Genomic DNA, 71,248 nt, shown 5'->3' with positions numbered 1-71,248 from the left:
ATGATTAAAAATAAATAAAAATGATTGTACATCATTTTATTTAAAAAAAACGTTTTAGTTACAAGTTACATAATAATAATACAACTAAGCACTAACTAAATAAAGATTTTAGTATCAACACTTCAGATATGTTCACAGTTTGAAATTGGCTTAATTTACTGTGTAGCTGACATTATCAGCCCCCCCCCCCCCGCTGTTGCATAGACTTAGCAATGATCACCCGGGGTGAATACTCTATTTTACTCTTGGTTTAATTCATCTTCTAAAATACCAAAATATGGCTATCCTCGACGAAATCAGTTCTTAGTCGCTCAAACACTAATATTATTTTGTTGACCAATCAATCCAAGTAGTTCAAATTTTGAAATCCTGTGTTTACCAAAAATGTTTCTTGTAAAAAAAAAAAGATAATTTAGCATAAGAAAAAAAGAATAGCAAAGGAATATTAGATGACTTAGACCCAAGGGACCAATTAGTTAACTAATCCAATAAGAGGGGACCCTAACACTAAAACAATATTCAATAAGTTAGTTTTAAAGCAGAAACACAAAGATGATCCGCCTCCAGTTCCTCAAATGTGAGGATTTCTGCATTTCTCAGTCAAACATGAAGATAAAGACTGATGATTTCACAAAACAAACCTTTGAAATGCCGCCTTAGGAAATTATATGTTCTCTTTATTTGACAGGTTTTGCAGTAAAATCCTGAATTAATTGATAGTTAAAATAATCATTACAGCCCTGGAATGAAATAGACAAGGCCCAGCATTCCCATATAATAAAATGACTTCACTTCAAAACGTGGTGTTAATATGCACGATTTAGCATGCAGGGGATGTAGAGCAACACGGAGGGAATACATGTACAGATTTGTCTTCATCACTTATTTAATAATGGTTTACAAAACTCCAATAAGGATTAACTTGTTTTTTACCCCAGCACATTAAAGCTTTGACAAAGACAGTGATTTATATACATTTAAACATTAAAGGCTGTTTTAATATTTATTTTAATGGTTTAGGGATATTTTTGGTCTAGCTATTTTGTATGTTGTGCACTGCTTCACCAAGTCAGACTGGAATACCCTGAAAGGTGGATCAATAGTGAATATTTGCCAAACCAAATTAGTGATCCATCAAAACACACACCAAATAAGGACAGATCAGGACAAGACGGTCTACATGGTGCCATCACCAGAACAAACATGATTTGATTCCGAGTTGCACTGGAGTGCCAGGGTTTAGTTTGTACGACAAGTTGAGGAGTAAATGATCTCCTAGGTGGTGTGCAATTGGAGTCAAATCCTGGCCAAGTGATTGCATGCTCAGGTTTCCTGGATGGAGAATAAGAGGAAAAAGTATGCAATAGAGCAAAAATATATATTACTATACCCAAGTCATGTTGACCTTGAGCAAAGCAATCAGGCCCCCTACTCATACTACCTCAAAAAGAGAGGCAACCTCCCTGTGGGCTGTCTGCGCCTCTCACCTCATTTGGCTGCAGAAACAGTAATAGAAATGGCAGGTATATCCCCAGAACACACACACACAAGCTCCAGCTGATGGTGAGTGAAAGTGTGTGTGTCCTGTACGAAGAGATGCTCTCAGAAGCAGCGGTGGGATTCAGCAGTTTGCACAAATACAATAAAATATCACAGCTTGTGTCAAGGTTATTCACTGCAAGAGAGCAAAATTGACCACTGGCATCTTCCGAATAAGTGAGTTTCTGGGAGTGTTTATTTTAAAAATTGCACAGCTTGTTTCTGACACGTCATCATTCAATTTTGCGGGCACGTCTAAACAAGGAAAAGGAAGGACGTGGGAAAAAAGGAGTCGCAGAGGAAGAGTGACAGGAATAAAGTACCTTCCTCACAGCTGCGGAGATTCTTTTCTAGCTCCACGCCCTCCTTCTCCAACAGAGCCAAGTTTCTCTCAATATCATCCAGGTGCCTCTCAATCTGCTCCACTGGAACATGATAAGACTTCACCTGATATAAAACAAAATAACTTAAGTGTCTCAGTGAAAGTACAGATAATTTTAATTTGAAAATTTCGACTTTGGACACTTAAACGTAAAGAAGGTCATCCATTTTTTAGCTGGGAATATAATGAAAGCATATTTGTAGAGCTGTTAATTAATCTTTTAAGAGACTTAATGGAGGGAACTTACAGAGGGTGACCTCATTTCAGTCCTGGAGGCGTTGGTGGGTGACAAATACTTTCCCTTTTTAGCACCTAAGAGGTAGATAAAATAGGATTAGATGGCCCTTTCATGGCAGCTATTCAGAAAAGCATTGTCACATATGACTTCCCCTGATTTATTTTCAGGGGGAAATTACTGCTCATATGAAATCAACAAGATGGCGGTGGACTGGACATGTATGTGAAGCTTTAATGAAGGCTGGAAACCAACCTGGAGGATTACTGTGATTGGCTGGAGTCGTCGTTGGAGACCTAACAGATTCCACAGCTGACCGTCTGGGTGGGGATTTTATAGGCGAGTGAGTCCTGTTTTTGAAATCTAAATTAAAAAGAACAAGATGCTTTAAATGCTGTTTTTCTGTATTTCCCCTAAACAGAAAAAAATATCAGACTTGTTTTTTCTTTAGCACCATTATCATGACTTTAAAAAAAATGTTTGACTTTTGCTCTGGAGACTGTTGTACCGAGTCCTGATTGAAACCAAAAGTTGAAGTTGTTTTACTTACATCACATACGTAACGTGGCCCCATTATGCTTTGGGGGGTTTCCCTTTCGAGTGTTGTATAGGTTTGCATGTAAATAATAGGCAAAGGCTAAAATCCACAAGTTCCCTCTAGAGGGAGTTTCTTTCCTGCCTGAAACACCTCCATTGACATCACTATGTAATACTCCTGCTTCTATTGGCTGACACACAAACACATTGTACGTGATAGGCTAAGGGGCGGGACATCTCTAAGGGGTTGACCAATCACAACAGAGCCAGCCAGCTAACCAATCAGAGCAGACTGGACTCTGGTTTCAGACAGATGGTGAAAAGAGGTGCTGCAGCACAGGCAGTATGAGAGAAATAAAGACCTTTTTGAACATTAAAGCATGGAAACATGTCACAGTAGAGACACTAAATACATATATGAACCTGAAAACAAACATGATTGAGCCCCTTAAACTAACACTAGGTATGGAACCACTCTCATAGTGCATTTTACCGCCCCAGGAGGCAGTCGTTAGCTAAACACATAATTCAACTTCACATAATAAATATTGTATCATACCACAACCTAATTTTAATAATGGGAAATGCCTAGACAAACCAATATATACTATTGTACATCACACAATAGACCTTATTGCCGATATCAAATAGCCCAGTAGACAAAGAGTAAATTCTGAGCGCAAAACCAATACAAACAACATTTCCATTATTAACATGTACAGAAGGAACTCACCAAGGTTTCCAGAACTAAGCTGGGGTTTCTGGGGTGCGGGATCAAACAGAGGGAAGCTGACTGGAGGTAGTGCAGGTAACGGAGCAGAGGGAGGCCTTGTAGGGCTGCTGGGGACGTTAGAGCAAGTGGTGGACAAGAATCCAGGTTTATGCTCAGTAAAGCCTTCAGCTTCAGCATCTCTGTAAGCAAAGAGAAAAGGCAATTTGGATTTAAAGTGTGTTAAAAAAGGCATAATAAGCACAGCTGTTAGATTCAAGACAACTATAGGCTGGACATAAAGAATGAAAATATGGGAAAAGCCTCACCTTTCGTTTTGTTATGAGAAAAGGATGAATGGAGGAATCATCAGCAGGGTTTAGAAATGAGAGAATCTAGTGTTAAGAGTGGGGAAGGTTCAGGCCTGGCACTCCCTGGGGCTTGTTAGGAGGGGGGAGAGAGCTAGCTGCTGCAGTCTGAGCCAGTCAACATTAAGAGAGATGGAAGAAGCTCGACGATTCTGCATTCTGGAGAGTGAATAAGCTCAATGGTCAGGGATGTTTCATGACAAATCTTTCAAGCAGATTTTCTTCCACCTGTGTGACCTACCCATTTCCACTTAGTCATGAGGGAGTAATAAGATGATTGAGGACACTTACTTTGAAGCTAGCTCCATTTTCACAGGTTTGAGCCTCAATTGCCCCCAGACTGGATCTGTTTAAGGAATGAGAATAAACGCATGATAGCAAAAGAAAGCTTGTCAAAACCTCATCTGTCACATGAACACTTGTTAAAGTCATTCCTAATTTCAAAGACATTTTATTTGACATCTGCTTTAGCAATGAAGTGTGATCTCTAAGCAGTTCAAGTTCCTGTTCACAGTAAACAAAAGACTCCCTTGACTCTTCTCCATGTCACACCCACATGAACAGCTCCTAATGAGCGCAGTTACCGGTTTCATTATCTAGTCTCTCACCACAATGATCCTCACCTGCCCATCTGTATTAAAAAGACAAATAATGTTATAATCTGTGAATCAGAGAAAAGGATAATAAACTATGTTAAATCTAACAAGAGGTGTTCCTGTTTTCCAAAACAAGTTGGAATAATGTCCATGGTCCATATTAACAGGCAACATAATTAGGTTCCATGAAAGGGAGACTTCTCTAAAAGATTTGACAACTATTTATATTAAAAATCAACAGTAATTGTCTTTCTGTCTGAAAAGCTACTTCTGTCAGGATGCTGCACCCATGCATGCACATCCATCCAAAGAGAGTGACAGTTCAACTATGAAAGTTCATTAAAAGTGTGAGACAGAAATTAAAATGTCAGCACCCAGCATTGAGCCACCATCATGCTAAATTCACTGCCTGTATAAATAGGGCAAAGACGACAAAAGGGCTTTGTTTTCTATGAATGCGAGACAGACAGGGAGAATGAAGGTGGGGGTGGGGGTGAATATTGGCTGGATGTCAAATAATGGATCAGAACAAGTGAAATGAATTGAGTTGTGCTTGCCTTTGGCGGTTGTGTGTACAGTCGTTGGCCTCGTGTTGTCTTTGTTGATGGCCTTCAAACATGGCGGTTCCTTTTTGTTTGTCTGGCTGGTGGCGGGCTGTCCTGCCCGGTTTCCTGCTGGGTCTTGGCTACATTTATCTTTTCTCAAAGCGGGGCCGTCAGCCGGACTTGGCTCCTCTCCAAACCTGCAGAGAAGGGGGAAGCCCTCACTGTCATTCTTTGTAACAGAAGTTGTGAAGAAACCATACAGACAGTGGGAAAGACTAGAAAAGTCCAAATAAGGCTGTCAGGATATCAGATTTTCAGTACATAATTATTGGTGGTAAAATAAGTCATGATTCGAACTTAGGGTAAACATTTCATGTCAGTATCATTGAACTTTTTGTATTTTCTGTTGATAATATAGAGGACTAAGCTTTCATTTGTGTGTGTTTTGTCTCTTTTTTGGCAAATGAATTGAAAAATAGTGTAGGGAGACAGTTTGTAACCATACATCTACAATGTATAGTGTTCAAAGTGAACAGTTACACTAATGGGTTTTAAAAAACAACAACCAGATGAATCCACAAGGACAGGATTATTACCTTATGTGTATTGTTAACATGATATCTATATTTCTTTTTGAATATGGAGATGGGTAAGCGTCAATACCGGTACATCTCAACACAAATTATTCCAAAGGAGAATATACTCATAAAGCATATGGATTGCAATTCTCACCTTCTCGTGGCTGATCGGATGGTAAAGGGTCGTTTGTTGTTGTTGTTGCAGTTCTCCTCTGCCAACTTCTTTCCAATGTTTGTCCTGGCTGTGTTATTTTCATCATCATGTCTTCCTGAGACACTTGAAGGGTCTGTCTGCTTCTTGTTCCCTGCTGAGGCCTCTGTGAGTGGCGCTGCCGCCTGAAAGAACCTCTGCCGGGCCGTCTGCGTCCGATGGGCGGAGGCCGTCCAGGACTGGGAGGGCGGAGCCGGACTGACTACCGGCTTCAGGAGGATATTCAGTGGAGCTGACAGCACAGAAGAGGGGCGTGGTGCAGGCTGGGTCTGACTGGCACTGTTTACCCACCCTGCTGAACCACTGGGTCTGTTTTTGATCCCAAGCTCAGAGGAGGGCGGTTTGCAACTGTTCTGGTGGGCGTTGCAGATGAAAGTGTCTGGATTCTTCCCGGGTTTGTACCCTCCTGCATGAAGCACGCTCGAGCATTCACCGCATCTAATAGAAGTTTGAAATAACACAAAACATTAACACCATGAACAGCACATGACAGGAAAGCATCAATGAATACAGACTATAGTCTTACTTGAAACAGCTTCTGTGATAGAGCTTGCCATCCACAAAGTGCCTCTGAACCAGATGGACATGGCACTTGCACGCAACACATTTGCTAGTGAGAGTCCCATTTTTGTTAGCGTTCTCTGCCAGAACTGGCTTCTGTGAAAGAAGGAAACAAATTGAGGTTATGCTTTATTCCAAAAGGTATTATTACACTGACAATAAACCTCATTGTTCCTATGTATATCATCTAGGAAGTAATGGTTAAGACAACAAAGATGTCCGTCACTTCAAAATCTTTATTTGGACACTGACCTGAACAGCAGCTCTGGCCACCTTGGGGGAGGTCTGAGCCGTGGAAGGTAAACATTTCTCAGTGGCGGTTTTAGACACAAAGGTTTTGGAAACCAGTGGCAGATTCTTCTTCTCTGATGGCTCCTCCTTGGAGCCCTCTGCTGGCCTTTTTACACCTCCCACTGAGCAGAAATAAAACACCACCAGTGTCACTCATCACAATGAAGCACAGGAGAGAAACAATATACTCAAGCCTAACAAAATGTAAGAAAAGTCCTGATTTAAAGAAAATATGCATTGTCAGGACATGTAAGGCAGTTATGTCTCACTTGCAGGCCGTCCTTTGAAGTAGTTGTAGTACTGGGAGACGTAGGTGAGAATGCTCAGCCTGTCTGGGATCCTCAGAGCCACCATGTCCTCAGCATCTAACAAAGCAGGAATCCCCAACTTCTCTTCTGCAATCTGAAAAGCCTTAACAGAAAAATACAAAGTTTAACAAAGAGCCCTCAACTCCTGCCAAGATAAATGTTATGTATGATGCACTGTTTTCCATATGAAACACAATATTCACTGGGCTCAGCAATACAATTACAGCATGTGTAAAAATGTCAGACAATACAATCTACTTTAAATAGACTGGCAGTACTCAGCCCAGAGAGGTCTGCAAAGGGCTGCATAATGAATAGCGAACTTCCTGTGAGCTTGTAGGGATAAGAAAGGGGATGGAGGGAGCAGGATACCGGGCGGTGTTTGGGATCAGCCTGGACACGCTCATTACATTTAGAGCAAAGCCTGACTGAATACCAAGTCTGCTAATATAAAAGACGAGCACAAAAGATAAAGAATGTGAGGCTGCTGCTTTTCCTACAAACACACAGACGGTTCCTACACTCGTAAAATAACCACCTGTTAGAAACATGACACTATAGTCATGAAATATAGACGAGTGTGAGTAACATTCACAGTGTCCTGTTTCGGCACACCTTCAACAGCTCATAACTAAAAACCTGATCAAACACAATAACATGTTCACATCCTGTAAATGTTCTTCTTCATGGCTAACATTCAACAATAACAATGGCTTCAAGGGAAATGTCATCATATAGATCGAGTGGCAGAGGATAGGGAGCCTCATTCAAAATGAATAAACTGGAGAGCCTCTCCCCTGAGCTCAGGTTTTCTGCTGACACTGCAAGGATCATCCAAGACAACAAAGAAGTGCAAACTGTGGCACTGCAGGGCCTTGAACCCTCCAGAGGAAGCTGGTAAAATGGAAGAAGGCTGAATTATGAAGGGGTCCGTCCCAGCGGTGCTGCTCGGGTCATGTTGGGGTTAACAAAATAAATGAGGTCAAGTGGACAGAGGCAGAGTAAAGATTCAGAAAGTTGTACAGGGGTCTGAAAGTGATAGAAATGTACATTCCAACATGCAGCTTCTGCTTAAAGTGCTCTGCTGTAATGTTGAACCAGCTAAATATTTAAACGTCTGCTGCATGAATGCCAAGTGGAGAACAAACACGGTGAGTGTCTCTGCATGGGCCATGAGGGGTTAATGAAGTGGATGTGCTACATCAGATTTTGCAGCTTGAGTTTGAACTTTGTTGCACTCAATGTGACAAAGGTTTAACAACTTGACATCTTACCAGTCTGTTGTTCTCAAGCACATCCTCCTCTTTGAGTGAGTCATAGTCTCTGGAAGACAGAAATAAAATAGACAAATAAATTAGACATGCTGTTGAAAATAATCGAATTCAACTTGAAGGGTTTCAGAAAGATGTGTGGAAAAAGTACTTTAAAATGTTAAAGACATGACCGTATCTCTTCTTTTTTTAATTTTACACATGATTGGTCACTTTAGGAATAACATTGAAAACAGCAGGAGGACATAAACCAACGATAGGATGACTTAAATTATAATCACAATTTCTAAATTAAAATTCACTTTTAGGTCAGTTCCATAAAGAAATAGAAAACCCTTGTAGAAAACACTACAATAAATAAAACATTTCCCCAGGCTTCCCCAGACCCAACAAAAGTAGCCTACTCAGCCAAACCCCGGCCGAATTTCACCCACTTTTTCGAGATGAAATACTCACATCAGGTCGGGTCTGTACTTGTGTATAAGCGCGCAGAAAGCCATTCCGTTCTTGAAGGAGGTCGTCATGTTGGTGATGGCCACATCTCGGTAACCATCACACTGCAGTTTACACCACTGCTCCAGAGCCTTGATGGCAGCCATGCTCCCAGCGACACACTGCTCTCTCGGTACAAAGTGTGCAACAGGCGGAGGCTCAGTGTGGAGGAGTCGGAGGAAAGAGAGGTAAAAACAAATGTCTGTGTTCAGGCTTTGACCGTGAAGTGCGGCGCTGCAGCTGCGTCCTGTTTCCTACTACACCTAAATGACAGCCAGCGGGACGAGCTGCTCACTGTGTCGGCGCTCATTACGCTAATTGACCCCGAATGCTGATTCCACACTAACAACAGTGGAGCACAGCTCACACAGAGAGGTAAATAGCAGCACTGGTGTTCATAATTCATGCACTTTTTTGCAGGCTGTAGGCTATTGACCCTGAATTAGTCAAAATAAAACTGTTATTTTTTTTTAAAAAACACTACCCATTTTTACAGAGGACAATTAGAGGTGTTGCACATTGTTTTGCAGTGTTTTCAGTGGTCATACAAATGGATACCAAATGTGCCTATCTTGAACACATTTTTTATTATTCTGCATTTAGTTCCAGTGTACAACCTACAATTCCAGCCAAAGCTAGGGGACAAATAAAGGCTCATTCATGGATGCCACTTTAAATGTTTAGGACTAAACCCTTAAAGGTGGGGTGGTAAGTTTGAGAAACCGGCTCGAGATACACTTTTTGTTATATTCCATGGAATGCTCTTAACATCCCGATAGCAATGAATATCTTAAGTGCTTTGACAAAAAATCCATACAAAAATGTCATCTGTGGAAGCCGTAGTGCTGTAAAAAGCACGACCAATCATTTGAGCCGGCCCGGCTAAAATAACTGGATGGCCTACCTGCCTGTCAGCCTTCCATCTGTGCACAAACTTATCTCGTGCCCTCATTGGTCATGTGCGCGTTCGTGTGTGTTGGAGGAGGGGCTCTTTAAGGAAGTAGCAGATTTCTTCCGGCTGTGTATTTTCAAATTCTAGCGCACTCGAGCTGGTTTCTCCAAAATGACCTACCCCACCTTTAAATGTTGGGTTTAGTCAAACATAAAAACAGATCTAAATCGTTTATAGCTTCTGGCAGTTAACTCCTCTCAGCTAAGAAAGGCATTTGGAGTTTTATCTATTATATTTATTGATGTATTATGATTTGTAATTGATTAAATGCATAGGGAAGTATCCCCATGTTAAGAGTTTGATTGATGGGCCCACATGTATTGTCATAAGACATAGTGGTTGGACTTAGTATAAAGCTGACTAATGAGTCCCTGGGCTTTTTGAAACAGGATGTTGCTGAGTTGTTTTTATAAGGGCACTAGTGTTCTAAGGTTTATAAGGTCTTTTGGAATCTCATCTTAGTACAAGTAATATTCTTTTAATTGAATGCTTCCTAAAACTCATCATTGTCCCAGTAAAGGAGGAAAATGCTGCAGCATTTCTGAAGTAATTAAACAGCAGACTTGTTATCTCAGGCAGCATATCAGGGTCAGTGTGCGGTATGAGGACTAGGAACAGAAGCTATGACATACATTTCCCCCCCTCAGTCATCCTTGTGTGGGGCCTAATTGGGGACTAATTGAGGCCAACTATTGTCATAAAAGGACTCTGCCCTAATTAGCCCTTATTATGGTGTCCCACCATTTTTTAAGGGAAAACTTGTAACATGATTTCTCAGTAACTTCCATGAAGTATAGTTATCATGAAGAATTATCCTCTAAAGTGTTTTTACAGAATTTTGGCGGAAAGTTTTAAGTCGTTCTACCTAACCATGGTATAAAACCACTTGTATACTATCTCTAAGTGCTTTTCTGAGCCATTTTGAAAAGCAGTTACATATTCGACCCTGCTCATTAGTGAGTTGAACTTGAGTCTTTGAAATGTGAGCGACCCACACTGACCTCGTTCACTGCAACACATGAATTGTTTATTTGTTCAAAAAACTATGCAGAGTCACATACCTCTAAAAGTTTCATAAAGGTAAACACAACAAATAAGATATGCATTAGTTAGATTTTAAATAAATTGTCTCACCTCTTCTATCCTGTCTGAGGACATCTTCATGCCCATTAGGGGGCAGCATTACAGCACCGTGAGAGAACTGTCTCACAACCTGTGTTCAAATGCATTAACAATGCATGAAACACAGGAAAATACTCTGTAGGACTTTAACTAGAGCTATACCAGGAGAATTGTTTTACAATGTGTGCATTCAGTACACACAGTCAATAAATAGGACCGTTTTAACATCAATGTATTGCATCTAAAACTATTCTATTCACTTGTTGAACTTGTTAATATAAAAAACGCTATCAGAAGATCAAAGATACAAAACAGTTTGAAGGAAATTGAAACTCTTGTGTATTACAAGTTTTAAAACCATGATCATCTCATCATCATCATGTGTTATGTTCTAACTAAGTAAAGTAAGGAGCTATGAAATACTTTACCACTCCCTTTTTTATTAGTTTAATATGTTTTCACTAATCATTTCCTTTCATATCCCTCCATAAAATGTGGTCTTCAGTTTTAAGATACTTAAAAAGGTTTTTGTAATCAGAAATTAACACGTTTTAGAAGTGTAGTTTATTGCACCATAACCAGATTGAGGAAGTTGCAAAAACCGAACATTTTGTGATTTTACCATTCACAACAGCTTTGTGTAATTATGATTTCACACTGATATAGTATTTTGTGCATGTTTTGATCTGAATCTTTTTTAAAGTCTTTATGAATCTGTCACTTTCAATCTAAACAAAGCAAAAACAATATATTTTGATTTTTAAGCATAGAGTTCAACAATACAATTATTCTTCATTGGACTCACACATTATTTCATTTCTCAGTTATTTCCATTGTTTCCTTTGAGGACGTGTGGCTGCTTGCAGACATCCTGCGTGTCTGTGAAGGAAACCCGAGAGGTCAGGGATGAGAAGCTATTAGTGAAATCATTTAGAAATGATTTGACTGACTCAGATTTCAGCTGTGCCTCAACAGGCTGATGGTAAGATGGCAACATTTGTCATTTGTCACTGTAAGCTCTTCAATAATGACCTGTGTGGCATTCATTCAAAAGGTGACAACCGCAGTCACATTAATGAAATGTTAGAAAGTGCGTAGAGAAACGGCACTTGCATGTGAGAAAACATGTTCTTAAAGTAGTTATACAGAGAGTTTTTACAGTTTTACTACTTAACCTTCAGAATGAATGACTTTAAAAGTGTTACAGGAAATGTAAAAAGATGAAATAGTGCAGAAACGTACTTATAATTTGAAAGAAAATCATTAACATATAACATTTTATACTAAGGTTAATAGTTAATAGTGCTCCTCACCTAAATAGTTTACAAAGTAAGTTCCTGCGTATTAAGTGTCTATGCTGTTTTGTATCATTATGATCTGTACAAACAGGAAGAAGGAAAACTATGAATCACTGTGCATGGCATCATCTTCCTGTGTTTGGGACTGTGTGTCGCCTGCTGACATGTTTACAGAGCTGTGGATCTCGGCCTCGTGCTCTCTGGCTTTGGCCCTCAGCTTGGCGATGCTGCAGGAGCGGAGCTCGTCTGAGCTCGGCCCCTCCGGCCTCTCCCACTTCCCCGACCTCGGGGTCGCAGGCTGCAGGCGAGCGCTCAGCGCTGCACTCGCAGCTTTTGTCCATGGATAGTTCTCTCCTTCCTGTCGTCTCTCCCAGGTTTCGTCGTCACAACTCTCCGTCTGCTGCTTCAAACTCCTGCTGGCTTTCTCACACATTTCATCACTGTCTCTTTTTACAAAAGGCCCTGCGAGCTGGCCCTGGAGTTTCAGCTGCCGCCTCATCTTGGCACGGCGGTTTTGAAACCAAACCTGGAGACAAATGTAAAAATACTTAATAGAAGTAATAGGGAGATAGAAATGTAAAAACTGTTTGTGTTGCAGTGTTTAAAATCTGGACAAAAACATTTTGGATAATGTGTCAGCCTCTAAGTTCAAATTCAAGTTTGACCCTACTTCATGTTAGGATGTTATCCTAATTTTATATAAATTGATTTAAAGTGAATTGACTTTTAGTTTAGTTTGCCGTAACTATCCCTCCATCAGTAACTGCCGTGAAGACAAATCCTGTCCGATGCAATTCCAGTGTAAATTAAAAACACAAACTTTTGAAACTTGATTTGCTTACTGCTAAGCCTGAAGTTTCAGCTGCAATGTTGAATGTACAGAAAGTTTGAACCCAATATATTACAGTGTAGCTGTGTTAGGAACACATCATATGCAGCCAGTAGCTCAGGTTGTATTGAAATTACTGTTTCAATACAAATATAGGATTTTAGGAAGTAAGACTTAAAAAATGTGATTCTATCATCTAAACTACTGCTAAAACGCATTGATATTAGTAAATATTAGTTCACTAGAGAAACTTGTATTCATTCAACCTTCCTTTGGAATAGAAAATACACTGAGGTAGAGCCTTCAGTTACAATATAGGTGAGTTAAAAACAAATACATATGAAATTATTTGAATATTGTTTGTCACTACACAGAACTTGGTACTGCTGGACTGACAACATAGTCTGCAGGGCGTAAAAGATTCCTTTGCAAATATAAAGGAATAACAGTTGACTCAGTTCAGTGATCCAGTTACCTGCACTCTGGCCTCGATGAGGTCCAGTCTGAGGGCCAGGGCCTCCCTCATGAAGATGTCGGGGTAGTGGGTGGTCTCGAAGGCCTTCTCCAGCTCCTCCAGCTGCCAGCTGCTGTAGTTGGCCCGTGCACGCCGCTGCTTCACTGGCCTCTGTTCATCTGGAAAACACAGCGCGAGCACCAATTACACAATCGCCAACGGGTGACAAGGAACTAATGGCTCTAGATTGGATAATTAGCACAGCGATCATTAGGCCCGCTTTAACACTGCTTGATAATTGATTGTTAGTTACGAGCTGTTAGCCAATCTTTTGTAAACATTTACACTGCAATCAGATGGTGCTCACTGACTGTCTTAGAGACTGTAGACATGCTGTGCCAGTGTGGCTGCACGTGTCCAGCAGCATCAGCCTGCTTTATGGCCACACTTTGAACTCACCTATGCCCTCTGTCAGCGGCCCTATCCCGACCGCCTGAGTGGCCAGGAGGAAAGCTTCCTTGCATGGATCTGGCTGCAGATAATTCCTCAAGGATTCGTAGCTGATGAAGGGACCCGGGATCAGAAACTGATGTGGAGAGCCCAGCCTGGTTGGGAATGCAGGGAAGAAATGAGCTGCAGGTGAATGGAACAATGCAGGCAGGAGAGATACCAGTTGTCCTGGGCCAAACATGTCCATGATGTTAAGAGTCCAATATTAAGTCCAATGTTAAGGGACAAGTTTAATCCTACAATGGCGATGACAAGTTGCTGAAATGCATCCCAACGTCCATGAAGAAGAAGAGAAAATGATTGTCTGCTGGTTGTTAAAGCTGCAGCATGTGTCTGAGGGGCAGGTATAAGGTGTTGCCAGAAGAGTAAAGGTAACACTTGAGTAGTGGAGGTGGTCTCACCTGTGCTACTCTTCCAAAACCTCCCCCTCGCCTCTCCCAGTCACATGACCTCCAAACAGAGAGCAGGGTTTGGTCTATAGGACGAAAATCCAACCTGTGATTCAGCTCTCAGTGCATTATCAGTACTACTGCATCCGTGTTTGACGCATTAGTCATTTATTTCCCAACAATCTGTTTTCTTAAATTAACTGATAGCGCATGGTTCCCCTGAAATGGTGCCCTTTGTCTACTCTACAAGGTAAAAGTTGCAACATCAGTGGTGATGGACAGGAGCTCAGTGTGTATGGAAACTCAGCTGTGAAAACGTGTCAACACATTTTGACACGTTCGCCTTAAAGATTTGCACAACTCTTTCCTAAACGTTTTTACAGTCATCAAATATATTAAAAACAAATCCTAAAAAAGGAGACAAGTTGTTCAGACCTGTGGGATGAAATCAAGCAGGACGCAGCAGACTCTGAGCAGCTGTTTCTTGGATTAACTTGACAAAACAATCAAAGCTGAAGGCTGCATGTTTATTAAGCCCTCTTTGTACATTTTTGTTTACTCTGTTGGTAGTTATTTTATTCTTGTGTAAAGTGTAATTGTTTGTTGAGCATCTGACAGGCTGTGAAAATCACACTACCTACACTTTTATACAATATGAAATGAGGTCTTTAAAAACACCTGTAGAATAACAAACAACTGAATTGTTGTGTTTTATTTCTATGGTAATATTACATTTGCATTTAGTAGACCTTTGATCCTGATAAGACTTGCTACCATTATACATTCACATTTGACTTGATGTATGGATGCTATGGAAGTCATCAGGTACGCAATCTTCGATTAGGAAAATAATAGCAATTTGAGAAATGGGTTAAAAACTATTGTAATACTTCATCAAAACTCTCACTCAAAGACTATACTGATCATTTACAGCAGGGGTGTCCAAACTTTTTTCACCGAGGGCCACATACAGAAAAATATACGCCACTCATAAAGGTGAGGTATATCGTCTCATCAGTTAAGTTATAAGTTAGCAACATGTAGGTAAATTAGGCTCGATACATGAATATGCTTTAAGAAAAAAAACGCCTACATCACAGCTCTCTATAGGGTTTCATTTATCTTGTTGGCAACTCATCCCTTAAAAACAGAAGTCTCAGAGTGATTATAATAAGATGACATAGGGTCTATTTCAAGCTTGTTATGTAAATAAGTTATTAGGCTTTTTTGTATCAACTAAGATTTGTTAGAAAATGTTATCAACATGAATTGACTGAATTTATTTTAAAAGTGGGCTTATTAACACATGAATACTACTGTGTAATATATTTGTACATATATATTTAAGAAGTACAATATAAGAAAAGCACAATTTTCATTTTTTGGGCCATATTTCATCATACTTTTTGAATTAGCTGAGGGCCAATTCAAAATGGCCAGCGGGCCGCATTTGGCCCCCGGGCCGTAGTTTGGATACCCCTGATTTACAGTAACATACATCAAATACTGTGTTGGATTATGGGCAAACTCACGAAAAAAGGCAAAATAATTGTGAAGTATTATAATGATCCAACCAGACCATCTTATCATATCATATAAAAATCAGGTTAGACCAAAAGCAAGAAGCCTTCCTGACGGTACCCATGGGTTGTTGTCAGTAATTGAGCATGTATCAATATGGTGGAAAGGATATTTGTGAATACGTGAACAAATTGTGTGACAAAATACGGAGGTCAATTTACGGAATAAATGTAACACTGAATTAAAAATCTAAATTGTAAAAAGTGTACATTTGAGATAATGTACACTTTTTTCCTATAGCCTATTTTTTTACACGAGGAAACCATTTCACTTAGGGTAGAAATAGTCATTATGGCAATTGTAGATAATTACAAATGTGACAGTGATTTTGCTGTTGCTATCATAAAACAACATTTGTCAAGGTATTGCATGGAAGCTAGTATCGTGACAACAATAATTCTTACCATCGACAGTAGTCAAAGTGTTACCAAACATTTAAGGGATTTTTCCATCTCGGATCAAAGCAAACACATCACCACATTAATAGCGGAGATAGGAAGATTATTAACACTTCTTTTCTATGAGCAAGGCAGCTGTAGCTTAGTGTTGACGGATCTCTGATGAGACGATCGCCTGCACTGACTGTGTGAATTAAACACAGGTGTGTCAATTAATCCGACGATACATATCACCTAACAACACATCTCGCTAACTGCTCATCGTGGAGCTGTCAGTGTTGTCAGCGCTGAGCAGGCAGGCTGAGGGCTTTGATCAGGACGTATGCAGCCTGGTGAGTCAGGGGATGGTCATTCCTCTGCAACTCACCTGTGGCCCTTTCATCTGCACCTGCTCAAACACTGAATTAATGCCTTAGTGGAGCCAGTGAAGAGTGCAGGGTTTGGATTTCTGTTAAACTCATGTTGGGACGGAAATAATAGATTTAATTTAAATAAACTTCATTCACATCATGGGAATCTTCCATGTGTTATCCCAAGTGACCAACAAACGATTTTCAGCATCTCTTCATAATGGTGCCATATCTTCTCTTTATGCAAGGGGGGGGAATACCTACCTCCAAGATTTTAAAGGACAAAAAGCGTTATAAATGCGTTACAACCCGTTTACATGTTAAGGAAACAAAAGCCTTAATAGTAGGAACTTTAAGAATCCTGCACCACAGTGGATTTAAACTGTGGATTTTTTTAGCTAAATTATCTTTATATAAGGTTGCCACGTCCTGTCTACAGAAATACACTAACATATACATTACTGAAAACAGTTACAAAAGTTAAGGCGTGGCAAAAAAGCCTAAAGAAATCTTAGAATTACCCTAAAAACTGAGAAATATATATATTTTTTATTTATAAATGTGTAATATACTGTTGGCATGTAGCCTACTATAGGCTTTTAAGGAGGAGATAAAGCCTTAATAATAAGAACTGTTTCCTGCTTTTTTTCACATAAGGATGATTTGCAAACTCTCTCTAAAAAGTGTTTTAACCTAATATCGGCAGGAGGTGGTGATTATGCATTATTTTAATCTGGTCTTGTTTTGGAAAAATAGCAACTTTTTGCACTAAAACGCACCCAAAATGTTTCTTCACTACTAACTATGTAGTGTGTCTGTTCAGGATGAAGGTAGCAGACAGACAGGGATTGGAAGAAATTATTTCCTGGGTTTGCAAGTTCTGCGGGGAGAAGCAAAATAGATTTAGAGTGTCTAGTTTGAGCTGCGACTAAACAAACACTGTGTGTGGTGCGCCTGACGACTGAATAGCCATCTCCGTTTGTCCCTGGCACACAGGTAGTTACAGGGATTTATTTTCTGTCTGAAAGTAGACCCCTACTCCCTACCCCCAAAACTTCTGTGTTTGTCTGTGCCTGGGTCCTTTAATGCCCATTGATCCAGATAATCAGGGACAAGATTGTTGAAAAACCGGTGGGGGAGGTTCTGACAGTAGATGCTCAAAAGAGCTGCTTGTGGATAATTGGAGGAGGCATTAAGACAACAATAGTAATGGCTAGTGCCAGGTCTTATTGGATTCTCAGGTATCTCCAGCTCCCCGGATGACATGCAACACTGGAGATCCTCAGCTGAAATGCCAATCATTGTATCATTAGCAGACCTTCAGCTGCAGGGACATTATCTATGGGTTTAGAGAGCCACCAATGGGACGCTCTTCAGATGGCTTTAGTTTCAGATGGACCTGTTTGAGCATGCATTCCTTCATGCAGGTTTAAGGACAGGGACATCTGAAATCCTCCTCAAATATGTGTTTTGGGATCTGAGATCATTTAATGATTCTCAAATTTGGAAACACCTGAAATTCCAGGTCAGAGAAAGTCATACATTGGATATTAGAAGGCAATTGCAGATGTATCTCCTGAAGAGGCAACGTTGCTCTGTGCTAAACACGAGGATTGCGAAGTGGAAACTCAATCCTCCTCCTAAATTAGCCATACCTTTGTGGACTTTGTTGCATAAAAGGACTTTCAATGAGTTAACATTTGAATTCAATGATACCGGCTACCTTTCATTGTCAGACATGGCTGTAGTGGATTCACTTTCACTCTGCCCTCAGTGTGATGAGATACAATCCGACCTAATGGAGATTGTGAACACTGCACAGTATTATGCTTTCTCATCCACTACAAATGCACTTGAGCTCATAAAGCAAGAGTTTTTGCCAAATGTCACGCCAAGATGGATGATTATCGTTTGTCACGGGAATATATCTATCTGGTGTAATTTGCAGGCTGGAACAGCAATGAGCAAAGATAAGATCAATATTTAATGAAAGTGTAAGTGAAGCTTAAGGGTTGTCACTTATGCCTCTGCTGTTAATGACATGTCACATTATCATACTTATCAGATTGGGTCAATCTTAACTGCAATTACGGAGCCTCATTTATTTTTAATTCGTCAAATGTCGAATCATTTCAGTCGTCCACTTCTATGCAAGCACACCGAGAATTCATCTGACTGCGTGCTTATGTATTTTAGTGTCTGCACAAACTTCAAACTAAAATCTATTAATGGGAGCGTGGATGGGTATAATTCAATCAACACACCTAAAATGTGTTTGTAACTTGGAAGATAGTGTGTGTCATGGCTGAGGAAGCCCCTATGCTCGGTGCCTCACTCTCCCTGGTAATAGTATCCCACAGTGGGCATGCTGATTGTTTTAGTCCTGGATCACCGACCATGGGACAAACCTGAGAGCCCAGCCTGCTTTTCATGTCAAAACCTTCAAGGGAAAGCGGCCACAATCCAAGAGCAATCACACTTGAGACATCAAAGTACCACGGAGAAGAGAGGCGAGAGATGGTCCACATTTTTTCCACGCAAGCCAAGCGCAACTCATGCGTGGAGGAAGAGGAGATGATCTAAGGCGAGGGTGCCATTGAGAGGAAGACGGAGAGCAGACAGATGTGCAGGGGCAGGTAGCGGCACATCGGGGCCCCTCCTGCAGCTGAGAGACACCGAGAAGCCTCCGCCGGTCGCATTCCTGCTCGCTGCTCATTCACTGGCCACTTTCACACGGGCATGAGCTCTGACAACCGTGGGCCTGCACTTTGAAACAATATCTCACAATCTAACATTCTCATGGTTAGTGCTGGAAGAAGTATTCAAATCCTGTAGTCAAGTACAACGAATACAGCAAATTAAAATCAACTGAAAGTACAACGTTTTATGTAAAAATTAGGAAAATAGGTATCAATTGTTATGCCTAAAGAATTAAAAGTGTCTTATGAGGAACAATTTCACTTCCGAGAGAGATACTAATGTATAAATCTGAATTGTACTGTGTTAGTTTGTCAAGATGGAGCTAATTTGACATCATTATATACAGTTTGGTTGTTTAATACAATGGTTGCCAACCTAGGGGTCATGTTTCCTGCAAAGAATCACAAGCTAAACTTTAGGGGTCTTAAGAAGAGTTCATGGGAACGCAGAGACGAACCATAAAGTTCTGCTAAAGAAATATGTATTATTATGTTTGGCTTATGAAATATTAAATTAGGTTAAAATAGTTTTGGTTCTTGAACAATTATCTCAATACATTTCAGAGAAGAAATCCTTTTATTTGATAGAAATGTGCAGATTGTGATAGAAAACATTGGAATTACACAGGTTGTGTTTATGAGATTATAGCATTTGCCTTTATATTAATCTTTGTTTGTTAAATCTTCTAAAAAGAAACCACAGAGGTAAACATGTTTAGTGGAATAAAAATAGAAAATGTCCATCTCCAAGTGGCATAAAAAAAAAAGTAAAGTACAAATACCTCAAACTGTACTTGAGTAAATGTACTCCACTGCCCAGGGTTACATGTACTACATGTGTACTGTGAAGATATTTTATTGATTGAAGCTAAATGTTCATCATTGACAAATGAGCGGTGGCTCTTCACAGCTGCGTCTCAGGGCATCCAGCCTGGTATGATGAATAAAGGCACAGGTTGTTAACTTGTCAGTGGTCCGTCAGACTATTCAGCAACAGGCAGCTACACCGCTCTCCCCCCCCGGCTCTCTTCCTCCCACCACTTCCCCGTTAGCTGTCATTCATCTCTGTTCCGCCTCACTGCTGCCCAGCCAATAGGATGCTGGCGCCGGACCAAGAGACTGGGCTGCTAACACTTGTGTTGTAAGTTGATAGATAACCATAAACAGAGCACTCGGCTAGTTATAAGACACCATACAGGTGCAATTAACACATCACAGAGCCAGCAGAGAGATAAGCAGGCATGAGGCATGATGGTTAAGACATGATTGGGTTTACCAATGAACAAGGTAATTATGGGGTTGGATGTGTGAATGCATATTCATTAAAGGAGACTTAGAGGCATCCTGAGGGTTCAGAAGACACAGGCACATATATAATATATTTTCAATGTATTAGGTTTGAATAATATACAAGACTGTTGCAACAACTCAGCCTATATATATGTTGTTGCCCAATAGATTAAAAGAATGTGGGTTGAGTTTTGTTGTCGGCAGTTTTTGAAAAGAATGAAGAGTACTTTGACCTACATTCTCGGATACTGTGTTACATTTTAAAAGAAAAAGCTGCATTACTTTCTGCCAGCCAGCTGAATGCCTGTTATTTCTGAATGACAGTCTCCAGTGACCCACCAGTGTGGGCATGTCTCACCCCCACTGAGGATCCTTAACCATGCTGTGGATACGTCTTCATGTCCTCTATGTAACAAAACACCAGCAGCAGTCTGACCTGTGAAATGCTCGACCCACATGACGTCTTCAAAGCACACTTTGTTCTGTGTGATTGAACAATTACCGCCATGGTTAATTTGCCATCAATGGGGACGACCACTTTCCTGGTTTACCCGCATGCCTACGCGTTGTTTAGCTTATCCCTTTGACTCCATCAAGAGGTTTGCAGATGAAGTCAGTGGCACCGGGCAAAACAACTCACACTTTCATGGCAAAATGGTTTCCATCACAGCATGTGCATCACTATGTTAATTTGTCTGTTACACGCCAATGAAGAGAATGCGTACCTATAACAGCCGTTTCCAGTTTTATTAGGATCCACAAATGATTGGAAGGAAATGAGAGGCCATAAACGTTGCACCATTTATTTTGTTCCCATTTTCCGTTTAGTTTGAGGTGCTCAAATATTATTCTGAAAGGTAATAATTGGTTCTTGTGAGATTTGTGTGTCTACAACAGTGGTTCCCAAACTTTTTGTGCCCAAGGCACACCAAAGGTCAAGTAAAAATCTCAAGGCACACCTATTGTGCAAAATAGCCCTTATAACACGTGTTATCACTCATATCATGTAAAGTATCTGTAAATGTGCATAATTATTTACTAATGCCAAATAAAATGTGACAAAGACAACTATATTACTCATGAAATATTTCAGAAATTAATTTGAAACTTTATCAAATTAGGCTTCATCAAAGCAGCAACACACTCATTTAAACCAGACAGGTCACAAAATAAAAAATGAGGCAAAGGAAACTCAGCAGAAATTCAGCACAGAGAACTGTCAATGCAAGGAAGCTGCATTGTCCATGGTCCTGAACTACAAATTATAAATGTAACATTTCAGCAATCAGCATTGAAACATGTGCTATTGTAAATATTTTGCCGATTTACCAATTAGTGAGATACATGTGCCTGTCGGGGCACGTATAATTTTGTAATCCTTGGTGGCACTGAGGAGAGGGCCACTCGCAAGTCCTGTTCAACAGAGAGCCGTGACCTCCTGTTGTTCTTCATGTAAATCAGAGTAGAGAACGCCAACTCCAGAGATGGGGTCGTTACTAAAAAAATGTAATATATTACATATTACTTTAAAAAAGTAATATATTACACTACTTCGTTACTATCTACATAAAGTAACTCGTTACTTTACTCGCCGAGCACGTACATGCATGCGTGAGTGGCAATAACTTTCCTTACCAGCAGGCGGCGGTAGTGTGTATTTGTCATTCAAAACAGGCAACAACCGGAAGACAGAGAAGAAGAACAGACTACGTGATATCAACAAACAACAAATAGCTTCACCTTAGCATGTGTTCTTTGCAGGTGTTTGTTGAGGTTTGACGTGGTGTTTACAGCAGTGGATAACAGCTTCTGGCCTGGACACAGTTTGCACCTCACCGTCACATTCGTCTATTCTTCGGACGAACTCAAAATAATGGGCATACCTCCACCCCTCGAAAGTTATCGCTGACTCAACCATGTTTATGCAGCACTGCACGTGGAGATGTGGACGCACAAGTCGCGCAGGTTACGTACATATAAACCTACAAAGTACTGATATAGTACATTCAAAAGTAATTATTTGTGTGTAGTTGTATATTGCAATAATAACGTATGGTTGTCACAAAATCCCACGGCACACCCGGACTTGCCTCACGGCACACCCGGACTTGCCTCACGGCACACCAGTGTGCCGCGGCACACCAGTGTGCCGCGGCACACCAGTGTGCCGCGGCACACCAGTGTGCCGCGGCACACCAGTGTGCCGCGGCACACCAGTGTGCCGCGGCACACCAGTGTGCCGCGGCACACCAGTGTGCCGCGGCACACCAGTGTGCCGCGGCACACCGTTTGGGAACCACTGGTCTACAATTTCAAAATGAAACTTCTTTCCAACTAAATAGTGCTAAAATGTCTTAATTGAAACACTGAACTTGAACAATTTTTATAGCTGAACTATGTAACACTATTCACTTTCTACTGGGTAAAGGGGAATAACAAAAAGAAAGAAACGGGCTTACTCAGAAAGGTATTTTTATTTCAGTTGAAATCATGGTGGCTCACAGATGATGTTCAGGTAACAGAAATAATGAACATGGACATTGTATTCAGGCATTGGCATTTTGGCTGCGTATTCTTAATAGTAAGAAAAGTTACATGAAAAAAACGCGTTCAGTTATGCAAAGTTGCTACTGTAACGCTACAACACTGGATGGGGGACCATGAAATATTGAAATATGTATTGTTAATGAAAAAGAACGACATATGAAGCATGTAGTTATTTGATCATACAACAATGTTGACATTTCATATTCAAACTATTACAAATATCAAGCCGAATATAGTGTGCCATTTTCCAAATAAACATCAAGCTCTGCATCTGGTAATCATTTATGGCTGTTATGTATTAACTGCAACGACTCCCACAGAATGTATGAAAATGCAATAAAAAGTGATGTTTTTAAAATAATATGTATTATTTTACTGCAAGATTAATTTAATTATTTAGGAGATACTATGTTTTCTTTAACTGATTGTAGAATAAGATCACCTTGTAATATTCCAATCCTAGTTATCTTTTATATTAATTGGTAAATATATCATTAGTTAAAAATAAGTTGCATTTTACAAGATGTTTGAATTATTACATTTTCAGCTTTAGAGGGAGTTTTAATGCATTCTTTGAAGTCACTACATTCAAGTCATGAAATGAATTACTTCTAATTTAGATTATTAGAAGTTATTATGATAACTGTTAGCTACCAGATCACTGATTGGTCCTTGAATCTGTACCAATGAAGAGCCACAGACTTTATACATCTGCCATGACCTAATTTGACCAATGTTTGAACTAAAGACATTCAAATAAATCCAGCTCTGGAATGTAGAAATTTGAACATGGTGTGTTGTAGTTGTGTGCTTTTGGTTGTTAGGTTGTTGATTCCATGTGAAGGACCTTCATTGACTCTGCGATCATGGAACTGGTGTCGATCTGCCCGTAGATCCCCACTAAAAATGCCTTGTGGAGCAAAATGTCTGCGTGTTCTGTGAAGAAAGAAAAACATGTGCAGGCGTGACTGACAGCGACTTTGGGTGCATGCTGTGTGTAAACACTTTGTTCTACTAAGAACTATGTGGTCATGTGACCATATTTTATTTATAGTATGCTCTTACCCTGACAGAGGAGGACATATTCTGGAAGATTCCTGAGGGCCGTCTGCACCACGTCGAATTTACCGCTGCCCATACAGTACATGAAGGTTGGCAGGAAGTCTGTTGCCAGGCTGCAGCAGAGAAACATGCATTATTACAGAGTGAAAAGTAAATAGTAACAGACAAAAGTATGGTGACAGATGGAATAAAGATCGAGTGATTGTCAAACAGCTCGCCATGCACCATGATTTTAACATTTCCCTACATTCCCTCGTTGAAACATTTTTTATTGGTGCATCGGGCAATGCAACAAAGTGAAGTAGAGGCGATACAATATCACATTAATAGATGGAATATAGACAAAATGAGACAACCCGAAACAAAAGATAAAGACAGAAAAAGACTGTTCTACACGTTCCCTCTTGGAAGCATGTTCTCTGTATACATTGTCCTGAAGTGCTGCAAACCTACCAGGGATTGTTCTGGATGCAGCGCAGGGCCAGACTGAAGGCCAGGTTCCGACACAAATCCTCCGAGGACGTCATGAGCCTCTGCAGATCGTTCTGCAAACACAAGGTGGGGAAGGATGAGTTACAAACTGACAGGTTTACCCCTTGACCTTTTTTTGTGTTCATGTTGTTCATGACTCACGATGAAGTACTGGATGATCTCTGGGCTCCTCCTCGACTTCTCATCCACCTCTGTCAACACTTCCAGCACATCTATAGCAGTGGCGTAAAGAGATTGTGTATTACTCATTATGATACAGGATTTATACATGGTGAATTGCTGCAGCAGTATGTTTGTTACCCTCCACTGCCCCTCCTCTCGACATCTTCTTCAAGTACATCGTCATGTCAGCCGCACTCAGAGACACAGAGGCAGAGATGTTGACCAGGGGCAGGGAACCAGTGGACACGTCGTCTGGTGGAGAGCAAAAGCAATTATTGAACAGAATTGAAGTTTACAAGAAAAGGCAAAGCGGCGGATCTTAAGACTTCATTTGTGCACGCAATGCATGAATATGGGCTTCCAGGATCCTCAAAGCTGAAGACATTTTCTAATTGTTCGAACAGATTGGCCGTAAAGTACGTTTTCTTTGGCATATGGATCTACTATTTTGGTATATAGCAGTCCCATGTGCCTTAAACATAGTATTGCAAAGAAAATGACTGTTTCTCAGAAACTACAAGGAGCATAATCAAGTATTCTGTTTTATGAAATCATAACAAGTTGAATAAGGAAAATGTAAAACGTTTTTTTAATATAATATACATTAAATCATTTATTTAATGATTTTAGTTTAATATTTAATGTATAGTTTATATATTGTGTTATTTTTGATGTGATCTAAAAATCTCAAAGTTCGACTGTTAGACACTAGCTCATAGTACGCCGTACCAGATTTCAAGGCCTTCGACATCAGAACAAATATGGCTTTTTTGCCTTATCATAACACATATGGTCTTTGGGCACAAAAGGCTGAATACATCAAATGTCACCATGTACCGAGACGGACAAAATGGTGATATCTTTTAACTGCTGCTTTAGATATATGTGGCCACTGTAACAACTCTTTGCTCACCCTCTCCCTCCTCTGGGTCGACCTCTGATGAAGACCTCCTCACCGGCAGAGTGAGTCCAGCCAGCAGAGACTTCAGCTGAACCAGGTCTGGGTTTTCTGCACACAGAACCCTGGCAGGAGAAACAGCAAAACAGACTTTCAACCAAGCAGTTTCTGCTGTAAGTACAGTCAACTTATTACAGTCAGAATATCATAATTTAAAGATATAGTAGCCCGGATATACTTACTGCAAGATGTCAGAGTGCTTCTGTAAGTAGGGAATGGCGGATGATGCATCGCGGGTGATGTATTTCTGTGTGAACTGCAAGAACTTGGTGATGAAGACAAACGGGGAACGAGTCCTCTGGAAGTTCTACAGGAGCAAACATGGATATAATGATTTGTAGCTTATTAAAATAGGTGATTAGGTCCGATCTGAGTCTTTATCCTATGGTGAAGATGTGACAGTGTGTGAGCCTCCTACCCGAAGAACCTTCATGAAGGACAGAAGGCAGTCCTGAAGCGCCCTCTGGTGCTCGCTGTGGAACACAAGCGGCTGCAGCAGCTCCAGGATGGCCAGCACATTGCTAAAGAACGTCATGTGGTTTTGCTGCCTAAACTCTTGGAAGTTCAGGTGAATACGACCGTGTAAGAGGCTTGCAATCATAGGCAGGTGCCTGGGGAAAACATTTAAGAAGAACAGTGTTACAGTCGGTGAATTTGTGGACTAAATACAGAACAGAGGACCACTGAGTTTTTGTTCACCTGAGCAGAAGGACGGGGTGAGACACAGCCAGCTTCCTGCAGGCGAGGTTGGCGTCTGACACGCGGCCCTCAACAGACTTTGAGTCTCCGATATCAGCCAGCAGTATCACCAGGCGGTGCACCAGGACATCAAGCTGGGGAAAGCACATACAATAAGAACATATCACACTGTGATGAAGATACAATGACTAGTTTGTATTGGTGATGGCAATGACAGTGATTTTTATGAATTCAAAAAGATTGTCATTTCTTAAGATCAGCATTATCAATGCTTTCTATGGAGAACAGTGGAGAGTGCAGCCAATGGAGCATGGTGAAGGCTGGAGGTCATGACCTGTGACCTTTTTGGTGATGAGGTATGGGATATTTCAGTTTATTTTCTGCTTGCCCGCTTTCATTTCCAAATATATTAAGGAAAGTCATATCAATCTAACCAAGGGCAGTTTTCATAAAGCTTCTTAAAGCAACATTCTAAGAAAGATCTTTAAAAACTATTATTTTCTAAGAATTTCACCTTCCTTTTAAAGTACTATTGCTAGTTTTTAAATCATTACATGGTTTAGGACCAAAGTATATTGTTGAACTCCTACATAATTACGAGCCATCAAGGTGCCTCAGGTCTTCTGGGACGGGTCTGCTATCGGCTCCGAGAGTAACAACAAAACATGGAGAGGCAGCATTTAGCTGTTACGCCCCGACAAGCTGGAACAAACTACCCAAAGCATGCACGTCCACAGAAACGCTTACTATTTTTAAATCGAGACTAAAAACATGTCTCTTTGCCGCTGCTTTTAATTGAGCTGCTCATATTCTCACTACAGTATGCCGTTTAAACATGTATTGTATACCTGTGGTGTTTATTTTTATTATTTTATTATCTTTGCTTTGTAATGCCTGTTGTAAAATGCCATTATATAATGTGTTTTTTACTGTATGTATTCCTAAAAAGTATTTTAATTTGTTTTGTAAAGCACTTTGAATTGTCGCGTACAGAAAAGTGCTATATAAATAAACTTGCCTTGCCTTGCCTTACCTACCAGATTCTGGTAGATACATTTACAATCAATCTTTGCCCTTAAGAGAGCTCCTAAGGGGAACAACTGCTAGAAGTCTCAGTCTAGGACTAATAGAGTATTCTCTAAATGTTTGTGAATATGACCCAAGATATTTACTCCACATGAAGTGCATCTGGTCCATGTACAGTATGACATCTCTTATATTCACAAGAAGAATGACCGAACGTATCCATATGCCAGGGAAGTAGGGCAACACATTTAACAACGAAACCACCTCCAATTAGATGGTAAATGTTTATGACCGAACAGGTAAGACATGTTTACTTTGCAGCTGCTGCCGTCCGCAGCCCCCCCACTGCTGAAGGTGCCTTCTGGCAGAGTGACGTGCTGGATGACCTCGGGGAAGTGCAGATAAATCTGCAGCAGCAAGTTCTGACACCGCTTATTCATCGCACTGAAAGAGAAAATAAACAAAAAGGTAAACGTTGAAACCAACAGCAGGAATGTGTCGTTCACACGAGGGGAAACACATTTGATTATTGGCTCTGTGGTAAAGCTAGAAGCGTAGTTACACAGACATCTAAACTGTAATCTCTAATCATATTCACTTGACATATGAGTTGTGCGGCTTGAAGCTATTTCTTTTTTTCTTACATTGGCTGGTTGACCAATTTTGTGCAGAAATACAAAGTTTGTCACAGCATTCAAACGTGGGACTAACATTATAAAGCAAACTGTGTTCCTGGTATCACTGAAAACTTCCTTTCCTTTGAGTTGGATTCACTTTCTTCATCTCTTTTATTGGATTATGAGCAGAGCTGATATGAGATCGCAGATAAGAGCACGATAAAGCATTTTTCTATTACTTATGTCTACAAGCGAGAATAATTCATGTACACTAGCACAAACTAGGCACATGAATAGCGTAATGTAATTCTGGGGCATTTGCCTTGAAGTCTCTGTGGTTTTATAAAATCCTTTAAGGCTCTTGTCGGGCTCAGATGATGTACTCTATACTAAATGAAGTGTGTAATACACGCTATGAATTAAGCAAATCAGGACGACCTTGACCAAGAGTAAAGAGTCCGCCTGTTGTTCAATAGTTGGTGTGTAATTGGAATAAACAGCAGCTTATCTGACAGCGAGGTTTCCCAAGAAGAATGCTCAACATAGACTCAAGTGTGTATTCCACACAAGGCCAAAACCCTTACTTTCAACATGTTTTTATCCTGCTATGTTTCTGCAAGCAACCATTTTTAACAGACAGCTTAGCTGTACTTAAAATACTGTAATTCGGAAGCTCATTTTGCTTGACCTTGGCCAAAGTTTCCTCATTAAAGTGGTTTAATAACCACAGACATATTCATGAAAGGAGGGTTTGCCTCCACAAAGAGTTGCACCCTGATCTCTGACAGCTAAGGCAGAGCAGGAATTCACAACACAGGCAAGTTTAGAGCTTCAGCCTTAATCCTCTTGGCTTCATTATAATACACTGAGCTTTTAAAGAGATCACAGTACAGACGACTTCTGCTGGTTTTAATTTCACACCAATAGACCTAATTATTGAGTTTCCCCTGCTCCGCAGCATTGTGGCTGACAGAGGATGTCTGAAAAGTTCATCTGCAGCGGGAAGGAACATCTAGTGTGATTTACCCCAAGTTTATCAGCTGACTTTCTGTGTTTGGGTTAATTAGAAAGAACAAAACAATGTGTCCAAATGTATGAGCCAAGTACTTTGGTGAAGGTGACACAATGTGATGAGCATGTGTCTTTAAATATAGTTACAAATGTAAGACTAGAAGATCAGCATTGAAACAATAAACACACTAAATGACAGGTGATATACTCCTTACCTGTCCTCATATTTCTTGGTGCAGTTAATGAGGTACTCTGAGACCTTCTTGATGTTTTCTAGCTCTCCGCTGCAGTAGGAGTGTAGGAGGGGCAGCCTGGATTGGATGAGGGAGCAGGAGGCTTGGTTCAAGCTGCTTTTGTCATCTTGAGGTGAGTCGCGAGTGTTCAGCTCCGACTCGGCCAGGATCAGGTCCACCAGGCTGATGAGCTCCTCAGAACTGAGGCGCAGCACAAACTTCTCTGTTTTCTTCTGCAGAGATACAAAGAACAATACGTCTGTGATCTGCTGCAGCAGAGTCAACTCTCTCTGACTTTGGTCTCCTTAGAAATGCAGGGGAAAGCAAGTGTAAAATAACTTTTCGTGAGGAATTTGGATCTTACTTGAGGGATCTTCTGGTCACGTCCTTGCCAGATACGCGGGATGTGGCTGCATGCCCACAGGAAATCCAGGGCGGATGATGGGTCAAGCCTAACAACGTTACACAGAAAGACACTAAGGATAAGCTCTCACTGAAACAAACAACACATTACAAATACATCAGTTTAAACAAAGCTATGGCAGATAGAGGGCCCAATTATGCTCAATGTCAGGTTTCATAATTGTATTTTGTGCGTACATGTCTCCGTGCTTTAATGTTGAAAAAGGTCATTCTTTTTCTCATACTGCCTGTGCTGCAGCACCTCTTTTCACCCTCTGTCTGAAACCAGAGCCCAGTCTGCTCTGATTGGTTAGCTGGCCGGCTCTGTTGTGATTGGTCTACCACTTAGAGATCCCTCCCCTTAGCCTATTATGTACAATGTTTTGTAGTGCAAGCCAATAGAAGAGCAAGTGTAATGTAGAAATCTTCTTCTGGCGTGAATTTGGGATTTTAGCCTTTGCAGACCATTTACATGCACCAAAACCTTTATAACACATTACGGTAAAGGGAAAAGCCTGAAAAGCATAATAGGGCCCCTTTAAAGAAATGTCTGTACTTGTAGTCCCTGCGTTTGCTGAGAAGAGCGCCGATACACTGAAGGAGGGTGGACCAGTTTGACTGATGTGTAAGCAAAGCCAGGAGATAAGGTCTGTAGGCAGGGGTTCCTCTTGCCTGGAATAGAGAACAAGTGAGAAAGCATGAATCAGGAACGCCAAGCAGACACTCAGTCCAGTGTGATAAGGCAGGGGAAGTACATTATCTGCAGGCGAGGCTTATCTTACCCTGTTGAGGGCAAACAGCAGCTTCTGTTGAAGGTCCGGGCACACGGAGGTGACCTCAGGGTCGAGATGCTCCAGCCAATCAACCAACAGCCCAGAGCTCAGTCCAGACTTTGTCACTTCGGAGCTGCTGGCAAAAGTGAAACTCAAAGGTTACCTCTATGGAGTCAGATGTGATTGAATACATATTTTATTTCTTAATAAAACCCTCAATAAGATAATGTGCAATACATCCAGAATGAGGCATTGGACTGGCCACAATAATAGTGTTTCCCAATCATCAAAATATGCTTAAAACTTGCTTTTAAACTGGAATTCCTTTCCCAAACATTTTGTTGAAAAACATATCTTCGTATCGCTTCACACAGGAAACACTTTTTTTAAATCCTTTTTTGTAAACAATTTTAATCTAATAGACCTAAATAAGCTTATCACAATTAATAAGGTCCCTTGTATACATTACAAAAATAGAACAATTGCGCAAGTCTGTTTTTTCTATTTTTTAATGCATAGCGGCCACTTGAACATCTTTTCTAAGTCGCAATACAAGGATTTTCACAAATATCCTGATAATAGAAATGAACCGCAATCAACTTATTGTGAATGTTTTTTTATCCCGACCTGCAATTAAATCTTGTATCCTCTTATATCCAGAATAAAGCCGAGCTAAAGATCTAATGCATGATGTCCCAACTTTTGGTTCAACAAACAAATTTTACATTTTGTCATTACATTTGTCATATGAAATCTGTCTTGGCAATACCAAATGCTATACACGGTAGTAAACTGACACAAGCAAGACAGTCTTTTCTAGCAATACAAATAAGATCTCTATCTCCCTCTACTTTAACTGCTTGGAAGAGACCTTGGAGTCTTGGAGTCTGAGCGTCTGAGCAAACTCTGAGTATGTACCTGCCTCAGAGGCAGTGATTCTGTAACGTGTTCTTTGATTTTCACAGCTCCTGAATCTGTAAAGCTGCAAAACCAATTAAACCTTTCCGAACCAAATCAAATAGCATTTTTTCCCGAAGTACACAGCCACAGACAGCGAGCGCCTGCTTTGCTATTTCTTCTGTCACAGGCGTTGGTCATTTAGTCCTGTCACATATGAATGTTGCTTGCATGACTTGAAAGGGAAATAGAATATGCCGTGCTCACTTGTTAGAATCCACTTCCATTTTCACTGCTTGCTCCTCACTCTCCTGAAGCAGCAAGGAGATCACCATGGCAACAGGGCCGGCCGTCCCGTTCTGTGTACCAACAGTCATCAACAGAGACAGCAGCTCCTCCAAAAACGGCGACCTCACCTCCATCAGACCTTGTAACACTGGAAAATATATATATACTTTTTTTTAGAACATTCTAAGTTTGGACAGCCCATTATCCATCGTTATGTAACTAAACCCAAACGTTCGTTTTTGATTACATTCACCTGGGCTATCAAATATTAAAATGTGAACAATTATTAGCTACTGCTTTTTTTTATTTTTTTTATTCTGCTTGTTTTCTTTCTTTTTTTTGTTATAGTAAAAGCACTTTTCGTTTGTCAAAGTTGAATTTGTGTTGTCAAAATACTTTATAAATATATATATAAAAAAAGGGGAATTTTAGAACTTTTCCTGTATTAAAAAAAACAATAATGGATATATTCTATTTAAGAGGTCAGTGAAAAATAAACAATTATACAAAACTGTTGACATCTTTACTAAAAATAAAATACTTTTCACTTCATTAATCAACACTGTAATAAATTAACACTTGTTAAAGCCACTCATTATTTCACAAATGTTTGAAACACTTAATATGATGATAAGTGAAAACACATGAATACCTTTCCCAATGAGCTCAGCTTCTGCATTACATCGGTCTCCAGCTTTCAGCATTGCAATGACGGCTCTCAGTGGCCCTTCAATGTCTCTGCGATATGCCAAAGCCTCAGATAGTTGGAGGAAACCTGTACGCACTGCAGGGCACAGACACTTGTCACTCTCTGATTATATACATTTATTTTTTCAACATTTTTGAAAGATGAAGCGTTGAGGGGCTCACCATCATTGTGCCTCTGTTTGCTTGAGTTCTGACCAGCGAAGGATTTGAGCAGAGTCTTCAGCGGCCCCGCCTCCACAGTTGGGTTGTCCAACCAGATCAACATCTCTAGAATGACCTTGAGGAATAATGAGGAGAAAGCCACGTCCTGGGACACGAGTCGCTGGAAGAAACAAGAAAATAAATGTTATATTCCAACCTTTTATTACTGAAAATGGAATGATATGCTGATTGTAAGCAAGCCTTACCTGGTAGAGGTGCAGTTGGCGCATGAGAGGGCAGGAGAGGGCATGGCTGTGGTGCATTGACAGGACAATGGGCCCTGCATGAGCAGAGGTGAGCAGGGCTGCAATGGCTTGTAGGAGCCGGAAAGCCAGCCCTCCCTGCTGGATCTGGCCCTGCTTGGCCCGCATCAGCTCTTTAGCAAGGGCCTGCTGCAAGGCCAGGGAGAGCTGGCTGGGAGGGGGGCCGTGCCAGCGAGGGTCCACTTTCATAGGGAATATCTTTAAGAGCGAGGGAAACAGAAACAGGTCAGTTTGACAAAAAAGAGACTCAACAGCTTGGAAGAAATCATGAGGATACACTATTGCTATAGTGTGTTTGTTTTTTTAACAACAATAACATCTGAGATTTAGCCACAAAATTGTCTTTCATGCACATGTTATCCAAAAATGATAAATAATATCATATTGCAGAGACATTTAATAAAACAGCTTGTACATCCCACCTGAAGCATCATGCCAGTGAGATCGTCATCAGGCCCGACTGCAGGAAGCTGACTGGCTGCTCTCATCTTCACAGAGCTGTGCGGCGTTTCCACGGTAACTTTGGCCTTACTTGTTTCGGCAGCATCTATCAGGACAGACATAGTCAGGACATGGAGTCATACAATTATTTTTTAACATTTCCTGGTCAGACACTTGGCATTTAAAGCCCTATCAAATCAAATAATTTGTTCAAGTATAAACATTTTTTATATTGTTAAACATATTTAGATTATTGTACGTAAAACTACCTTCACTACGAGCGACAGTAAAATATGTAAAACTTCTGTCGATGTCATAAAATAAAACGAGCTCATACACAATCATTGGGAGTTCACCAACCTCTGTCTGGTGGAAGAGAGGAGCTCAGTAAGGAATGGAACGTGTGCCCCCCAGTGGCCCCTCGCTCATGCTGCACTTCAACCAGGTGGGCCATGTAGTCTATTGGAGGTTAAATACAAGATGATATAAGTATAAGTAAATAAGTCTTAATATCTACAAAATCTTTAACAATTTTAAACGTGAGGTATCTGCAGCACTCTTACGCTTGTCCATGATGTTCTCCTCCAGCGTGGGAGTGTCATGAGAGACAGCCTGATCCAAGTACTGCAGCAGTTTGCTCATGCTGGACACAGGGATGCCAAAGGACTGAACAAACAGCAGCAGCTGCTGAGGCTCCAGGTCATGTAGAGCTGAGGGAGACACATGTATGCTTTTGTGAGGAAGTACTCATTTATTTACATGGTGAACAACACCTTTTCTTGTCCACTATGGCAAGTTGTACCTGCATCGACCAATCGAGAGACTTCTGATCGGATCATCCTCAGTTTTAACCAATCAGGCAGCAGAAGGGCTTCCTCTGAGGTATCAACCAGGAAGGCAGTGGGAAGGGGTTTCTTGTCGGGAAACCAAATGTCCAAAAGAGCGTAGAAATCACTCTCTCCTGTAAAATGCACAATGGTAAACACATTAGCAAAGCCCATTTAACATTGCAAACGATTAACGGGAAAGTGAACATGACTACCTTTAGGGGGCCCCAGAGTCAGCAGGATGACCATGGCATGGACTACAAGTATGTGCATGGTAGCGGTCTCTCCTGTAGTCCAACGCAGAAACACCTGGTCCTGAGACTCTGACTGAAGAAAGAACATTTGTCAAGCACATTTTGTCACCCCATAGTGCCTAGTAGAGAGACGCAACTATTTTTATATATAAATAATCTTTAACCCTCTATGGCATGACTTTTTATTTTGGGAGGAAAAAAATGTTTCACCATGTGTTTTAGGAGCTTAGGGGTCCCTGATATTATATCAATTATAAAATGTGACCCCCCCACACCCCTCAACCAGGGGTTGGTTTGTTGCCTCAGGGCAACAATGTGCTACGAGGGTATCGAAACACCAAGGATTTCTACCATTCAGAAGAAATAGAAAAAACAACTCTATGAATTCAAAAGGTTTTCTGTGTGTGTGTGTGTGTGTGTGTGTGTGTGTGTGTGTGTGTGTGTGTATGTGTGTGTGTGTGTGTGTGTGTGTGTGTGTGTGTGTGTGTGTGCATGTGGGTGTGTGTGTCTGTGTGTATGTATTTGTGTATGTGTGTGTATGTATTTGTGGCTGTGAAAAAAAGTGGTTTGTTGCCTGAGGGCATGCCATAGAGCAGGGATGGGCAACTTTGATGGTGGTGGGGGCCACATAACTGATGTACTGGCCACCAGGGGGCCGCAGATTCACTTGGAACACACACACACACACAAATTCCATGTGTTGTATGTAATTATTAACAAATATACTAAGTCTGACATCTTCATTGACATTTTACAATCAAAGGGAACACCCTCTAATAAGCTCACTAAACAAATATCAGTTCACAGAAATGTTATTTCATTTTTACAAGTGGCATGTTTGTATTGAACAGGTTATTTAACAGTGGAATAAAACTATTTTAAACTATTGGAAAGCACGGAAAATGTGTGTGTATTGAGATAAACCATTAAGATGACATAAACATGAAGTCATGAACACTAACCCAGACATTAGTTGTCTAACTTGAACACTTGCAGCCAGTCTCTGCATTCCCCTTATTCCACAATAAGGGGAATGTCAACACAGACACCTGTCAACCCGCACTCTGCTGTTCCTCAGCGCCCCCCCCCCCCTCCCTCCCGCTGAAATTATGAATGAAAAGCGTATAGTAATCAGATAACACGGCAGGGTCCGTGACAGTGTGTTTTCATCTGATTTCAAATAAACAAAGTCTTGGTTTTTAGAATATTAAACTTGTTTCGCCAAATTCAGATGATAAATACAACTTTTTAGATTGTAACGGCATAATTACAAGAGGCAACTTAACATCACAGCAGGCATAACAACAGCCGGTGTTTCTTGGGAGTGTTTCCTCGGGAAACAAACACAATACACACAAACGCATCACAGATTATTTCGCGGTATTTGAAATCATGTACGCAGCTCGCGACGTAACTAGGAGTCTAGTGGACGGTATCAGTACTACAAGTAAAACAATAAAAAAAGAAAATATATATATATTTTAAATTAATTAAATTGTTTATTAATTCATCTGAGGGCCGCAATAAGAGGAGGTGGGGGCCGCCATTTGCCCATCCCTGCCATAGAGGGTTAAGGTAAATTTTTGTGCAGAAATGTTACAATATGCTGATTACAGCCTGTCAAAGAGCCTTTTCCCTTCTTATTAAAGTGGGTTTTGGACTGACAAAACAATAATCTAGAATATTCTGCATTTTAATCGATAACTAGGATACATTCTTGCACTCATTGTCAAGATGAATAAATAATCACAGAGAAATGTGGGTCACTAGGCTCAATTAGTAACTAAACTCTTGCTAAGGCTCACCCAGCTGTAGAGATCCTCGCCCTCTTTGGTCTTCCTCATCCTCCTGATGTATGTGGAGAAGATGGTGAGGAAGGCACTGAGCACAGCATTAGACTCAGGTCTGCAGGAATGCTTGGAGAACAGGCTGTTCATGATGGTGGAACGCTCCACGATAAGCCGGGCGACGTCCTGTAGAGAGTGATAGAGGAACAGATGATTCATGTCAGTACTGCTCCATTAAAGAAAAAACACATAGAAGGGACCGTTTGAGTGTATGAGGTAATAGTGTATGATCTAACTCACTTTGGCATTTTGAATTCACCAAAGTCACACTATAAACACAGACAAATCTAATAAGGCAGATGCAGACCAGGGGCCTCATTTATAAAGGGATATACGCTCAAAAGATGGCGTACGCCAGTTTCTACGCAATGTTTGCGATTTATAAAATACTAACTGCGACACCATTGGCAGAAGGAAGAATGGAGAGAAATATGTGGAAATAATACCATAAATAAAATGTTACCTCTCATTTATCATATATGAAGAATTCATTTTCAAACATTGATTAAAGCCAATCTTAAAATGATTAAACAAACGCCTGTTTGCGACTCCTCAGTGCACACAAAAACATAACTTGGAGAAATAAATAAATACGGATATGTTATTGAAAACCACCTCGAATATGTTGTGTTAATGTTATGAAATGTTTTCTCATAAATGATGCGGTAAGCAGGAGGACAGAATTACTTTAAACTGACGCCGTGTTGCATTTCTATAGGTTGTTGATACGAGCATGGTTTTATATACTATCATGTTTAATCGTGTTTTATGCCGTATGCCAAGACTTGATAAGTCGCTCGTAAAACACAGGAGGTATGGAAACTAAGAACACCATATGTGGTAAATTTTACAGCTAATATAACACAACACATTAGTTGTATTTCCTTTAACTGGTGGATATAGGGACGACAGCTGGAACACAAACCACCAAATACAAAAACATAATTCAGATCCAGTCGTCATGACTCCACACCGGGGGGATTCCCCGTTCACTTCTTACAGTCTCTCATCAAGGGGGGTCTCCTGTCCCCGGTACAAACACACTGCCTGAGGAAGGCTATGTGTATTGTTTTTGTCATTAACCTTTTTCGGGCCATTTATTTATTTATTTTGGTGACGATCCGACCTCCATGCTGCTACTCTGGTTCAAACTGCATCCACCAAACAATATGATTTATCTCCACCTCCCCAAAATAACCAAAATCTGACACGGTGTGAGATGTATTTTTTAGCTGTTCTGTCGTCATTTCCTGCGATCTTCTTCATAAAGTCAGTCAGAATGAATGAATGAATGGGCGTTTCTTTGACTATTTATAGGCAAATATGGGCGTTACGTGAAGCCCGCAAAAGCTGCACCGCATTTCGAGTCGATTGTGATTTATAAAGGGAAACCGGCGTAGGAAGTGCTGTACGCACTTTCCTCGCCGGTGCGCAATGTTTGGTGAATCGGAAAATGTCGGAACATTTCTGTAACTATTTTTTGGATTTCTACTACGTAAGCAACCTTCCCACGTGAATCCTACGCACAGCGTTATAAATGAGGCCCCAGGCATTCTGTTTTTCTGCCAAGTTACATTTCAGTTTTAGTCAAAGAAGAAAGCTTGGACGAACACTTCACTTCTTCAAAAAGGGATTTCTGGCAGCACAGGAAAGCATTGAAATGATTCCAAATATAGAGTATGCTTAAACAAGTATTCCTTTTTTAGGTGTTCCTTGTTTTTAGGTGTTTGAATATCTATTACTTTTGCAAAAATGTTCCTGTCTATACGCCTGTCTGCATCTCGAAACTCTGGATAGGTGTCTCATTCATCATATTAAGAAATGTCAGATCCATCTGCTTAAAGAAAAACGATGTGATGGATTTAGTGATTACCAGAGCCAGATCGTTATGAGAAGCCTGCTCCTCCACTGGTGCATGCTGGGATAGGTATATGAGATAGGCACTGATGGTCTGTGGATCAGTCTCCATGTGAATAGCCTTCAAGAAAGCAGAGAGACAAGACAAGTGTTAAACTCCATTATTATAAAACATTTCTTAAAGGTTTACATTCAGTTATTGACAGTTGTTAAGTCATCACCAACCTGCTGCAGGGCGGTGGACGTCATGCCTCTGACGCTGTCAAACAAGGGGAGCTTTGGGAGGTCCTGTAGCAGCCACTGGTATCCCGGCAACAGCTCAGCATCAGCAGAATCTTCTTCCATGGGCTGATCCCGCTCATCTCCATCTTTCAAGCCTCCTTCACTCAGCACCAACGACAAACCCTACGCACAAGAATATCATGTCAAATAATTCTGTTCAACAGTAACACAATACTTCTAAAGCAGTTTTCATTTGGATCCAATACGGTACCTTCATGGCTAGGACTCTGGATGCCACCTGAGAAGAGCTGAGGCGGCGCAGAAAGTAGTCCAGCACTTCGCATGTTGTCTGTTCGTCGGCCTTAGGACCCAACAAAAGATCCTGGAGCCGTCCAAGCAGCTGCCTTTGCTTTTGCTGTCTCTAACAGGAAGACAGATGATAATTCAGGATTATGCAAGAGTGAGTAATGAGCTGCTCACAAGAATAAAAAGCTCAAGTTTAAATTTAGCATTTTCATTCTGAGACTTATAAGGACCAGTTATTGAGAACAAATTCAGACGATGTCCAAGCAGGGTTGTTTTTCAGTAATTGCTGCCTGCCAACAGTATGGTATGGTGTAGTAATCAACATACTTGTCTCTTCTTGGCTTTCTGCTCTTTGCTCTCTCCCTCTTCATCATCCTCTATTGGCAGACTGTCATCCGCTGCGTCATGCAGAAGGAATTCACACAGGCACTGCACTGGAAGCACGTCCAGAGAGCCCTCACTGGACTGGACCAGATCAGCCAGCCACGGCATGGACTGAGAGGAGGCCTGGGGGGGATGGAAAGTGATAACAGTTATAAGACACACACTGAAGCCTAAGAATAATGTGTTGATTTGTTGTATTATTTAAGTCAGGCTCACACTAATCTTCATCAATGTTTTTGCTGACAATAAATAACTCAACATCAACAGGTTTTCTCCAGTTGAAGTTCAACATTGATTGAAAACAATTTGAATCCAAAGCAAGTCTGTTTCGCAAATGATGAGCTTTTTGAGAAACAATCCCTATTTTAAAAGTTGTTTTGTGAGAAAGACGTACATAGAGACAATCTGTTGGTACTATAAGTAGCAGAGATGTGTTACAGTTTGGGCAGTTCTGTAGTGTGTAGTATCGGTCCCTGTCCATTACCTGTCTCTGGATGATGTTGAGGAGGAAGTCAGGGTTGCGGCTGCGGCAGAGGAGATGTCCGAGACGCAGAGACTGGTTCAGGGTTTTCACCTGCTCCTGGATCTGAGGAGGAGGTCGACGAGGAGGACCCCTGAACACAAACACAAAACCGTCTTAAAGACACAGCAATAAGACTTGTTTATCAATACTTAAAAGCTTACATTGAATAATAGATCTTACATAATTGTCTGACAGCAATAAGATGTTGTCATGGTTATAGCTGCTATATTTTTGGATAAAGATCAGGAGAATTAGCATCTCTTTTTTCACTCTTTTCATTTGTTTGGCCCATCCTCTTCCCAGCTTACATGGCAAAGTGGACGTTGTGAGGCTTAATGGTGGTTGTGTCTGCTTAGCAACATAGCGATGTATCATTTTGTCATCCTATTATGTCATTTCACTAGGTTGATTATTCTGTGCACACATGACCTAATGCATGTCGTCTATTCAGAAAGTCAGATCCTTCCTGTGTAGCTTTTCCTGATGTTGTTTCCCTATAAAGTGTTTTTGGGAGGGTGTTGTGAAAATAGTAAAGTAATTTGTATTTGGTGATATTGACTTTGGTACAAATCAAATGAGTTTGACTTGTCTTAAAGCAGGGGTGTCAAACTCAATTTCATCGCGGGCCACATTAGCATTATGGTTGCACTCAAAGGGCCGGTTGTAACTTTTAAGACTATATAAATATACAAATATAAATACATTATTTCCTCTGAATTGGATTATTATGGGATAGGGTAATAACTTCATAATTAACTATGTCTGAAAGCAGAAGTCTAGGGCAAATAATGGCAAGTCTCTTCAGTGCGCATGTCACAAAACTAGATGCATTGTGGGACATGTAGTTTATGGGCAACGTGCTTCTGTAAAGCGGCATGTAACCGTATAATAAACGTATTATATTCCTTGGAAGCTCTTGCGGGGCCACATAACATGAAGTCGCGGGCCGGATTTGGCCCCCGGGCCTTGAGTTTGACACCCCTGTCTTAAAGAGTAGGATGGTATAATTACTGTCCTCGAGGCCTTTTCTTTACGAATACCATAAACTAGGTGCATGACGTAATTCCCCTTGCTCTCTTACTGTGGATCCAGACTGGTAAGCTGAGACAGGAGCAAGCTGTTGCTCTCTGTGATGGTCTGTTTGGTGGAGGCTGCTGCCAGGTGGCTCTCAAAGGCCAGGATCTCCTGTTTCTCTCTCTGGGAGATCTGCAGCTCCCTGTTGATCATCTCCGTCTTCGTGTCCTCGTCCGCAACGGTACAGGGAGGGTAGGTATAGTTACTGTGGAGGAGATACCAGAGAGAGATGTGTGAGTTGTTTGAATGTGTTATCCAGAACTATTCTATACAAAATGAACACCTACTTTGTCATAACCATCTCCATGAGCATTTTCAGTGTAGGGTAGCCGTCCCAGGAAGCCAGACCTAAAGCAAAACAACATCAGATAATATTAATAAAGAACATTTAATAGTTAGAAATAGCTATTTGTATGTATGCAACATGTAAAAAGGTGTGCTGTACCTATTTTCTGAGGATTAAAAGCTGCCACCACGAGAATTAGCAGCCATGCCTTCCAATACAACGCAGATATGGCCAAATTGGGAGCTTGGTACCTTAAACAATAAAAATGATTTGTTATTTTAGACTGTAAACTGTATGACCCCAAAGTGTTTTTATAAGAAGGTTGTAGTACCCTGCAGGCAGCTGGATGTTCTCCGGATGGTGGTATGTACACAGATTCAGCACAGCATCAATGAGCTGGATCCTTTCCACCTTCAGGACCTCCAAATCTACTTTAAAAGGGATAATCAAATAGCTCTATTATTCAAAAAACAATTACATCCAAAACCATATTTCCTTTGTTCGTACCTCCCTAACATTCTTCTTGCAACTTGTGAGGATAATATGTAAATAAGAAGTTGGCTTTAAGAAAGATTTGGGTTGCCTGCTGATTAAACAGAACCACAAGTGTTTACCAAATGTCCAAATATTCTGCCAGGGAGTAATACACAGCTTTGACTTTGACCGTTTACAGATACAGCCTAAGTGGACCTTCACACACCATCAGACTGACTTCCAGCAGCCCTTTTAACCAGGTGATCCGCCAGCTCCATGGCATCTGCTGGGCCCAGCGGCAAGTCACGTGACAGCCCGATCACCAGGATGCGCATCAGTGTGTCCTCCAGCAGAGGCACCTCAGAGCAGAGGCGCAGGAAGAAACTGTGGAAACAATAAAATAATCTATCAATCACATTTTATCTGTATATAAGTACAAGTAATATGTGACACTGCATAAGAATCAATCTAAATATTGGGGGAAACTCACTTTCTGTCACCCTCCGGAGGCCAGTTGTCCCACTTGTAGTATGTCTCAGGTTGCTCTGTGAACAGCACTTTGTGGAGGCTGCGGACATAAAGAGAGAAGTCTCATATAAAGCAGCAAGAAATATGATAAGCTTGTGCAGTTTAACAATAATCACATCAGCACATAGAGTGACTGACCAGTGAACGTAGTCTTTAGCGCCAGTTTTGCTGATGGAGGGAACCACGGTGTGAAGCCACCACACAGCGTCTCTCTGGATGGAAGCGATCTGATTCTGAAACGCCCTCAGGCTCTCCAGATCTGAAACAAACAGACACACATTCAAACCAAAGCTAATCCAGCATACAGTATGGAGCAGGGATGATTTATTAATAAAACCCAAGCCGAAGGTTAGCATCACCCTGGTTCCTTTGAAATAATCACTTGGAATTTGGATTATTGCAAAGCTCTATGGCAAACTATAGTTAATGATACAAACATGTTTTGTTCAGCAAAATAACTTTTGGGATTTTTCAAATTAAAAAGGACAATCACCAAAAGTGAAAACCTTGCTTTAAAGTTTAAACAAACTAAACCACAGTGTCATTAGTAGGGTTGCAAAGGGGCGGAAAGTTTCCGGTACATTTCCGGAAACTTTCCATGGGAAGTTAAGCTGGGGAATTTTGGAAATATTCGATGCAAAATTAAACAAAAAACATGACTTTTCAACAGACCTTTTTTTCTTTTTAAAGTAGAACAGAACAACTTTTAATTATTTTATTGAACAATTATTTGTTTAATTGAAGAACGAAAATAGGAATGTTGAGTTAAATATTACTCATCTGTGCATGTGATGGAGGAATGGAGGGGTTGTGGTCTCAATAGCCATGCAGTAAGCAGTGTGCTATAAGTGTACTTGAATGGCATCTGTTTGTTTTAGTCAAGATTATGCTAAAATATACTTTCCCTAACTACATTTAAGTTCCCTATGAAGAGCCAACCTTCAATTTTGAAAATTCCCAGTTTATTCCCAGAAATTCCCATTTATTCCCGTGGAAAGTTTCCATCTTTGAAAATTCCCGGAATTTTGCAACCCTAGTCATTAGTTCAAATGAAAGGCGGACAGGTGTTTGTTTTCCCTGAAAACCTGTGCACTCATATTTAGCCACTTCAACCACCATTTTTAAGGGCGCGTTCACACCAGCCTTGTATAGTCCGGTTGAATCTAACCCTGGTGCGTTTAGCCGCTTGGTGCGGTTCGTTTGGGTCGGTGTGAACACAATCCGAGACCTCTTAAGTGAACTAAACAACCGGACTCTGGTCCGCTAAAAGAGGTGGTCTCGGACCGCTTGCTAGTGAACTCTGGAGCGGTTCATCGCTGGTGTGAACGCAGTCCGCACCAAAACATAGGAAGCTAGTATTTACGTGTCATAAGAACGCGGGTGTCTTCATTTCTTTAGTGAAAGAGTGAAGCAGAGTGATGTGTTGAACACAGGTTGAACAGTGTCGTGTAAAGTAAAAACAACTATAAAACTAAAAGCTATACATAAAAGTCAGAGCCACCTGTCGTCGGTGAAACCCCCTCCTTACTGCAGAACGTCTCATGATATGTGTTATAATGTTTTGTATCGCACGTTGTCTGATTATGTAATCATATGCGCTGTTGCTGTTGATATGCTCTCCAGATTAACAACAGCATGAAAATAACCTGCCGATGCTCCATGGCGGAGGCTCCGGTAGAAATTGCCGGGATTTGCGTGTTTACCCCCTTAATGTCTGACCAATGGTTGAACAGCATTTCCGAGCACATGACTTGTGTTTAAAGTTTATAGTCCGTTTGAACACAAACTGAACCTTGAAAATGAAACAATGTAACAAACTGTTGCACCAGAGAGCGGACTATTAGGTGTGAATGCACCCTTAGACACAAAGTTACCTACTTATGTCACACAAGAAGGTCACCACAAGACCTTACCAAAAATCCATTTAAAAACAATCAATTTACTTTAAAACAAGGAAAATGTAAGTGCAAAAATGCTAATGATTGCACAAAAACAAATTGCATCAAAACAACAAATATAAAGCACTCACTCTTCTTCTCCCCTTTGTCCCATGCAAGGCCAGATTCTTTGACCTGAGCAGTGATGCCCAGCATCATGGAGACAGTCAGTAAGTCTGTCACCTGGATAACAAAACGCTCCTATGGGAGAGACAAAGCCGGTCATTCACAGCTTCAGAGCAACTGCATGAAGAGTAAAGCTCAAATGATTTTAAGAAACACATACTTTGAATTCCAGTTCCAAATAGATAGTCTCCTTTCTCTCCTGCATTAATCCGAAGCAGAAGGCCCCGAAGTTAATCTCATGCTTGGTCTGTTTGATGATCTCTCTCAGCAAGGCTCTGGAGGCACGCAGGTAATCATCCTTATTGGTGAGCAGGTCCTGAAACACCAGCGCTAGGAACTACAGACGCAATGGAAGACAAGGGGAATGTTGATTTAGAGAAACTATTGCATTTGTAAAGACTTATAATACTACTATTAAAACCATTTCCAAACTGCTATCTGTTCCAACTATTTGAACGTTTCGAGTGACCTTTGGAGCCTGCTCGGGGCTGTGCTGCAGCACTGTGTGCAGGACTTGCATGTTGTTAGGGTTCCTGGCATTGGACAGCTCGTTGAAGATCACCAGCTTCACCATCGTGGCCAGGTTGTCTCTGTTAGCATTAAGCAGCTCCCTGGAAAAGAAACATCAAAACACCAGTTAGTAAACGACCCTTTTCCACCAAGCGTAGCACATACAGCTCTGGAAAAACTGAAGAGACCACTGCAAAATGATCAGTTTCTCTGCTTTTACTATTTATAGATATGTGTTATTTTATTCTATAAACTGCTGAAAACATTTCTCTGAGTTGGAATTCAACAGACACTGGAATGGAATGGTTGCCATACATGTAGAGATTAAGATTAAAGACCTCTTAAAAGGTCTCTTAATTGTTTTCAGAGCAGTATATGGACGTTTTCTTAAACATTGGAAAAAGTGCTAAAAATAGGCAAAAGAAACATTTTCAACTTTTATTTTTTTCTGGTGTGTCCCACAAAGCTAGATAAGTAAACAGCGGATATTTTAGAGAGGTAACTCTTTTTAATATATGTTACCTATTTAGTTGCTCTTGAAAACTCTCAACCCTAAAGTAGTGATTGTTGGACTAGTGAGAAGACTAACAAACACACCTGTAATAAGTTGTATCTTTGAATGTTTTAAAATAACCAGTGAGGAACAATTACTGTATCTGTCAATGGTGGCTTTGAGGAAAGCATATCAAGTGCACGTCTTGTATCTAAAATAAGTTGAATAATTGTGCAGTGGGAAAGGGTCTTAAGTCACTGTGTGTAGCAACAAGTACAAACAAGAGTCTGCAGACCTGACACACAGCATGTAGTGGTTGAGGAGGACTTTGGGTTTGAGTCGGATCTTGATCAGGTTAGAGATCACTTCCATGTCATCTGCTCCCTGGGTGATGCTGTTCATGCACAGAGACATGAGGAGGTCCTGGGCAGGGCGAGTCAGCTGTGCACACACAACAATAAAGAAAAAGAGCTTTATTCATTATGGTTATTGACATCAATCTACATATTCATGATTTCACATAAACAAAAGAAACGTGACAATTATACAGATGTTGTCATTTAATTTGACCGTGTATCTAGGTCACCAAATGAAGTATTTTACTACAGGTGTATAATACTGCCAATAAGATAGTGGATTATGCAGACTAACAAGTGGTATTCAGGATTTGTTACTCACCTTTGGGTTCTGCAGCCACATCTCCAGTCTCTGTACAGCCATGAGCCGTGCCTCTTTGTAGCCACAGGTGGCAGTGAGCAGACGCAGCAGGTTCCGGGACACGTTGTCCATCGGCTGCCTGCGGTTCAGCTGATCCTTAAGGACCTCCAGCACGTAGTCCTCCACACTCTCTGACAGTTCTTCATACCTACAGAACACCAGAGGGGAAGACAAAATGGTGGAGGAAATGAGAAAATGTTTTGCAAAAATCTTAAGAAATAAGTTGTAATACATTTATAAAATATCTAAATCTTATTCAATATAATTGTGGAATTGTATCTACACACGCAAATTGTTTCGTACCTCGGCATGATCAGCCCTTCATCCTCAGGGCTGAGTTTCTCCTCAGCTATCAGCAGTTCAGTCTGGCAGTCGTCCTCATCAGGGGTTGAGGGATGAGGGCTGCTACCTAAAGACACAATGTAAAAAGGAGCTTAATTTACAGCACTTGTTCACTGCGTCAACCAAACGAGCCAGTGTGTTTTCTCAGTGTACCTGCACTGAGATCTCCAGCAGAGCGGCCTGTGTCAGCCTGCAGCAGCATACTCTTGGGAGGCATCTTTGTCCCAAAAGCAGTCTGGATGTTGTCAACAAAAGTCTTGCAGTGAGAACTGTCAACCCAGATTCTTTCCCCCAGAGAGTCCTCAATGTACACCTGAAATGACATTACATATGAATAAACTGCACAAAATGGCTAAGATAAAACCAAGTTATAAGCAGGTTCAAGTGTTTCTTTCTCACTTTTACAAAGATCTCTGGCCAGTTCTCGTCCTCCTCGTAGGCTGCCATCAGCAGATTGGAAGCAAGAACAGACACCAGACTGTTCCCCTTCGCTTTAAAGTTGATAGAAGCATCTCGACGCAGGAGGCTGCACAAAGCCTGAGACAAGAGTCAGACAGGTGGAAAGTCAAATTTCAACATTCACTTTAGGAGGGTGTTTATTTGTGAGACTAACACAGTATCAGTGAGAAATCTTACCTCAATAATTCCTTCGGTAGCAAAAACGTTGGGCTTGATTTTGGCCAGGAACATGAGACTGAGGTACAGCGTTATGTCAGGTTTTGCTCGGTTCAATTTGAGCTGTTTGACCGCTCCACACAGCAGTCCCTCGATGTGATCATCATTACCCTCAGACTCTGCAGCTTCAATCTCATCAAGAAGCAGAGATGGTGACACTACAATACAAAAATAGAGTTTAAACTATCTTTGCTTCTTTGACAGTGTAGAACAGTACGTGTCGACCGGTCGACCGCGGGGGCAATGCTGGTAGATCGCGAGTCATTCATAAAAAAAAAATCCAGCTCCGTTAAAATAGACAAAACAGGTTTTGATCCCTCCTCCCTTGGTCTCCCTGTCACTTAATTCAGGAGTTTACTTGATTGACAGAAAAAGCGACCTATCGCTTTCCAGTCTGTTAACCCAGAATGCAAAGCGATACAAAATCAGTCAAGTGCCGGGAAAACTCAAATTAAGTTAAAGAGACAAACAACAGAATGAGTGCGGGACCGAGCAAGAAGCTAAAGACAAACCACTTCCACCCAGAATGGGAGGAAGAATATTTGTTTGTGATGTCACATTCAAAGGTTATTTGCCTTATTTGTAAAGCAAGCGTCGCTCTGCCAAAGAAAGGTAACGTGGAGAGGCATTATCGGAGTGTTCACAGGGCATATGACAGCGACTTCCCTCCGAGTAGCGAGTTGAGAAAGAGAAAGGTCATGTATTATTGCTACACAAACATTATCTCGCAGTCTTAGTGTCGCCAACTCGTTTCTAACATGCACAAAGACAAACAAATGCGTCTATGGTCGGTGTATTTTTGATCTTTCCAATCCAGACGAGATCTCTCTCCCCGGTCTGTGCGCGAGGGGGCGGGGCAGTTTACACACACGCTCTGCTTCATGCAGCAACACACGGAGGAGATGGCGGAGAGAAGCGCTCCAAGGTGTGGGTTAAATGTTACCCGTCTTGAGGTGGACAATGCTCCTTGCTAAGAGAGTTCAGCATGTGAGGGCGGTAACACGAGCAATGTGTCAAACATTTAGCAAAAGTGCACCACATGCAGACGGAGGAATGTACCGGGTTCGACTGTCTTTCTAGCAGCTCTGTAGCCCCATCCACGAGTAACGTTTCCACGTCAGGTGTTATGTATGCTAGCAGCAACACACGGAGTTAACTCAATGATACAAACATGGGTTAATGATTAGAGGTAACTGAGTTACTCTTTATTTTGTTAAAGTTTCAGCTATTCTGTTCACAGTTCTGTCATCAGATTATTTAATACGATTTGTTAAAACATTGTTGTTTCTTTTGATGTGAAATATTATTTATTTAATTTAAATAAAAAACAATGTTAGTTTTGTAAACAATATGTTAAGTTAATTTAATAATATATGTATTTTTGAATCAAGTATTCATCTTTATTGTCTTCATTGCTAGTTTACACATGCCTAAAACAACCTCAAGCTAAATCTAAAAGTTGATGGCTAAATAAGAGCGTTTGAGAAATTGTGCAAGCCATACATTAATAGTCCGAATAGTCGATTAATCGTTTCATTAATCAATAGATTAAACGATTATCAAATTAGTCGTTTGCTGCAGCCCTATTATCCATGTATAAATAAAACGTGTTATTCAGCAACCCTTGCAATTTGGGATTTTATTTTTGGTTGGTAGACCTCTGTGAGCTGGTCATTTCAAAAGTAGCTCACCAGCCAAAAAAGTGTGGGCACCCCTGGTGTAGAATAAACATTGTGTTTCCATTTGTGTGAGGCTTTAGTAAAAAATACCTTCAATAGGCACCACTGATGGCTCCTTTATTGAGGGTGATATCGCCCTCTTGTCCACAGCAGCAACATCAGCAAGTCGTCCGAGAGCACTGACTGGGGGGGTGGTGGATAGTTTGGGTCGCTTGGTGAGTCCAGATAGACCTGCAGACGGCAGAGCGGAGGAAGTCTCTCTCTTACGGTCAGCAGTTGAACTTGTGGATGCTGGCTTCAGCAGGACAGCGGGGGGTTTAGGGTCTCCACTCTGGTTTTTCGAACCGAGAGCAATGAAGTCTCCTGGTGGAGGGTGACCTGGGGGAAGCAGATATCAAAGTCAGGCAGGGATGTGCATTTGAATTAAATATCATGATATTTTGGAAAAATATTGCAATTATATTGAAAGGGAGGCTTTTACAAAATATTACACAATAATATTGTTTGCTAAATAATCATCAGTAATTCAGATATATAAATATAAAGTGGTTAAAGGCAATATAATAGTCTAGTACAGTGGTTCTCTCCCGCTAGTGGTACGCAGAAGAATCTGAAATATTATTTATTTTTTATTTTAAATATATATATATTTTTTTTTTACATTTTATTTAACCAGATGAAAACATTGAGACAACATCTCATTTACAACGCTGACCTGGCCAAGAAGGCAGCAACGGTTCTTACACATAACACAGACGTAAAAAATACAGAAAACACAACTAAGTAAACAAAAGACGAAAAGCAGTCACTGCATTGTGCACATTTAGGACAGTAAGAAAGGTGCACTACTTATTACTGCGAGAGCAGCTGGTGGTAAGGACTTCAGACAACTTCCATTTAAAACAGGCTATAGGGACAAGTGCCATCAGTTCGAGGCTTGATTGAATAACATTAATTAAAAAATAAATCATACTATCAAAATACTACAACGAATGAACATAAGCTTGAGATAATTGAAACTGTGGTTTAAATAAGTTCTAATTGGCTATTGTTGTTGTTAGATTTAGAAACAAATTTAAAGCATATTAGCGTTGCTAATTAAGACCATACTACCCGTGAACGATTAGCGAACGTTGCACGTAAGCTAAAGAAAGAAGAATGATGTTAAAAACATGGCTCAAAACGGGAGGTATTCAGAAGAATCAGAATCAGAAACAGGTTTATTGCCAGGTAGGTTCGCACCTACTAGGAATTTGACTTGATGTCACGGCGCATACATAAAATATATAAAACTAAAAATCTTTTACACCATAATAAAATACAGTTAAATAGCAATACAAATTAAATAAAGCAGTAATTTAAATGTAAATAGAATGCTATGGATGAATTTTAGAATATAAACTATGAAATGTGAAATAAGAATATGTGCAGAAAGGAGTATGAACATTGTATGCATTAATGTAATGTAGAGATGTGGCAAAGGTAAAGTGCCAGTGGGGGGCCGGGCCTTGTTTAAGAGGCCGGTAGCGGAGGGGAAGAAACTGTTCAGGGGGTGAACAGTTTGTGTCCAGGGTGGGAGGGGGTACAGAGGAGAATATTACCAGCGAAAGTGAACAAGTGAATGAGGAGGAGGTCATCAACCGAGCACAAGCGCAGGCTCCGCAAGCAACGCAAAAGTGATGCACAGCCGCTGTGATGGAGGAGAGAAGTGACTCAGGAAGAAGGCATTTGCGCAAAGAATGGAGAGAAGGCTGTGACCGAGGTCAAACGCTGAAAAAGCACACACTTGTCCTTAATTGTTATCTTTTTTCTTTTCTTTTTTACTTTGCCACCACAGAAATGGCAATAGCAAACATCAGCAGACTGAAGATGAGCTATTAGCCCTTAGGCTCATCTGCTCCTGGAGGCTTCATTATTATTGTGGAACTGAATTCCCACATTTTCTGTTACAATGTAGGTTGTTGCAGGAGGCCTACATTCACACTTTGGTATAGGAAATGACATGTGTGTACAGTTGTCATTTGTTGTGTGAGAATAAGTTTTGTTCTTTATGTTCTCACTTGTGGTGTGTGTGTGTGAGAGAGAGAGAGAGAGAGAGAGAGAGAGGAGAGAGAGAGAGAGAGAGGAGAGAGAGAGAGAGAGAGAGAGAGAGAGAGAGAGAGAGAGAGAGAGAGAGAGAGAGAGAGAGAGAGAGAGAGAGAGAGAGAGAGACTGCCCTTTGTCAGCTGTGGCTGACAATAAGAATACATTTGCCTCCGAGTCCTGCATGAACTGTGCATAGACTGTATTTTAACATTGGTCATATGGTGATACTTGGAGAGCCAACTATTTTATCAGGTGGTACTTGGTGTAAAAAGGTTGAGATTCACTGGTCTAGTACATTTTGAAAAGCATTATGTAATGCAGACGCTAATATTACAAAATCTGCCAAATCTAGGGAAATGTTTCTCATATAAATCATCAATCAAACTTATTTATAGAGCCCAAAATAAGTTAACATATTATCTTAAGGGGGATTTACAATCTGTACAGCATACAAAATATAGTGCCATTAGACTCTTGCAGCGTACAAGCAAAAACTCCCATCATGGAAAAGAAGGTAATGTTTGTAGAGAAACACTAATATTGCACTGGAGTACCTGATGGTTTTGCAGCACTGGGGCGCCTGAGAGTTGTTGCCTTTGCACGATTCATCTTGACCAACAAGCACAAAGCAAAGCCAGATTCACTGCAGGTCAAGCGGGTGACATTACTTAGCTTGAAGGATTCTGTGTGTGAGAAAAACATCAAGGAACACAAGATTAGCAAACGTAACAACGTTAATAAAAGTGTAATAATAACCCTAGTTGAAGCAACTTAACGGTTAGGGCTAACATCAATTAAATTGTAGCGACCCCAAATCGCACAAACTAAGGACTTAGCAAGGCAAACAATACTAAAGTTACAGACTAAACTGCACACTCCAAATATATCCATGATTACACACTGGACAAAAACTGCTAGGCTAACGACAACAAATGCGGCTAAAGCTACATATGTGGCTGTTAGTCACTTTAGCTAGTTGACGGTGTCAAACCCATTAATGACACTGAATTAACATTATTTGGCATGCTTATTTAATTAAATGTGACTCACATTTTTATTCGGTCCCATACAACGGGTCGTAGTTAGTCTAAGAGATGCAATTTTAACAACAAATTACATTAGCCGGCTCAAAAGCTATCCGATAGAACCATGACGGCTTCTTCTTCTTCCTCTCTGCATCAATATTGTTGGCTAACTAAAGTCACAGCGTCACCTACTGCCAAGAGAGTCTCCGGTGGTGATAACGTTAAACTGAACGCAGTCTAGGAGAAACAAATTGAATTCAAAGCCGATATTAGATGTAAGCTAGGCTATGCTTAAACCCTACACTCTCCTTATCGCTATTCTAATGGTTACGGATTGTATCTAAAACGTGTTATGTTGTATTTTGTCCAACGGAAGCATCGTTATGTTATGTCTAACTTGACGCTCGAGGAGTAGCTACTCACTGGGACCACCAGAGGGCATTACAACTCATAATACATTAGACATCAAAGCAGAAAAGAGTAATACAATAGTTTACTAAGCTCTTGTATCACTCGAGGTTGGTCACAACTTAATTTTCTGTTGTAAAAGATGACGTTGATTTTTCAGGGAAATGTGCTATGGCCATCCAACTAAAGGGCAGAGGACTGTACACAACAGTGCAAAATGTGTTCTGTTGAACGATGTGTGCCATCTGGAGGTTACAGCAGGTAACTGCACTATCAAGTTGAACGACCAAATAGCATAAACTTCCTGTCAACACTTTCAAAATAAAACGTTTTTTTAAATGGGACTGGTAGTTATTCATTGCAACCACTGGGTGGCAGTGGCACTTTTTGTATAACTGTGCATTGCATTATGTAGGTTCCAAACAAAACTGATCATACTACTATATAGGCTTCATCTATGATCATACCAGGCATAGAACACGAGTTTTAAAAGTAGTTCAAATAAATATCTATAAAGAATATGACCTTCACTTAAAGATCAAATGCAAAGCTTCCAAATATGCTACATTTTTATAGAAATGTTGTTTTTAAGACTGCCTGTATTTAAAAAAAAATTAAATCGAGATAATACACCCGAAAAAAAGCTTTTTATTGATACAAAACTTGACCCAAAGCCGTCTGAATTTCTGACATGACCTCCCCAGCAGCCTCCGCGCGCGTGACGTCATACATGCCAACAGTCTCTGGACCAAACATCCCGACTCGGCAGTCTCGGTCACAAGTTTTTCGACAAGAAAACTGAATTAACATGGGTTATTGTTGTGCTTTTTGTTGTACGAACGGTGCGGGATCTGGGAGAGTTTTTCATGTATTTCCCAAAGACCAAATCATCCGCAAAAAATGGATTTTGTTAGTGAATCGTGTTGGCTGGCAACCGACAAAATGGAGCAGGTTGTGTTCTGATCACTTCACGTGTGATGCATACGAGGTTGATCATGCTATCATCAAGTCTGTTGGTGCAGAAGCATTAATAGCACGTCGGTGGCTGAAACCCGGAGCCGTCCCCTCCATATTTCAGCACAAGAAACCACTGAAAGAACGAAAGAGCCGGGCGATGCAGAAACGCCAAATAATTGAGGTAAACAACTTTTGATTAGATTTCAAAGCGCACGGAGCACAGCAGATAACGGAATTGCAGTTGTATTGCTTATAGAGGTGGGCACCGTTAGATTCTGTGTCTTTACGATCATAAACAATGTGTTGGATGTGGAGCTAGGATAAGTAATAAGGGCGCTAGGAGTGATAGGTTAGCATTTTTCGCTCGGGGCTAATTCACTACACGCATTCTAGTTTATCTGCAGCTCATTCATCGCTCCTCCACTCATAACGGAAAATGTCGAACGTCCTACAGTCGGTGATGCAGACTTCTTCTCCCATCTCTTCCTTCACTTTCCCATAGTTGTGGCAGCACTTGTTTTCTCGGCTTGTAGGCATGGTCTGGCAGTTTCCACATCTACACCAATTCTCAGCACCCTCGGCCTCTTCCTCAGATGGCGAACTTGAATCATCGCCATCAGCACTTTCATCGGTGATATCAGGTGACGTTTCCTTGTATTTCCTCTTCGACATCAGAGGCTCGTATAGATATGGTTGGATGTCGACAACATACTCCAGATATTGGGTGGCCTCCGACTCAGAATCAGACATGATAGACGAAACTAAGTTGTACTATCGGCGGAAGCCGCTGCGAGCATTTTTCGCTCGGGGCTAATTCAGAGGCTCACTCAGAGCGCCTGGACTTTATTTTTCTAAACCTCTCTAAAAAGGTCAAATTTCACTTGTTTTGCATCAATCTTGATACAGGGTACTTATTATATGTTATAGTTTGGATTCCTAAAGCTTTTAGTCTATAGTCTACTCAGAATCAGACATGATAGACGAAACTAGTTGTACTATCGGCGGAAGCCGCTGTGATTGATAAGCCAGGTGGAAATATGTTTGGCACATCTGACGTCACGCGCCGCCATCTTGCGGCGGAGAAAATAAATCGTCGGACTTGGTGTTGGGGGTTGAACAAAATTAATATTGCGCATTTCCAGACTCATATTATCTCCGATTTTAATACTGCAATATCTTAGATAGTGTTGTAGCTATATGATTTCGATTGTACTGGCAATTATACAAAAAGCTTTGCATTTGATCTTTAAGAAAAACACAACTGGTGATAATAGTGAGTTAACTTATTTTGACTACAAATGTTCAAAGCAAATACCAAAGAGGTATCCAGCAGATGTAACAATTATTGACTGTATTACATGTTTTTGTTTCAGTAAGTGTTTGTTTAAAATGTTCCCAATCACTAGTGTCAGTGTCAAGATATATTTTGACATCTCAATTATCATCTTGATCCCCATCATTTTTTATCATTGCACTTAACTACAGATTTAGACAAGTTTACATTTCTACCCCATGCAATCATTTATAAATCAATTATTTAAAAAACAAAACAAATTGTATAAAATCATCTTAGAAAAGTGCAAGCCTACATCTTCATTAGTTTTTGGAGCTGTAAATGAATTAATAGAGCACAAATAAAGCACAAAAGATGATACATGATGGCGATTTTTGGTATATTTTCTGTTTATTTTTCTTTTCTTTTATTACATTGATTAATGGATTCACTTTCTTCTCCATATTAGTACTCTTTGTCCACTTTACATTTTTATTTATGAATAGACTAGATTCACTTTCATTTCCTGTGAATACACTAAATTCACTTTCATTTCCTGTGAATACACTAAATTCACTTGAATTTGAGCGATGTACCACACATTGAACACAGGGTGGCAGTAGTCTCCATTATTCTGTATTGTAACAGTAACATTAAGGGTCCCATGGTCCCATGTCATGCTTTTCCGGTTACCCGTCCCCTTCTGTGTTATGAAGGTTTTTCTGCATGTAAACGGTCTGCAAAGTCACCAGCTATGGAACGCCATTTGCGCCATGATTTGCGCGTAGTTTCGCGCGGATTAACGGGGAGGTCCGTTTTATAAACGGGGATTGATTGATTGATTGATTGATTGAAAAGTTTATTAACAGCTTGTATATTGGGTACAGTACAGTACAGCTCAAAACATACAATTGTTAAGGGGATGCAGACCAGAGAAAGACTTTCGTCTTGTTTACATCAGGGTCCCCCCATTTCCAATTCATCATGTCATTTAAGACATATAAGACATATTTGACATACAGATGGCTTATTTACAATTTACATACAGGTGGTTTTTTTACATACAGATTGCTTGTTTACAATTTTCATTTTAGATTTCGTTCTAATACATCCTAACCGGACATTTAAGACATACCAAGTCTACAGATATACAGTTAGTAACAGAGTCTAAAATGCGAGTATATACATAGATGGGGGGGGGGGGAAGCTGTCCATTGAACGACAGGTTGAGATTTGTACCATTACCGGGGCCAGTTTTGCAATGCTCTCCCCCGAAGGTGCTCTTTAAGAGAGGTTTTGAAGGTAAGTATAGTTTTACTTTCCTTTACAGTTGTGGGAAGAGCGTTCCACCTTGATGTGGCATAATTGCGAAACGTGTATTCCCCCTTTTTTGTGCCAAATCTGGGTTTCACATGATTTGTGGAGCTCCCTCTGGTGTTATGATCATGGTATTCCTTGACCTTTGGGAATAATTTTGACATGTACATGGGTACCATAGAGGTGTAGTGGATCTTGTAGACCAGGCCCATTGCAAGTAGCTGTACTCTGTCGTCTACTCTAAGCCATCCTAGGTTGTCAAAGTGGGCAGAGGTGAGGTGGGTTCTAGATGAAAGGTCAAGCAGTAGTCTGACCAGTTTATTTTGCGATGTTTGAAGTTTTATTTTTAGCGCCTTGGAGGTGCTATGGTACCATGACGTGCAAGCATAGTCATAGTACCCTTGAATGAGTGCTCCTGCCAGAGTTTTCAGGGTGTTTTTGTTTACCAGAGAGGAGATCCGGTATAGGAATCTAGTTCTTTGATTGACTTTTTTTATTACATTGGATGCCATTTTGTCACAGGAGAGGTTTGCCTCAAGAATAGATCCTAGGTATGTAATTTCCTTCTTACTTGTGACAATAATGTCGCCCACTGCAACTGAGAAGTCGTCGGATTTAGGGAGGTCCGTTTAAGTTCAAAGTCTCAGTAACCAATCAGTGAAGAGCAAAACCAGACCAAAGCAATCTGTAGATGAAAAGTTCCTGACATTGTGAGGCTGTAAATTGTACGTTATTCCAGATTCAGGGGACTATGTATTAATTTGGCTTTCAATATAATAAATATATCAATCAATATAACCTGCCTTCATTGTCTTTTAAAATAAAATCGCCTTACCTTATCTTACTGAAGTGAAGGGTATTTATGTCTCCTTAAATCACCTTTTAAATGTACTTCTTATAACATGGCATGGTGTAACATATCAAAATGTTCAGTCTCTGGTCTTGCTAGAAATGCAATGTCACTCACCTTAGAGAACTGTCTTATGAGATACTTAGCTTAGAAATCAGATTTTTGGAAAACTTAAAAACTCTTGTGAAAACACAGATGTACTCATGTCATCCATTTTTTTGGTGTTTCAGATTTGGTTTACCAACGTTTTTGGTTCACAAAAGTAGTGAAATATATGAATTACACTATAGGCCTATATACATGTGTTGTTCATGTCTAAAATGAAAATGTGTAAATTAGAATTTGGAGTAAAATAGTTCTATCACTCTACTTTCACCACAGAAAAGTTACATCAGGACTGATTCATGACTTCATATTCCATACTGAGGTTCATGTGATGTGTACAAATACAAATTGAGCATTACAACTCTTTTTTTTAAACCAACTATTTATGTTAACATAAGAAACTGTAAAATCTCAATATTTACAATACAGGGTACATGATTTTAAATGACTTTTCCATGACCAAAAAAATGACTCTTTCATGTGGCAAGCATGCGCTGCCTCGCCCATATTCGAAATATTGAATATGTTACAACAACACAGTTTGCATTTAGCACGTCTTGGGTAGAGTTGGGTGTAACGCGTTACAAAGTAACGTAACTACTTTTTTCGGGTAAAACGTAGTGTAACGCGTTACTACGAAACATTTGGTAACGTAACGTAGTTTCTTCTTCAATTCTCCGCAACGTTACTTTTACGAGTGACAGTGACACTGCCTACTCAGCTGCGTGCTTACGCATTAGGCACGAGCTCTCATTCCACACTGTACGTGCTACGTGACGTGCTGGTGGTGGCATGAAGACTGAAGAGCAGTGATGGCAACGGCAAGTGAGAAGCAGGCGCAGCCAACGCTAACATTCGAGGGATGGAGGTATTCCCATTACTTCGAACTTGTTGACAATAAGGGGAAAAATGTGAGTGTAAGGTGCACGTTGTGCCCTGGCCAGAAACTTTTGTCCACTGCCGTTAATTCAACTGCCAACCTCATCAAGCATTTGAGAGGAAAACATGCTAGCATGAAGCTAGTAGCTCAAGATCCCCGGAGAAATGAAGATATTTCGAGTCCAAGCCCAAAGCAGCTACAACTTCAGTTTCTCCTATCTAAACAAGAGTTGGACAAACTTGTAGCTTCGTTCATCGTCGAAGAAATGTTGCCCATCAATACTGTTGAATCTCCCACTTTCAGAAAGATACTTAGCAAGATACCGATAACAGGAGACAGGCGCCCATGGTCAGATCGTAAAACGTTCACTGGCTATCTGGATGAATGCTATCTGAAAATGGAGAGTGAATTAAAGAAAACGTTCGAGAGTTTGCCGTATCTGTCAACCACTGCGGATATATGGAGTAGTCATAACAGAAGCTTTTTGGGAATCACTGTGCACTGGATCAATCCATGCAACTTTAAACGTGAGAAAGCTGCCATCGCATGCAAAAGAATAAAGGGCAGGCATACATATGATGTTATAGGCTTTGAAATGGAACAGATTCACTCAGCATTTGGCCTTTCACATAGGATCACCGCCACCGTTACAGACAACGGGTCTAATTTTGTTAAAGCTTTCAAGATGTATGCACCGCCTGAGCCTAACGAGGAGGAGGATAATGACGAGCAAGGTGTCGTTTTCACAGATGTGGAAGAGTTGCTTGGGGCCACAGAAGGACAGTTTTCTCTTCCCCCGCATTTCAGGTGTGCTTCGCATACACTCAATTTGATCTCGTGCAATGACATCGACAAATGGCTGTCCTCCAACAGTGACTCAAAATGTGTGTACAGGAGTGCAACGGCAAAGTGCGCTGCTCTTTGGACAAAGGCGAGCCGCTCTACCTTGGCCTCTGAGATTGTCGATGAAATCTGTGGAAAAAAAATGATTGTGCCTACATCAACAAGGTGGAATTCCTTCCACGATGCCCTGTCCCGCATCAGTGACATCCCGGCCCAAGATTTGAATACGCTTTGTACTAGACTGGACATCAGAGCCCCGACAGAGCGCGAACATCTATTCCTAAAGGAATACTGCAGTGTTTTGAAACCCCTGACGGTAGCACTGGATATATTGCAAGGGGAAGACAACTGCTACTATGGGACTCTTCTACCAACCCTGGAGACCCTGATGTCCAGGACACTGGCACTCCAAAATGGACTGTCGAGGATGACAGCAAACCTACCGGGTGTAATTGTACAGGTAAGCCGATTCTTAAAGTTAGTAGCCTAGGCATATACATCATATATAGCCTACGATGTCTATGATATAAATGTATATGCCTATCCATTAACGGACATTTCTTAATAAATATTCTTAAGATAAATGCATTATGCCTCCCCTGATGGAGCTCTAGTGAGTCGTGTGTCTGAAAACTAGGCTTATTTGTTCTATATAATTTTGTCCTAGGCTATCAGGACGCGATTCGCACCAGTGTTGGAGAGCAGTGAAGCTTTATTGGCTGCCTTGACGTTGCCGAAATTTAAAGTTCGATGGATTGTGGGAGCGGAGCGGAGAGAAGCGGCGCGTGCGCTGCTCATCGCGGAGTGTCGCACTCTACCCCGTGATGAAGAGCCGGCTAACAATAAAAACCGAGAAGCCGCCGCACACAGCAGCGCCAATGAGAATGACTTTTTTTCTTTTGATGAGGAAGAGGAAGACGCAATGTCCATTAGCGCAGACTCGGAGGTATTTGAGTACATGAGATCAGGCTCAGAGTTAGAAGTCCTCAACCGTTTCCCCCGAGTGAAAGCTGTGTGTATGAAATACAACACTGCCACACCATCCAGTGCACCGGTGGAGAGGCTGTTCAGCCTGGGAGGTATTGTGCTTTCCCCCAGAAGAAACAGACTCTCAGATAAACGTTTTGAAAGACTGCTCCTGATGAGGTATAATCGCACATTTTGTACTGATGTGGAATAGGTTGCCTGCCACCCATGCTATAGACATAGCTCAAGCCTATGCCTAATATCCTCTTTTTTTTATCTGCCATCATACTGTGAAGAAGGGTGAGCATATGCAGTGAACATAGCCTTTTAATTCTGAGGCCAGTCCTGCTTTAAGTTGTTCTTGATTTTATTTTGGCTAAAATGTCTTTGCTTCCAAGCTGTATTATGCCATTTTATTTTATTTACACAAGCCATCGATATCAAGACATTTTGAAGTTATTCTTTTTCTGTTGGATTTACATGAGGCACGTTTTATTTTGAGACACATGAGCCATTTTGAGGTTATCATGTTGTTCCTAAGGAGCCTATTGATATGATTTGCACTAGCTTTGCACCTATTTTGGGGCTAGCCTGTTTAATGATTATGATTTTATATTGATATTTGATATTGATAGCCCAATGTTTTGTTAAGTGCTCTGTGGCATTTTTTTATAATAAAGAGCACAAAAGAAATATCTGTTATGTCCTCCATATATGTAGAACTTTATGTAAGCCTACACATTTAGGAACAGAGATGGAGTTCTGCCCAAAGTCGAGCAACATAAAAGTAACGAGTAACGTAAAAAGTTACTTTCCTTGCAGGGTAACTAAGTAAAGTAAGGGATTACTTTTTTAAAGAAGTAACGAGTAACGAGCAAACACTACTTTTTAAAAGTAACTTCCCCAACACTGGTCTTGGGTCAATGTCTTTTGATAACCACAATTGGTACTTATTCTTTAGAAGCCATACATTGTTGAAACTGCACTTCCCTGGCATCTTTATATCAAATAGTAGCTCCTGTAGACTAGAGGGCGTGATTGTAAACATCTCTCACCAGCGAAATACTGCCACAGTTGCCATTTTACATTTCATTATACGATACAGTATTTATTATCATTATAGTATTACTATTTTGGCGATTAGATAACATATAAATTATATTTGATGCAACTTTAGTTATATTTCCATGACTTTTCCAAAACTTTGGGAAAAATATTGCATTCCATGACTTTTCCAGGTTTTTAATGACTGTACGAACCCTGACAATATCAGAACTTTCTCAACCAACTATTCATTATAAATGTAAAGACAGGGGGAGCAGTGCCATGGTCTTTGTCTGTCTTCCAAGACAGTGGGTCTGGCTGCTGTGGGGGTGATGGTGCATGGGCTGCTGGTGGCTGTGTCGGCGGGAGGGAGGTGTGCTAGGCGAGACTTCTTTGCTGGCTGGGTTGATCGTGATGGCTGTGGTGGAGGCCTTTGTACCGAGGTGTATCTTAATCTTGTGGCAGGCACAGATGGAGGTGGAGGCTGCTGTAGTGATGCTGGTCCTCTGGTCCTTGGTGGTGATGGCTCTGGTGAAGGCCCTTGAGCCACGGTAGATCTTGACCTGGGTGCAGGCACAGATGGAGGTTCTTGCTGCTAGGCCCAGGCAGCTGTGAAATCGGAAAGAAATGTAGGACAATAATTACTACTAAGTTCATTAAAATATAAAGTTCAAGTGGAATGTTTCTCCCCTCTCTCTCCCACTCCCTCTCTATTTAACTATGTTACACCCACACAATGAAAGTACACTATTACTGTAATATTTACCTATCTTCAAATGGATCCTTGTTGTTGTTGCTGTATTCTCCAGGTTCTGATGCTCCATCTCCACTGCTGCTAGTGTTACAAGTCCGCTGTGCAGAGCTGGTAATCAGATAATAAGCCTGTTGAACAGGAGAAAAGAATGAAGCAGAGGGAAAGTTGCTGCCGTTTGTGTGGTTGTCCTAGCCAGCATTTACATCAATAAATTCACTTACAAATTATATCCGTTTTCTCTATTTATCTAATCATTCTCTGCTTTGACGCCACATGTATCTCTGCGTTGTGTTGTGTGGTTGAATGAATATGACTTCCTTCTTGCCAACCAGCTTTATTATCTGTGCAAACAGAATATAAGGAAATGGCTTCACCAGCTTTCTACCTCAATACTTCTCCTCAGTAAGGCCTGAAGCTAACTGAGAATGTACAAATACGTTTAGCAAATCAAAATAACTGTATGTCTGACATATTTGTTTTCTAATCAAAAATGGACATAAATCCACATGCCATATTGTGACTTTCATGAAGGATTAAAGCCTTTTTCATTTACAGTATAATACAGTGATAACAGATAACACAACCCGACTGTACTCACTTACAACATGGCTGTTGTACAGGTACAATATTAGCATAGCATTAGCGCTTTAGCATTTAAATAATATGAACAATTATGACCTCAGACCAGCATTTCACATATTTATACAAACAGAATAAACTTGAAATGTAAGCCAGACTAGTGCACGGGACTCATACACATAGTAGGGCTACATTATTCAGGGAGCAACAGCCTGTGTTAAAGAAGCTAGCGGACGCCATTAGCCACACGCTAGTGGCGTAGCTCACAGAATGACATTAAACTACACATAAAACAGTTTCAAACACACTTCTTAGATCGAAATATGACATAATCTGTGTACACACTACTAACCTGTTGAACAGGAGAAATTAATGAAGCAGAGGGAAAGTTGCTGCCATGTGTTCTTCTTCTTCTTCTTCTTCTTCTTCTTCTGTCTCGCAGACTCTCACAACAACACACGTCACCAAGATGGCTGTCACTACTGTCTTGTCAAAAAAGTGATTGACCTCACTATCAACACAATGAAACACGTCCAGAAGAATGTCATGCAAAGCTGCCTGCCTGCCTTTGATTCTCTCTGAACTGCCTGATCTTTTTAATGTTTAATGTCTACCATTTGTGCAGATAGCATGAAGAAGAACAGATCGCCGGTGTTGCAATATAAATTGAGTCATGACAACTGGCGACATTCTGCAAACAGTCGTGACTTGTGTGAAGTGTAACATTAAACAATATATTAACATATTAAATATAACATTTATGACACCACTCGTTCCAGCATTGCAGTCTTAGCCTTGTCATTTTTATTAGCCTTAACATGAAGTAACATCAAGTAACCCAAAACGTTAAACAGTAAGAGTAGTAGTCATATTTCATGAACCCTTTGAAGAGTACTGTCACACCGGTGTGATCATTCTATAATACACCATTTAAGCCCAGGGGAGAAATGCTAACGCTAACGCTACATTAGTGCCGGTGTTGCAGTATAAATTGAGTCATGACAACTGGCGACATTCTATTATTTTCGTCATAGGAATCCGGGGCGTGTACATTGAGGACCCATTGTGGATTTACCAGGAAATAAACATGTCGATCGCCTCGTTTGTCGTTTACGTTCATCTTTTGCTATATCTGCCTTCCTAAGATCACTTTGCTGCACATTCAGTACTCGTATGTGAGGTTGTGGGTGAGAGGTCGATATCGTTACGCTTACAGGGAGGTATCGAACATTACAAAGTAGGTGACTGTGGATGCCTGTTCAAAACATTGAAAACTTGAATAAATCATTTAAATTATATATTTGTGTCCGACTTTCATTTGTACATCGTTCTTAATGTGATGTATAGTAGCTTTGATAGCTGTCCATACCTTCAGACAGCCTAAAAGTAAAACACAAGTTGTTTATTCACAGCCCAAAAGCAGCATCGAGATGACTGGATCATCTGCAGTGTTGGGCAAGTTACTTCCAAAATGTAATACAGTACATTACTTATTACTGTCTTTTTTAAGTAATAGGCTACGTTACATTACAATATTACTGTCTCTGAAATGTAATGAGTTACTGTACACTACTTTTATATTAGCCTACTTTTGAGTTACTTTACCAAAAGAGCATCAGGACTGTTTGAGGCATATGATAGCTATGTGATTAACATGATGATTCAGCCTCTATGGAGATAGACATATGACAAGCATGCTCATTTCTGACGTGGAGCTAATCTGAAGTAAACATTGAATACTGCTTTCTATTCCTCCATCTTGTGACAGTGTAACTCCCTCTCTTGGATATCAGCATGTGAAGGACACTGTTCAGGAACTAGTTGATGCTCTGTATGTGATGACTACTTCCATTCTGGAGAGGATCAGAAATACATGGATCCTGAGATTGAAGCTCAAGCCGAGGACGAGTGAGATTGTTCTAACAATTTCCAATAAAGGTTATTCTGAAACATAACTATCACTGTTGTCTTTCCTTCTATAACGGTAATGTAGGCCAGGAAAAACTTAGCATTGCATAATATTTAAACTTACATTTAGGCACTATAAATGAAGCCAAAAATATGTCAAGTTGGGGCTTAGCCCTCCAAAAAGTGCATAGTTGCAACTTAGGCAGTTAAGCATTTTATATCAGTGGGTCCTAATGGTGCAACACGGAAGGCAGACAGAATTGCTAAGACACAGGTGTCACATGAAATTTAAATATTCTGGAAAGTTCCTTATACAGCTTTAGCCTTTTTTATCTCATGAAGTCCCTAAGTGACACACCCTGAACAGTCTGGTGGGTCATGGACTTGTCATTTGCTTTTATGTCCAAGATGTCCATGTGCCACGCTAACACATGTGACAGAACTAGCTACATTTGGAAAGGTTTTTTGTTGCTAAAGTTAACATTCAAGCCATTTAAGAATACAAATGCTTCCATGACATGTCATTTGTTAAACATTAAGCTGTCTTCGGCTCTTTTCGGCTGTAATAAATGTAAATGTCCCCTCTGTGGGACGAATAAAGGTATTCTGATTCTGATTACATTTAACCTGTTGTGGAAACATTTCTTGATGAAATTGATATGAAACAAATGCCATAAATATTGCTGTGACACTGGTGTAACATCGGGACTTTAGCCCTAAACATTCACAGTAAACCCGGAGTGACATATATGCACAATTAGAAATAAGATTATGATCTGGTCAGTTAATTTAGCTGATTCAATTATATTTAGTTAACATATTCTTTATTCTTCAATTCAAAGTATGTTCAAACAAATGTAAACCAAAAAATCATCCTTGTTAATTAAGTTATAAATAAGAGTTACTTTACCATTGAAGCGCAAATATTTGACACTAGGGGGGGTTACTTGTCAGAAATGTGTTCTAGGTGGTCTATTTAGTCTAAATGACGTTGCCCTTAATTTCCCCAAAAGTAGAAATGGGTCCGGGTTCTTATGGGTTAAACGTATAGGCTTAAAGGCATAATAGAACTACCGTATTATATGTATTCAACTTGTGCCCCGCTGGACTTACTTTTCTGTGGTTGACCGTTACTGTGACACATCACTATAGCCACGGAAGATAGTTTGTGTGATTCATTCCCATGCATCAAGGTTATTTTCATGTAGCCTAATTGTTTTTCCTGCACAGTATAGAGTCTTGTTGTGATGAGAGGGATACGGGTATTTCATTAAAAAAAAACGTGCTCTCTGGAGAATAGCTACAGAATGTATATCACAATTTAATCGGAGCTGATCACAACTTGTCATGAGTGATCCAGTCATCTCGATGAGCGTTCGGGCTGTGAATAAACAACTTGTGTTTTACTTTTAGGCTGTCTGAAGGTATGGACAGCTATCAAAGCTACTATACATCACATTAAGAACGATGTACAAATGAAAGTCGGACACAAATATATAATTTAAATGATTTATTCAAGTTTGCAATATTTTGAACAGGCATCCACACAGTCACCTACTTTGTAATGTTCGATACCTCCCTGTAAGCGTCACGATATCCACCTCTCACCCACAACCTCACATACGAGTACTGAATGTGCATCAAAGTGATCGTAATAAGGCAGATATAGCAAAAGATGAACGTAAACGACAAACGAGGCGATCGACATGTTTATTTCCTGGTAAATCAACAATGGGTCCTCAATGTACACACCCCGGATTCCTATGACGAAAATAATAGAATGTCGCCAGTTGTCATGACTCAATTTATACTGCAACACCGGCACTAATGTAGCGTTAGCGTTAGCATTTCTCCCCTGGGCTTAAATGGTGTATTATAGAATGATCACACCGGTGTGACAGTACTCTTCAAAGGGTTCATGAAATATGACTACTACTCTTACTGTTTAACGTTTTGGGTTACTTGATGTTACTTCATGTTAAGGCTAATAAAAATGACAAGGCTAAGACTGCAATGCTGGAACGAGTGGTGTCATAAATGTTATATTTAATATGTTAATATATTGTTTAATGTTACACTTCACACAAGTCACGACTGTTTGCAGTTAATGTCGTTGCCGTGTGTAACGTTAGTTTATATAATGTGCAGCGCTTCAAACAGTGTGCTGCCTTAAAGGCATTTTGTTATAATTTGTTTGCAGTTCAAAAAGTTACCACTATGAGTGCTAATGGTATTGTTATCTTTAAATTCGCCGTTCTTAGCCTCACTTCCGGTTTAGCGTTAGAGAAACCCAACGCCATATAGATAGAAGAGTTACGACAACGGAAGTCCAAAAACGGTTATCGTCACGTGGTTCATGTAGACGAGGATCGTTCCCCGGAAGTTCATGGCGGGCAATGTGAACGCATTGATAACAGGAGATAGAACTACGATTTTTGGTAATTATTAGTGAATAAAGGTTTTGATTTGCAATATTTATACAACAAATCGATATGTGTATGTATTTACATCAATATGTTTTAAAAAATAAAATAGAATTTGCTAATATTAAGTGATAATATTAGGATTAGTGTGAACAACTAGTTTACATGTTAGGCTAACAGTGCCTTGGTTAAAGAGCCTGTTGCTGTTTATTTATAGCTTTGAATTCTTTAAAACCAATATTATCTTCTTAAACTTGTATGGTAGTCAGGAGCATCACTTTCTAATGTGTATTGATATATTTAGAGGGAGGGGATCTAAAGTAATGCTTTAAAATTCAGATTAGATTAATTTCTACCATTTTCTTAAATTCATGGTAGTTTCAGTAATCCCATGGTAATTGAGGACACAAGTTATCTAAATGACTAATGTCATCTTTATGGCTTTCAGAAAGGACAGGAGACCGACAGGTGACTATCAAAGGACTAGCAGCAGCAGCAGCAGCATGATGATGATGATGATGATGATGATGATGTTAAATGTGTTGTTTTAGGAACATCCATTGCAAATACACGGAATTCAATAAACATTGAATAGCATATCATGCAGTTTGTCTGTGCCTTTTCTTCCGTGTTGTCCTAGTTTGCTGTGCTGCCTCCTAGTCGCCACCATGGTTTGCTGTGCTGCCTGGGGATGCTCAAATCGCTCCGAGAAGGGAGTACGAATGTACGGCTTCCCCACTGACACAGAGCGGAGGAAAAAATGGCTGGTTCAAGTCAGCAGGAGCAATTTCACGTCCAACAGCAAAAAAAGATGTGATGTAATTATATACAAACACTGCATTTGCACTTTTTCACAAAACGAAAACCACACCATTGGGAAAGCTTAATGTTTTGTTTAATACAAAAAAACAGGGAAAGGCTTGAAAAACACTGAGAGTTGAGACTCAGGGTGCAGGATGAGGGTCTCAGTGCAGGTATTCAGGCTCCATTGAATCCCCCTCTGGTTCTTGTGCTGAAAGAGGGAGTACCAGACAGGAGAAAGGGTTATACACACACAGCACACCTATTGGATGGGAAATTGCCTTGGGGAGATAAGGTGCTTAATTATATAAAACAGTAGTATTAAACTTACCTTGTGTTTTCACTCTCACTTAAATCCCTCTCCCTTTGCCATCAATCCCAAATCAGCTGAGCTGCAACATTATACAGACAGGTAATAATCAACATAATCACAAGGACACAATATGGCTCTGCTAAAAACACTCACTCTTACACGCACCAAAGTTATATTTATCTAATATTTAACTCCCTCCACCCCGCATACAATCCCGTTTAGAATCCCCTCTTCTCTAATTCAACAACGTTGGACGGAATTTACAATTAAAAGGCTGTTCAACGTGTGTTGCTAACTTGATTCGGTATGCTAGCTTAATCTGTTATCTGTAAACGTTCCCTAAATCTACTAATTTAGGGATAATCCACTGATATCCTTTAATACACATGTCCATTTGAATCAGATGTACTGATAATATCCGCAATATAAATCTTTAAACTTCTTCTTACCTTTAAAAGTCCGTCACGAACGGTCTATTATGCTGCAACTCTACAGCTCTGCTAGCCTTGGCGCTAACTTCCGGGGAACGATTGAGAGGTTCCACGATCCGCGATTGCTGTAAAAAAAAGTGGTCCATTGGAGTGAACGGAGATATCGTAACTCTTCTATTATATGGCTCTGGGTCGGTCTAAAAGCCTCGGCTTTAGGTGTTCACAGTCAGAACATGCTAGAGCGCTGTGCATTGATGGGTATCGGTCAAGTGTTTATAAAATTGAGCGTTGAGGAAAGAAAGACTAACGTTAGAGAACTATGAAGAGGCAAAAGCCATCCGGGGCGCAGTATAAAAACAGAAGAAAAGAAGAAGAAGAGAAACGTGCCAAGGTGAAAGGTATGCAATTTTGATTGTATTGTCAACATTAGCGAATGGATCATGTAATCTTGCTAGTTAGCCAAGCCAACGTTAGCTAGCCAGCGTTTGTTATTGCCATTCAGTCAAAACTGTCATAAGGCTATTTTCGTTGTGTCATGAAATAGAAATATTAGTAATAATAACAATGTTAGTTTTGGTGTAGCGAGCTAGCCAGTGTGGTGGAATGTTAGTTAGTTGGTAACGTTAGCTAACGTTAAGTTTACCTCATAAAGCACATTGACTATCCGAGTCAAACATTTTCCAAATTCAACCCTGTCATAATGTGCGCTAACGTTAGCTAACTAGCTCAGTGGTTCTCAACTCCAGTCCTGTTGAATGTTTTCATTCCAACCCAGAACTAACACACCTGATTCAACTGTTCTAATAAGATAGGCATAGCTCTTGATTAGTTGAATCAGACCTGTCAGGCTGTCCAAATGCTTACTAACTAAATAATAGCTACATTTAACAAATGGAAATTATTCAATGTTGATAATACAAATTTTGTTATATCATTTTAGATTCACTTTTAAAATATCTGGGACCACCTGCTGCATCAGTTGACAAGGAACAGCCATGCACCTCAGCTGTGCCGGCTTCCTCAGGTGAGTGCAATGTGTCAATAGATGTTCCTGATGATAAATAATTTAATGTGAAATCCAGTCAATATATTTTCTCTTGTGTGTTCTTTCTATATTTATAGACCTAGAACCACATGAAGGAACGTCAGAACAGCAAGCTGCTCATCCTGATGAGATGACCACTGATTCCACCCTGCCACTGACCACTGTGCCTGTTTGTTCTGGTGAGTACAATACGTCAATAGATGTTCCTGATGTGATGATAAATAATTGAATGTAAAAATGACTGTCGTGCCATTTCTAATCCAGCCAATATATTTGCTCTTGTGTGTTCTCTATATATGTATAGGCCCAGAACCACTGCAAGGAACGTCAGAACAGCCTGCTGCATCTCATCCTGATTGCACCACAGATTCCACCCATACACTCTTCTCAGGTGTGTGCCTGATGCATGTAAAGATGTTTAGCTATAAACCTAATTGTCCTCATGCTTTCAAATAATTGCTTTCTGTTTTTATTTACATTTTACACACTGTCCCAACCTTTTTGGAATTGGGGTTGTGTGTGTGTGTGTGTGTGTGTGTGTGTGTGTGTGTGTGTGTGTGTGTGTGTGTGTGTGTGTGTGTGTGTGTGTGTGTGTGTGTGTGTGTGTGTGTGTGTGTGTGTGTGTGTGTGTGTGTGTGTGTGTGTGTGTGTGTGTGTGTGTGTGTGTGTGTGTGTGTGTGTGTGTGTGTGTGTGTGAAGATATTGTGGATATGAGGTGAGAAAATGTGCTTCACATGCCCTCCAGATGCAGCAAAGACAGACGATCCACTACCAACCGATCCTGCTGATTGCCCTTCACATCTCACAGACACAATGACGACAGAGTTTGTTCGCAGAGGACCATATCAGATAACACCTGATTTCATTTTCCCAAGGAGAGATGATGGGAGAAGTTGCCACCACCAGTACTTTAGCAGGACCTTAGTAAATGGAGAAAGGATCAAAAGAAGTTGGGTGACATATTCAAAAAAGAAGAACAGTCTTTTTTGTTTTTGTTGTCAACTTTTCTCTCCAAAACAAATTCATTTAACAAATGCAGGACTGTCAGATTGGAAAAATGCAAGTGCTGCTTTGACCAGCCATGAAAATAGTCCGGAACACCTGAACAATTTGGCATCATGGAAAGAATTGGCAGTTCGATTAAAACAAGGTACAACAATAGACAAACAAGAGCAGGCCCTCCTTGAGGCAGAGAAGAGTCGGTGGAGAGCAGTGCTGACAAGACTGGTTGCTATTGTACAGTCTCTGGCAGGGCGAAATATGGCATTGAGAGGAAAGACAGAAATACTCCACTCTCCTTCAAATGGAAACTTTTTGAAAGAGGTTGAGCTTTTGGCGCAGTTTGCCCCAGTGATGAAAGACCACATCCACAAGATTAAAAGTCAAACATCCCACCACAGCTACTTGGGCAAAACCATTCAGAATGAGTTGATTGAATGCATCAGTGGAAAGATTCTATCAACAATAGTGTAAGAAATAAAGAAATGCAAGTACTTTTCCCTCATTTTAGATTGCACCCCGGATGTTAGCCACACTGAACAGCTGTCAGTAGTCATCAGAATTGTGACACTGGAAGAACTGATTTAATAGTAATACACGTTTCAAAATAATAATAATAATAATAATGCCGAAGTAACAACATACTGAAAACTGTTAGTAAAACCATGTTTTAATGCTTTACAATTTACATACCTAGATGCACGTGTGTTGTGTTTATGCAGTGCAACTCCCACCCAGTGGGTGGCTATGTAGAGTGATAGAACAGAGCAGGCACGCCCCCGAGAGAAGGAAAGCAAGTCACGTCACAAATTAGCATTTCTAAAATGTTAGCGTGGATTAATAAAAGTGCAAAAAGACAGCGGTTGTCGCCGGAAGAAACTTCAAATACAGAGAATGCTGTGCCTGTGTTGGAAATTGTGTCTGATGGGGAGCTTTCTTTGGTTGATCCTCCTGCTCCAAGTTCTAGTGCATTAGCATTAGCACTAGCTCCGCCGCCTCCTCCAGAGCCTCTAACGTTAGCTGCTGCTGGCGCAACTGCCACCACCAACACCGGGCAAAGCGATGCACCTGACTGCTGGACAACGGACCAGGTGCAATATTTTTGCAAGACCAATGCATGGCTCCTTCTTAAAGATAAGAAGCTAGGATGTCGGATATGCAGAGATGTCAAATCTTTGGGAATACACACTGGACAAGGACTGAAACTGTCAACTGAATGGGGTGAGTGTGCAGTGTCTCATTTCGGTGTTGACAAGGGCAAACAACAAGCTAGCCTGAGAAAAAAAATCAAAGAACATAAAGAATCACAAGCCCATGTAAAAGCTGCTGACATCCTTACATCTGCTTCATGTGAAACTATTCAACATCAAGTGCAGTCTATGCATAAATATGAATTAGACAGAGTTTTTCGAACGGCATATAAAATTGGCCAACATAGCCGGCCATTCACAGACATGCCAATTGATTTGAATGTACAGAAACTGAATGGGCTGAACGTGGGCAGGGTTTTGCACTCCAATAAAACCTGTGGCGAAATCATCGACCACATAGCTCATGAGCTGAAGAAAAAAATGGCAAAAGACATTACAGAAAACCAAAGAAAACTCTGTGTTTTGGTCGATGAATCTACCACTATTAGTGGTAAAACGGTGCTTGTTGTGTGTCTACGCTCAGCATTAGCTGATGCTGAGCCCGAAACGTTTTTTTGGGAGCTGATCGAGTTGGATGGAACAACGGCTGATGACATCACAAAGGCGTTAATGGAGTGTCTTGGAAGAGATTTTAACGAGGACTTTTTAGGTCAGTGTTTCGTTTCTTTTGCATGTGATGGGGCTTCAGTCATGCTAGGGAAGAGAACAGGCGTTGCTACCCAGTTGTGTAGTAAATTCCCAAGCCTGTTTGTGTG

The 71,248-nt window shown here is 40.6% G+C and overlaps 4 protein-coding genes and 1 long non-coding RNA gene across 10 annotated transcripts in view; 2 read left to right on the top strand and 3 right to left on the bottom strand.

Moving 5' to 3' along the window:
• The window catches only part of micall2a (mical-like 2a), an 11,258-nt gene extending 2,376 nt beyond the window's left edge, over positions 1-8,882 (bottom strand). For 2 of the 3 annotated variants that reach the window (XM_034220125.1, XM_034220127.1), the window contains exons 1-12: positions 8,588-8,882; positions 8,135-8,183; positions 6,822-6,963; positions 6,514-6,674; positions 6,227-6,357; positions 5,644-6,138; positions 4,924-5,108; positions 4,062-4,116; positions 3,427-3,605; positions 2,412-2,519; positions 2,169-2,233; positions 1,863-1,986 (exon numbers count right to left, since the gene is read on the bottom strand). In XM_034220125.1, the coding sequence (XP_034076016.1) occupies positions 1,863-1,986; positions 2,169-2,233; positions 2,412-2,519; positions 3,427-3,605; positions 4,062-4,116; positions 4,924-5,108; positions 5,644-6,138; positions 6,227-6,357; positions 6,514-6,674; positions 6,822-6,963; positions 8,135-8,183; positions 8,588-8,730 (1,837 nt within the window). In that variant the 5' untranslated portion in view covers positions 8,731-8,882. The remainder of the gene's footprint in view (positions 1-1,862; positions 1,987-2,168; positions 2,234-2,411; positions 2,520-3,426; positions 3,606-4,061; positions 4,117-4,923; positions 5,109-5,643; positions 6,139-6,226; positions 6,358-6,513; positions 6,675-6,821; positions 6,964-8,134; positions 8,184-8,587) is intronic. The other variant, XM_034220126.1, reaches the window with a different exon arrangement.
• Positions 8,883-11,361: 2,479 nt separating this feature from the next.
• si:dkey-43p13.5 (visual system homeobox 2) lies at positions 11,362-14,128 on the bottom strand. The gene is made up of 3 exons (XM_034219417.1): positions 13,738-14,128; positions 13,300-13,457; positions 11,362-12,521 (listed from the first exon to the last, which is right to left on the bottom strand). Exons 1-3 carry the CDS (start codon positions 13,973-13,975, stop codon positions 12,099-12,101), a joined length of 819 nt encoding a protein of 272 aa, XP_034075308.1. The 5' UTR covers positions 13,976-14,128; the 3' UTR covers positions 11,362-12,098.
• Positions 14,129-22,950: 8,822 nt separating this feature from the next.
• On the bottom strand, positions 22,951-51,774 carry ints1 (integrator complex subunit 1). 4 transcript variants are annotated; one of them, XM_034220023.1, is made up of 48 exons: positions 51,472-51,774; positions 50,976-51,104; positions 48,427-48,714; positions 46,619-46,815; positions 46,382-46,519; positions 46,136-46,295; positions 45,944-46,049; positions 45,602-45,788; positions 45,219-45,364; positions 44,390-44,531; positions 44,081-44,257; positions 43,887-43,995; positions 41,996-42,116; positions 41,820-41,897; positions 41,556-41,713; positions 41,187-41,286; positions 41,015-41,106; positions 40,857-40,917; positions 40,577-40,774; positions 39,457-39,586; positions 38,916-39,095; positions 38,554-38,703; positions 38,286-38,465; positions 38,077-38,181; positions 36,162-36,329; positions 34,318-34,429; positions 34,078-34,236; positions 33,839-33,985; positions 33,636-33,734; positions 33,257-33,381; positions 32,778-33,032; positions 32,533-32,692; positions 32,315-32,446; positions 31,642-31,810; positions 30,487-30,613; positions 30,261-30,376; positions 29,667-29,754; positions 29,285-29,535; positions 27,756-27,885; positions 26,416-26,549; positions 26,135-26,327; positions 25,899-26,023; positions 25,672-25,781; positions 24,897-25,010; positions 24,738-24,808; positions 24,558-24,649; positions 24,108-24,217; positions 22,951-23,978 (listed from the first exon to the last, which is right to left on the bottom strand). In XM_034220023.1, the coding sequence occupies exons 2-48, from the start codon at positions 51,028-51,030 to the stop codon at positions 23,863-23,865; spliced, it is 6,561 nt and encodes a 2,186-aa protein (XP_034075914.1). In that variant the 5' UTR covers positions 51,031-51,104; positions 51,472-51,774; the 3' UTR covers positions 22,951-23,862. The 4 variants fall into 4 exon arrangements, with proteins under 4 accessions (XP_034075914.1, XP_034075915.1, XP_034075916.1 ...); XM_034220024.1 differs by having other exon boundaries at positions 30,487-30,610; XM_034220025.1 differs by having other exon boundaries at positions 41,187-41,283.
• A 5,174-nt stretch (positions 51,775-56,948) lies between these two features.
• Positions 56,949-59,526, top strand: LOC117548733. Its single transcript, XM_034220163.1, has 2 exons — positions 56,949-58,539; positions 58,747-59,526. Exons 1-2 carry the CDS (start codon positions 57,169-57,171, stop codon positions 59,257-59,259), a joined length of 1,884 nt encoding a protein of 627 aa, XP_034076054.1. The 5' UTR covers positions 56,949-57,168; the 3' UTR covers positions 59,260-59,526.
• An 8,559-nt stretch (positions 59,527-68,085) lies between these two features.
• LOC117548298 lies at positions 68,086-68,730 on the top strand. The gene is made up of 3 exons (XR_004569320.1): positions 68,086-68,322; positions 68,421-68,522; positions 68,648-68,730. It is a non-coding gene; the product is annotated as an uncharacterized LOC117548298 (long non-coding RNA).
• Positions 68,731-71,248: the final 2,518 nt, after the last annotated feature.

Source organism: Gymnodraco acuticeps, unplaced genomic scaffold, assembly GCF_902827175.1.
Source record: "Gymnodraco acuticeps unplaced genomic scaffold, fGymAcu1.1, whole genome shotgun sequence".
Classification (NCBI taxonomy): Eukaryota; Metazoa; Chordata; class Actinopteri; order Perciformes; family Bathydraconidae; genus Gymnodraco; species Gymnodraco acuticeps.
This window is presented reverse-complemented; position numbering and strand designations above follow the sequence as displayed.

Coding starts and splice junctions, on each gene's coding strand:
- si:dkey-43p13.5 (XM_034219417.1), bottom strand. CDS start 13,975: ATGGACATGTTTGGCCCAGGACAACTGGTATCTCTCCTGCCTGCATTG. Junction 13,458..13,737: donor GCCGCTGACAGAGGGCATAG/GTGAGTTCAAAG, acceptor TGTGTTTTCCAG/ATGAACAGAGGCCAGTGAAG. Junction 12,522..13,299: donor TCATCGAGGCCAGAGTGCAG/GTAACTGGATCA, acceptor ATTTGTCTCCAG/GTTTGGTTTCAAAACCGCCG.
- ints1 (XM_034220023.1), bottom strand. CDS start 51,030: ATGAATCGTGCAAAGGCAACAACTCTCAGGCGCCCCAGTGCTGCAAAA. Junction 34,237..34,317: donor GACTCTGGGGCCCCCTAAAG/GTAGTCATGTTC, acceptor TGCATTTTACAG/GAGAGAGTGATTTCTACGCT. Junction 33,735..33,838: donor GGAGAACATCATGGACAAGC/GTAAGAGTGCTG, acceptor AACCTCCAATAG/ACTACATGGCCCACCTGGTT.
- LOC117548733 (XM_034220163.1), top strand. CDS start 57,169: ATGGCAACGGCAAGTGAGAAGCAGGCGCAGCCAACGCTAACATTCGAG. Junction 58,540..58,746: donor TACCGGGTGTAATTGTACAG/GTAAGCCGATTC, acceptor ATTTTGTCCTAG/GCTATCAGGACGCGATTCGC.